Source organism: Schistocerca piceifrons, chromosome 6 (genome assembly GCF_021461385.2).
Source record: "Schistocerca piceifrons isolate TAMUIC-IGC-003096 chromosome 6, iqSchPice1.1, whole genome shotgun sequence".
Classification (NCBI taxonomy): Eukaryota; Metazoa; Arthropoda; class Insecta; order Orthoptera; family Acrididae; genus Schistocerca; species Schistocerca piceifrons.
Genome location: NC_060143.1, coordinates 460,599,100 through 460,671,188, shown reverse-complemented (window position 1 = coordinate 460,671,188; position 72,089 = coordinate 460,599,100).

Genomic DNA, 72,089 nt, shown 5'->3' with positions numbered 1-72,089 from the left:
CGCCGACCACTGGCGACAACATCGATGTACTGTGGAGACCTGACGCCCCACGTGCTGAGCAATTCGGCGGTACGTCCACCCGGCCTCCCGCATGCCCACTATACGCCCTCGCTCAAAGTCCGTCAACTGCACATACGGTTCACGTCCACGCTGTCGCGGCATGCTACCAGTGTTAAAGACTGCGATGGAGCTCCGTATGCCACGGCAAACTGGCTGACACTGACGACGGCGGTGCACAAATGCTGCGCAGCTAGCGCCATTCGACGGCCAACACCGCGGTTCCTGGTATGTCCGCTGTGCCGTGCGTGTGATCATTGCTTGTACAGCCCTCTCGCAGTGTCCGGAGCAAGTATGGTGGGTCTGACACACCGGTGTCAATGTGTTCTTTTTTCCATTTCCAGGAGTGTATATACATATTACATAAAAAGTATCCCTGACAACGATATTTTGTTTACATATTTGAATTTCCCACAGTAAAATGGTCTAGAAGCTCATACTTTAATATCAGAAATAGAACCCATGTCAAACAGTGTAATCCATGGAAGTTGTAAGTTAGCGGGAAAGTAACTGCGGTCATGTTTTCCTGTTTTCAATGTGGGTATACGTTGTAGAATACTGTAGTTATATTTAAGCGATATATTGTGTACAATATAAGCAGTCCCTGAGAAAAACTGCTTCATCAATTGTTTTCTTTTATTGTCATGGACCGAATGACAGGTATCTGTTTTTCTTGTGTTTCCATTTGTTCACTGCTAACTCCAGCACGTTGACGAGTCACCTTACCATGGATACCTGCACTGTAGGCTACCAAAGCAGAGTCGAAGTCAGTTTTATGATATGTCCTTAATACCGTCATAATGAACCAAATTTAATAACGGCAGTCATGCTAGTTAATGTCCTCTTTGTAGCTAAATGATTTTTGCTTAATACTTACTTTTATTTTGTTTCTGCACGATATGTTATTTAGGTGATCAAGATTAATGGAGCAGACTGTCTATATGCAACCTCATTTCAACCGTGATCTAGCCTGGCAGTTGCTGAAATTTACTTTTCTGGTGCAGTGTCGCTAAAGCAAACTACTGAGTTTCACGTAGCGTGAATTTCAGAACCGTGTACACAATACCGGAACCTCCATGCCATTAGTTAGTCCACTGAAACTGCGTGTGCCTGACGGAAGACCGGGTTATACAACAATGATTTTGCGCATTTAACTAATTGCGGTGAATAAAGTATATTGTTCTGCTTGACCTCTAATCGATGAGATCTAAACAAGAACAGAATAAAGAACTTCTGTAATGAAAGATAAGACCTTTCGTAATGGTTAGTATGCACTGAGTTAATGGAACTAGGTGCAGGGAATGCAGCTGATGGAACAGCGTAATGGAAAGTTTCTGTAATGTGCTGGCTTCATGCTACCTCTACCTGTTTACAATAATAAAATGGTTTATGCGGCATCAGTAGATGATTTTATTCGACGAATTTTGTTTATCATAAATGCGCTTCTTTGTTTCATTTATCATCTTTTACAAATTTAATAACTTTTTCTTGCTGCACTAGTAACATTTAGTGTCCACCTACATTTCACTTTGTGTATTTAAGACATAAATAGCTGATGTTTCTCATGTGATGTAGCATCTGCAAAGACTCCACCAGGTTAGCCGAGCGCTAATGCACTGCTTCCTGGACTCACGTAAGCGCGCTGGCCCCGGAACGAAGCTGCCTGGCGGATTAACGACGAGGGTTGGTGTGCTGGCCAGCCTGGATGTGGCTTTTAGGCGGTTTGCCACATCCCACTAGGTGAATACTGGGCTCGTCCCCACGTCCTGCCTCAGTTACACGTCTCGTAGACATATCAAAACGTTCACACTATTTCACAGCTTACACTAGACACAGCTAGGGTACACTGGTTCAGGAAGGGCATCTGGCCACCCTCTGACACTGCAACGCCAAATCCGTAGTATTTAGGCTGATCCAGCATTGAAGTGGGACAAAGGCCCAAAGAAAATGAATGATGTAGCATCTGCAAAAGTAACAAGTTCAGTGGAGAAAACCAGGAAGTTGTATTGTTTCATATTTACTTACCTCATCTCATATGTTGATGAGGTACTTGCTGGGAAATTTATTGGATGGCAAGTACCAATAGAAATGACACCCACGTCACCTTACTTTACACAAATGGATTTCTATCTACCAAAGGCAGCAAAAAATGTTACAGAACAGATACAGACTGTTATGGAAACCTTCAATACCCATAAGAAATGCGCCAAACGAATGCGATTATGAGATAGTCTGAAATCAGTAAGTAGTGAAAATACCACAGAGATGGCTAACGCGCTGGCCCCCTTCGCCATCCCTAATGTACATGGGAAATTCCACTGACAGTCAGCTAGTACAAGATCGTCAAAGAAACTGAAGCGCGAAAGCCTGAGGCGAATATTTTGTGCTGTCATCACAGAGCACCGTATGAGTTTTTGATTGAGTTTGGTCTGAGTAGCAATATTTTGGGGACTAGGATATAAAGGGAAAGGAAAGCGTTTCTGAAGAAGAGAAATTTGTCAACATCGAGTACAGATTGCAGTGCCATGAAGTCTTTTCTGAAAGTATTTGTATGAGGTGTAGCCATGTATGGAAGTGAAACATGGTCGATAAATAGTTTAGACGAGAAGAGAATAGAAGCTTTGGAAATGTGGTGCTACAGAAGAATGATGAAAATTAGATGAGTAGATCACGTAATAAATGTGGAGATTCTGAATAGAGTTGGGGAGAAGAGGAATTTTGGCACAACTTGACTAGAAGAAGGGATCGGTTGGGAGTAGCATGGAGAGTTGAATCAATCAGTCTCTGGACTGAAGACCACAACACACACATTTCGTCCTCAGTAGTGTATGCTTCTGAGGCATGTGTCTGCGTGCACAATCAAAACAATCAGAACTTCAACTAACCTGTTGTTTCCCCTCCAGTTTACAATCGGCTGTAACCACACAGCCCACAAACAATATACCTATAGGCACTCTATACCGCGTCGCAACGAAACTTCACCTAACTGCTCTTCACAGACAGTAAGAACCAGCCTGTCGGCTTAAGCCCTGCCTCGTTAATCTACCGTCCACCAGGGCTTCTCCCTACCATCTTGATATTTCCATATTGTTTATACCGAGCGAGGTGGCGCAGTGGTTAGCACATTGGACTCGTATTCGGGAGGACGATGGTTCAATGCCGCGTCCGGCCATCCTGATTTAGTTTTTCCGTGATTTCACTAAATCGATCCACGCAAATATCGGGATGGTTCCTTTGAAAGGACACGGCCGACTTCCTCCCCCATCCTTCCCTAATCCGATGAGCCCGATGACCTCGCTGTTTGGTCTCTTCACCAAAAAACCCCAACCACAATATTGTTTTGCTCAAGGTGTCACGGCCAAGCCCGCAGCCCAGTAATATACTCCGACTCATACCATCCAGACCCATACCATATCAGAGTCATTATGGCTATTATTTTCGCGGTCTTCCTGCAATGGCTATTTTTGAAATATAAAACGAGAAATGTATATCACCCTCCATTTTTTTACAAACCGTCTGAAAAGCTTTTCAGTTACTATTATATCAATATATGCGAATTGCCTTGCCGCAGTGGTAACACCGGTTCCCCTTCAGATCACCGAAGTTAAGCGTTGTCGGACTGGGTGACCATCCGGTCTGCGGGGTGCTGTTGGCAAGTGGGGATAACTCAGCCCTTATGAGGGAAACTGAGGAACAACTTGATTGAGAAATAACGGCTCCGATCTCTTAAACTGATATATGCCAGGGAGAGCATCCAATGACGCCCATGGGCTGAGGATGACACGGCGGTCGGTCGGTAAATTTTGGCCCTCCAAAACGTTTTCGGACTGAGTTTAGTTTAGTTTATATGAATCTATGTATTTTCAAAACACTAGGCTGAGAAATGAAAGCTAGTACTCTTGATATGCCATCCCCTGTCCATGTGGGAGACGAAGATGAAGCAGGAATAGAGAAAAACAAAACTCGCACTCAGCGACGAGAGATACGGGATCGCACACCGGGACCAGAGTACAGCATGGCCGTAATTTTGTCCGTGTGCTCCTAACAAACACAACTAAAATTAATCGGTCCATAATATCGCATCGATTCTGTAGTGGGTCCACACTCGTGGAGCTGTCTGCTTCAATGTTACCGTTCCTGGACTAATTGGCAAGTGTGTGCTTGAGCTGGTTTCCGTTATCCCTCAACAACGAACCTCTGCAACGACAATGGTCCCGTTGCCGAGCTGCTGATATTACTATCAAATATTAAGAGCTGTGGGACTCCCCGCTTTCATCATTCACTAGTTCAACATAAGACCTCTATCACTACTACATTTGTGGCTATAAGCAAACATTGGACCACCAGTGAAGAAATCGTCAATTTCAGTTTTGCAGCAACTAAAAAAAGAAGAACAAGAAAAAATGGAATGAAATTATTTGGATTTTTCGCGGATATCAGTGACACTGATATCAAAACAAACTAAACCATTCAAAATGCAGCATTTGACTACACTGTTTGGCATATCTGCTCATTAAAATGACATACCTGCGCTACAATTATTTTCCACTTTTACCATATTTCTGAATCGCTCTGGTGTATGATATGAATTATAAACTACATACTCAGTCACTAACATCAAGATTTTATTAAATTTACGGCGAGTTTTAGAAGCTTTGCTACATCATCAGGCGAACTTTCCGGCGTTTAGAAGCATTGCTCCTGAGAGGCGCAACTGTGTCGAAATCTCTGCAGCCCTCTGTATCTGTGTTGCTTAATACCGTCGACAGGTCGCTGTTTGGACTTTACACACTCACTGTTTACTCGTAAACAGCTTACGAGATGTTCTTTGTGAGTAAAGTTAATTTACGTCCGTAGGCACCCGAAGGGGGGGAATAGCTTCAATATTGAATTCTCTGTCTCTTCTCTCTCTCCCTCATTGTTGTTAATGATTGTCTCGAACATTACTACACTGAGGACTTAGAACTGCTGAGAGCAATGGGCAATGCGGTGGATTTAGGAAGGACTGAATTATTTGAATTTGTTTGGTTGTCACGTTGTTCGCTGGTGTATCAGCAATTCCTTGACTAAAAAAAAAAAGTCAGCTATATACTGCTCGAAGAGCTCACGAAGGCCGAATGGTACCAACCATCCGCTGTGTCCCCCTCAGCCCGCAGGCGTCACTGGATGCGGATGTGGAGCGGTATGTGGTCAGTACATCGCTCTTCCGGCCGTATGTGTTTAAGGAACCGGAGCCGCTACTTCTCATTCAAGTAGCTCCTCATTTGCCTCTAAAGCGCTGAGTCCACCTCGCTTGCCAACAGCGCTTAGCACACAGGTCGGTCACCCACGGATGTGCTAGCCTGTAATGTTATGTGTGCCTCACTGCTTTTTTTTCTTTAACTAATTTGTGCCTGATTTTATTCTGAGAAGCTCAGCAATGTAAATACCGTAAATGTAAATGTGATTCAAAAAAGTACTTGAAGTGGAGAGAAGCGCAGCTGGACAGCAAGACACTTTTTAGCACGCAATCCCCGCAACGATAGTATTAGAGAGTCTTTGGGTATCGACTGTAAAAAAAAAAAAGTTAATTGTTTTTATTTAAAAAAAAGGACTGTTAATCTGTATCTTGTGGAAAGAGGACGTGTTGCTAGTCCGTCGCTCAGAACGTATTGTTACATTTGATGAAAATTGATATTTTAGTGACAAAACCGAGTGAAGTATGCGTAAAGATTGCCAAACATTTATGCATACAAATTTTCTGGAAGTGAAGAATAGAAATATCTTGTTTTTGGAAAAGGAGGTGAACTTCATTGTCGTTGCCGTCTTTCAAAAATGGTTCATATAGCTCTGAGCACTATGGGACTCAACTTCTGAGGTCATCAGTCCCCTAGAACTTAGAACTACTTAAACCTAAGTAACCTAAGGACATCACACACATCCATGCCCGAGCCAGGATTCAAACCTGCGACCGTAGCGGTCGTGCGGTTTCAGACTGTAGCGCCTAGAACCGCTCGGCCACCCCGGCCGTCTGCCGTCTATCAATCGACAGAATTGTAAGTGTACAAAGTTCACTAAAATACAGGAAAAGAAATACATTCTCTATAGTTTTCATTCAACAAGCAACAACCTCTCATAATTTATTAATTACAGTAATTCGATTATGTTCTTGTACAATAGTATGGTGCTGAACTCCACTGACCAATTTTGATGTAGCAGGACGTGTAGGTTGTAATTGTTCAGTGCAGGACGTGTAGTTTTCTCACGAAAAGCAGATTGCTGTTTGATCTCACTTACAACAGTGGTCCCTTAGGTATGAAAAGCTACGAAAACTTGGGCTCAAAGGTATCCGCAATACGGCCAAGTAACTAACAGAGTCGTATTTTAAACCTTAAAGAACAATAACTTCCTCCAAATTGTAATACGTCACCAACTGGTGCAGAAGCTGATCATTCAAGGAGGCAGCAACCAAAATTCAGGAACCAGTTACGACTTAAAATAAAATTCTTTGTCAAAGTCAATCTCTCTCTCTCTCTCTCTCTCTCTCTCTCTCTCCAAACACATATATAAATATTGATACTATTAAAAAATAAAAGTCATTTTTATAAGTCCAGCTCGACAGCAATTACTTTCGGTGATCTGACGGGAGCCTGTATTACCACTGAGGCAAGGTCATTGGCGATTTCGGCTAATTTTTCTCTGACGCTGCTCTACAGAGAACTTACCAAGATGCAGAAAAAGACCGGTCCAGCACCCTAGCACCAAATGAACGTGGTAACACTGTACCTGCCTGGCAGCCATCAAAAACTCCCACAAAAGTCGCTCTCTCCTCCTCCTGTATAATGTAATCATAACAGTAGTGTCCATTTGTCTGTAGACAAAGAGAATTCCAGACACTTTACTGACTCTACATTCAGTTACACGTGGCAGAGCTATTGCAGCAGACACTGAAGACTACTGCCACGCTGCTGTACCTACGGATGCAAATTCATCGGTGGACGGAAGACAAAAAATATCGCCTACCCACCCACTGAGTACCGTATCGTCTGCACACTGACACTAGTACGTTTTTACGATACTCAAAGGGCGCATATGTGGTACAGCTAAGTTAGAATCATTGCGTGAAGGAGCCACATTATGTATGCAACAATGGATGTAAGTGCAGAGGCTTTGGATAGTCGTTTTCCTGTTTTCGGCGTGCGAAAGTCTTGTTACTTCGCTTTACGTGGGCGTATGTTAATGACAAATTTAAGTTTGTGCTGGTTTTATGGGTTGTTCGTTCATTATTAATTTATGTTTACACTTCATTTGTTGTGGTTCTTCTCTTATATATATGGGATTCTGTTGTGTTTAAAGCTGGTCCAGTTCCTTGTGAGATTTGCCAAGCAGCCATGGAATATACGAAATGAATGGTCTGCTCACGTGCCATGTACTATAATATTACTACACCCCCTTATGGTTGACTCGTGTAAATATTATGCACGTATTGTTCACTGAATCGTCAAAGAAGCTTGTATAGGGATGGGTATTCAAATACAGAGATATGTAAACAGGCAACGCCTATATAAGGCAAGAAGTGTCTGGTGCAGTTGTTAAATCGGCTACTGTAGTTGCAATGGCAGATTATCAAGATTTAAGTGAGCCTGAACGTGGTGCTATATTCGGTGCAGGAGCGATTGGACGCTGGATCTCATAGGAAGCGGATTTTCCCGTCCGACCATTTCACGAGTGTTCCGTTAATAAGGAGAGTGTTTTTTAAGTAACTACCGGTTTGAAATTAAAAAAAAAGACATGCTACGATATGTCAATAATTTTATTTTTACATGAAAGCCTGTACCTTAAACTACTTTTGACATAATTTCCGTCAATACTGAGGCACTTGACATAACGTTGTACCAGTTTTTGAATACCCTCCTCATAGAAGTCTGCCGCCTGACTTGTTAACCAGTGCATCAAGACTGTTTTGACTTCGTCATCGTCTTGATGACGCTGACCGCCCAGGTGTTTCTTCAAGTTTAGGAACAGATGGTAGTCACTGGGCGCAACATCGGGGCTGTACGGAGGTTGATCTAGAGTTTCCCATCGAAAAGATGTGATGAGATCTTTGATCTGATACGCCACATGCGGACGGGCATTGTCTTGCAGCGAAACGAAGCCCTTGCTCAACTTCCATGGGCTGTTGCTTTGATTCTGTTGTTACGTAGGCCACCCATGTTTCATCGTCCTTAACAGTTTGGTTTAAGAAACCATCACCGTCGTTGTGGTACCGCTCAAGGAAAGTCAGTGCACTGTTTAAATGTTTGGTTTCGTGCACATCCGTCAACATTTCCGGCACCCAACGTGCGCACAGTTTTCGGTAATTCAAGTGGTCGGTCACAATGCCATACAAAACACTACGAGAAACGTTAGGAAAGTCATCCCCCAAGGAGTAAATCGTAAAGCGTCTGTTTTCTCTCACCTTATTGTCCAGTTTCTGCACCAAACTTTCATTAACGATCGAAGGACGCCCACTACGTTCTTCATCATACACACTTGTGCCGCCATCTTTAAATGCTCTCACTCACTTTCTTACCACTCCGTCACTCATTATGGTTTCTCCGTAAACTGCACAGATCTCACGATGAATACCAATCGCTTTTAGGCCTTTAGCACTAAGAAATCTTATAACTGCCCGTACATCACAGTCGACGGGACTCACGATTATCGGAGGCAACTTAAACACTCAGTACACAACGTAAACAAGGAAGAATCAGATTGTAATGGCGTAGATTAAGGTACAGGCTTTCATGTAAGAATAAAATTATTGAGATGTCTTAGCACGTCTCGTATTAGGAATCCAGCAAAACATCAAACCTCCGATATCACCGCGGCCGGAAAAAGGTCCTGCAAGAACGGGACCAACGAATCGTTCAGCATGACCGAAGTGCAACCCTTCTGCAAATTACTGCAAATACCAATGCTGGGTCATCAACTAGTGTCGGCGTGCGAATCATTCAACGAAACGTCATCGATATGGGCCTTCGGAGCCAAAGGCCCACTCGTGCACCCTTGATGACTGCACGGCGCAAAGCTTTACGCCTCGCCTGGGCCCGTCAACGCCAACAATGGGCTGTTGATAACTGGAACCATGTTGTTTGGTCGGACGAGTCTCCTTCAAATTGTATCGAGAGGATGGGTGTATACGGGTATGGAGGCAACCTCATAACCCATGGATCCTGCATGTCAGCAGGGGACTGCTCAAACTGGTGGAGGCTCTGTAATGGCGTGGGGTGTATGCAAATTGAATGATATGGAACACCTAGTACGTCTAGATACGACTCTGACAGAACACTCTTCTGAGTTTAAACACTTACGTTGGCCACCAAACTCCCCAGGCATGAACATTATTGAAAGTATCTGGATGCGTTGCAACATGCTGTTCAGAAGAGATATTCACCCCCTCGTACTCTTACGGATTTATGGATAGACCCTGCAGTATTCATGGAGTCAATTTCCTCCAACACTACTTCCGCCATTAGTCGAGTCCATGCCACGTTCGTGTTCCGTGACTTCTACGTGCTCGCTGATGCCCTACACAATATTAAGCAGGTGTACCAATTTCTTTCGCTCTTGAGTGCAATAGCCTCTTTAGAATGTTACCACAGGTTTCGGAAGTTTCCTTAGAGTATGATGACATGTAATTTAGCTGTAATTTTTCAGATGCACCTGAATGTGGTGTGCTGGAAGTAGAAGGGAAGCATTTTACATGTGGGACTCATACGTCTGTTAAATATGCGATGGAGACAAGAGGGAATATCTAAGAATTAGCTAAAAGCAAATATCACCCCTACTTACAAGAAAGTCGCCGGAAGTGAATGTGAAAATTATAGAGGCAGCAGTTTGCTGAACAATGTCCACAAAACGTACTACAGAGTAATCAACAGTAGACTCAAATGCGTAGCAGATACTATGTCTGCGAAGAGCAGATGACGTTTAGATGAGACCTATCAACAGCAGACGCAATTTCCATAGTCGTAAAAAAAGATTGAGAAAAGAAAGGAATATAATCTGGAAACTCTCATAGCCTCCGTTGGCTAAAGGCATTTGACAAGCTGAGTAGACAGGTGTTATGGGAAATTTCGATCAGAAAAAAATCTGATAAAAGCGATGAGAAGTCTCTGTCAATAAATCAATAAACTACTGCATTTATCGGCACGTGGAAGAAACTAACGGCACCAGTAAAAGCAAATGAAAAACTTAGACAAGTTTGCTGCCTTTCCCCTACAGTTTTTAATATACGTGTGGACGAGGTCATAGTGAGATGGAAATCATGGATAGGAACGAATTTTCCAATGTGGTATTCTCGCCGCTGTACAGTTTAAGTAGGTTATTATGTGTAGACGATGTTGTTATTGTGCGATAGACGGAAGATAATTTTCAAAGGGTGCTATACATCTTAAGAAATATAGCAAAACTATATGGATTGATAATATCTCCACATAAATGAAATGTAATGATGTTTGTAACGGAAAACATGGTAAGGTCCAAAATTTGGATAAGTGAAAAAAAAAATTGGAGCAGGTATCCCTCTTCAAGTACGTTGGATTTGAAACATTTCCAGTAATACATAGCGACGTAGAAACAGAAACAGAAATTTAAAGATGCGAAGGGCAGTGAGTAAGAACCAACACAGTCTTTCTTTCTTTCTGAAAGCAGGTTGCTTTTATTCGGGAACCAACAACACTATATAATTCCCCACTCTTTTGGCTACAAAATACTATTTTTCAACATAAGGTTTTGTCAATCCGACGGTCTTAGGCCATCTTTCTGGGACGGCCTTTATGTCCACACGGTACCACTCTAATTTTCGACGTCGATGCCAAAGTCTTGCTACATCAATAACCTCCCCATAATCCGTGTACAGCTTCCCGTGGAGTGAACCCTTCATTGGGCCCAAATGATAGGTGACGGAAGGTGCGAGATCCGGTCTGGAGGATGGATGAGCAAGAACAGTCCAGAGAAGTTTCGTGAGTTCCTATCGGGTATGCAAACTTCTGTGAGGCTTTGCGATGTCATGGAAAAGAAGTTCGTTTGCGTTTTTGTGGGGACGCATACCTTGAAGTGGTTTCTTCAGTTTCCTGAGAGTGCGTGCGGCCGGCTGGAACGCGGGTGATCGGTCAGTTTTGCACGATATCGTTGCGAAGGCGAAAGACTGTCTCTCAACTTTGTTCACTGCGAGGTCTTCGTAAACGTTCTGCAAGGGCTTATGAATACCTGCGATGCTCTGGTTTTCCACCAAAAGAAACTCAATGACAGGTCTGTGCTCGGAACATACACCATGTGTCCAGATACTTTTGTTCACATACTGTACCTCCATTCCAGACGGCATTCTGAGTCTACGTGTAGCGCCACCAGCAGGAAACTATACGGGCTGAAGCAGCAATACTCCGCGATGTTCCACAACAAATTCCACAATTTTCAATCGAAATCGGCCGAGAAAAGAAGTGTGTTGCATTACTTATTTCATACACCTCGTATATATATAGGGAACATTTCGTAAAACTCTGATATGTAAGACCAGAACGGGAACTAAATTGAAACTTTATGAAACGGTTGCGCCTGCAGTAGTATTTTATGGAAATGAGAGGTGGGTACTCAAAGGAAAACGGAAAGAAAATTGCGTCAGCTTAGGTGAAACATCTCGGGGCAGGCAAATTCAGTGATGGGACAAATACGAAACATGGAATAATACAAGAACACAGATTTTTGGTTTAGAAAACAAAAATAAACACTATGAAATGTGGTGTAACCATTTAGAAAGAACGAGGCATTATCGTTTGCATAAGATCGTTATATACTACTAGACCACAGGATAAGGGGAGTCGGATGTCCATGGAAAAGATGATTTGCGGGGCAGGCTTTTCAGCCTATTTCATGAATTGAAGATGATGATGATGACAAATAGCTAATACTCAAAACACCAGGCCCAAAATTCTTCGAGCCAGTTTGACCTTTACCCGCTGATTTCGAAGATGTACTAAATTCCTTTTTATGGCACCCATTGCATTGCCATTTCACTCAATCATTTCCCATGCATTTATTTACGAGTGCATATAACAACAGGGGAAATTTTTATTAGTCTCAAAGCAATCTTTTTTTTCTGCATGCACCCATATTTGTTCCTTAGGTAAAGGCCTTGCCGCAGTGGATACATCGGTTCCCGTGAGATCACCGAGGTGAAGCGCTGTCGGACGTGGGCGGCACTTGGATGTGTGACCATCCAGCCGCTTTAGCATTTTTAAAATATTAAGGATAATAAGTTGTCGTCTCTTCATCTAAGAATAGATGATGCATGCAGCTAGCCGTTAACTTTGTGTAATGTCTTGTCTGTATAGACGTGTATCTGTTGCCTTTAAGATCCCTTCACCTTCACACATAAATCTATACTGTGAAGTAAGGGCCTCCAATTTCTTGGCTGATCCGTGATGAGACAGGCGAAAAGTTAGACTAATGGAGGATTATTAGTATTATCTCTATTTTCATTCGCTCTCTCTCTTTCTCTCCTTTATCTATGTACTGTTTTTAATATAATATTTCATTACGTGCAATCAGCCAAATAGAATCTTTGGTGGAGTCCTTCGTCTTGGTAATCAGCGGCTGGCTTGCTGTAAGAGATCTTTACATTTATTATTACTGTTAAACACTTCATTCAGTCGGGAGAATCAATCGTGTGGACAATTTGTTCCTTTTACGAAAGAATGCGAGTTCCAGATGTGTACGAAGCCTTTTTGGACGATTTAACACAGACTCAGTGATTGCAGGCTCTCTTCGACTCAGCTGAAACTTCGCCACTAATTACAGGGCCAACGTGATCATCAAATGATTCAGAAAAAACTCATTCGTTCATTCACTCCAGAACAAAAAAGTCACAAACCTTATTTATGAAGGAAATTGTGTATTATATCCATCTCCATTACATGTCCAGATCTCCGGTGATTCCACGTCTTAATATTTTCCGTTTACAGTCTCTTTCTCATCAAACAAACCGCTAGCGGCACAAATGTTAATTGGCTCGCTTTAGCGAGATGAAAAGCAGAATATGTATCTCTCAGAAACACGTCAATCCCTCAACAGATACTCCAGAAGCTGTCCTAGTTACCACTCTAACAACCATGGAGAATGCATATATGCATCTCTGTTATTTCAAAGAATAAACGCACTAGAAAATACACTCCTGGAAATTGAAATAAGAACACCGTGAATTCATTGTCCCAGGAAGGGGAAACTTTATTAACACATTCCTGGGGTCAGATACATCACATGATCACACTGACAGAACCACAGGCACATAGACACAGGCAACAGAGCATGCACAATGACGGCACTAGTACAGTGTATATCCACCTTTCGCAGCAATGCAGGCTGCTATTCTCCCATGGAGACGATCGTAGAGATGCTGGATGTAGTCCTGTGGAACGGCTTGCCATGCCATTTCCACCTGGCGCCTCAGCTGGACCAGCGTTCGTGCTGGACGTGCAGACCGCGTGAGACGACGCTTCATCCAGTCCCAAACATGCTCAATGGGGGACAGATCCGGAGATCTTGCTGGCCAGGGTAGTTGACTTACACCTTCTAGAGCACGTTGGGTGGCACGGGATACATGCGGACGTGCATTGTCCTGTTGGAACAGCAAGTTCCCTTGCCGGTCTAGGAATGGTAGAACGATGGGTTCGATGACGGTTTGGATGTACCGTGCACTATTCAGTGTCCCCTCGACGATCACCAGTGGTGTACGGCCAGTGTAGGAGATCGCTCCCCACATCATGATGCCGGGTGTTGGCCCTGTGTGCCTCGGTCGTATGCAGTCCTGATTGTGGCGCTCACCTCCACGGCGCCAAACACGCATACGACCATCACTGGCACCAAGGCAGAAGCGACTCTCATCGCTGAAGACGACACGTCTCCATTCGTCCCTCCATTCACGCCTGTCGCGACACCACTGGAGGTGGGCTGCACGATGTTGGGGCGTGAGCGGAAGACGGCCTAACGGTGTGCGGGACCGTAGCCCAGCTTCATGGAGACGGTTGCGAATGGTCCTCGCTGATACCCCAGGAGCAACCGTGTCCCTAATTTGCTGGGAAGTGGCGGTGCGGTCCCCTACGGCACTGCGTAGGATCCTATGGTCTTGGCGTGCATCCGTGCGTCGCTGCGGTCCGGTCCCAGGTCGACAGGCACGTGCACCTTCCGCCGACCACTGGCGACAACATCGATGTACTGTGGAGACCTCACGCCCCACGTGTTGAGCAATTCGGCGGTACGTCCACCCGGCCTCCCGCATGCCCACTATACGCCCTCGCTCAAAGTCCGTCAACTGCACATACGGTTCACGTCCACGCTGTCGCGGCATGCTACCAGTGTTAAAGACTGCGATGGAGCTCCGTATGCCACGGCAAACTGGCTGCCACTGACGGCGGCGGTGCACAAATGCTGCGCAGCTAGCGCCATTCGACGGCCAACACCGCGGTTCCTGGTGTGTCCGCTGTGCCGTGCGTGTGATCATTGCTTGTACAGCCCTCTCGCAGTGTCCGGAGCAAGTATGGTGGGTCTGACACACCGGTGTCAATGTGTTCTTTTTTCCATTTCCAGGAGTGTACTTTGGCGTCGACGAGCTGTCGCCGCATATGTTACGAGAAAATCAGATCAGATACTTTTCCAAAGTGAATGAATGTGGATGGTTTGATTGACAATGATTAATTGGTGCGTGGTAGAGGGTATTTTCTGTGGGGACATTACAATGCCCCTCGCAGCGAGCGAAGTTTGTGAGCCTAATTTTGATTTACCGAACACACTTCGCGAGCTACCTATTAGTGTGGGTATCCCGGAAGTGATGAGTGTCAGTCCTCCGACTGAAAAAAAAAATTATGTTTAAGACAGACGAAGAAAAGAAACATTGAAAACAGAAGAAATGAAGAGACAGGTACCGCGGCTGTATTGCTTTTACGTGCATCAAGGTGTTATGTCTGCTGTGCACAACCAAGGAAGATGATCTTTCATGAAACTGTTATCAGGGTTTACCCATTCGGGTACTTTCTTAAGCAGGGAAACCTCGGAAAACCTCTTAAGCCTGGACCTCCAGCCTACGGTACATAGAAGATAGGAAAGCCTACAGAAGAGAAAAAATAATTTTGAAATTGATCTCTAAAGGTAAGATATTGATCGATTTATATAACGATTTGGAGAACAGTGATTTATGCCTCTAGCTAAAAAATTTTACAATAAATAACTCGAGGGTTTTTTTTTATTTTTTTATTTTATTTTATTTTTTTTTTTACAATCTTGTTCCCAGGACAATATCTTGCGGTGCTGAAACTCCCCCGGATCTTGCATGTCCCCGACGTCCACATTTGTAATCGGTCTTCTACGCGGCCCACAATGGAAAGAGTAGAAGGGACAGGGATACCAGATTTCACATGCAACATTCATTCCAAAAGAATTAACAATGACCGAAAGGAAACTCTTCCTGTAAAAGAACTGGTTAGGTTGCACCGTCCAAGATTCTTCTTTTTGAAATCAAAACCCCTATGGCTTCATGCATCCTTTTTCTTACGATGTACTGCAAGAAATTTAGCCATTGACTTAAAGTTTCCATTTATTCATTGACTAATGCTGTTGCCGAAAACATCATAATATTTACTCTAGTTTGAATTTTCTTTTGGACTTCGCCTCACCACTTGTGCTTGTCAGTCCAAAAATTCTGACACATTTTCTGTCAATGATTTATTCTTCGTAATTTAAAGGATTCATGCAACTTGCAGTAGATTTTGGATTCAAATCATCGAATAATGGAAAGTGTGGTTCATTTTATACAAAGACATAATCCATCATTTCCTTGAAAAGTCATATCATTTATCTATACTCATAAAATTTTTATCCTAAATACGTATATTGCTCCGCTTGATTGCTATAATGTAAAAGTTATTAGTAGTAAGGAATGTGGATTCACTTCTTTTATTTATTCTCTGATTCATCCGGCATTCATACATGCACATATATGGGAATGGATTTTCAAACAAAATTCCAAAGTGAACAAGACCCATTAAATAACTGCTAATTCTATAAATCTTACTTTCTTTTGACATTCAACAATAAATCAAGAACTCTTAACGTCTAATCATGATACTTTTTTTTTTGTTGAAGTTCAACATCAGTCTCTTACAAAGCATATCTGTGTCGTCTATATCGATTCTAACTCTCGCGCCGACGTCGGTTGTTTTGCGCGGGAAATTATCTTTGCGGCTTTAACCGTCACTCATGATTCACTGCCTAAACGCATCACTTCACATGTTTACACATCTAAGAGTGCACTTGAAATTATATATGAACATTCACTGGGAACCTCTTTTGATTATGCAGCGTCATTTTCGGGAAACATTTCTTTCTTCTTGAAGGTCATTCAGATCCTTTATAAATCTTGATGACATTAGCAATGCTAAAGTTCTATGTTTACCCAAACACAGGTGAAGCCTATCTCCACTATCTTCTTTGCAGCACTCGATAGTAATAGTTAGTCACTATTGCTACAATCTGTGTCACTGATTAATTATTTCAGTTTAAAGTTTTCTAACACTAAACACACAGAGTTTATTGTTATGTTTTTACGAGCCTTCATCTCTGTCACTCGCAACACCATTCCTCCCTATCTTCTAATCTTCATTAAATTTTTTCAAGTCGTTATGGGAAAATAACCCTTTAATTTTGTTAGATCCCGGGTATGCTAACAGATAATCTCCAGGGTTCGGAATTTGTAGAATGATGAATGGGCCAGTATACAGGGTGTCCCAGCTATCTTGTCCACCCGAAATATCTCTGGAACAATAACAGCTATTGGAAAACGACTTTCACCGGTATCAATGTAGGGCTGGGGCCCATGAATGTACATATTTGGAAACATTCTAAAACGAAAGCATATGTGTTTTTTAACACAAACTTATGTTTTTTTAAATGGACCTCCTGTATTTTTTCTTCAGCAATCCATAGCATGACACAGCACATACACAATGGCGTTGATTGCATCGCAATATTCCCATTACATCCCGAGATATTGAGACGCGAAGTTGACGCTTGAAACACCCGACATGCGCTGCTAGCGCACGTCCTGAGGCTCAGGCGTGAACCCCATGCTGCCCGTAATCGCAGCAGGACGGCAGCAGACCGTATTATTCGTTTCGGACCTCTTGATAAGTATGGAAGTGTGATTACGCATGTCAATCAAATCGCGATTATGGGCAGCATGGGTTTCACGTCTGAGCCTCAGGACGTGCGCTAGCAGCGCATGTCGGGTGTTTCAAGCGTCAACTTCGCGTCTTAATATCTCGGGATGTAATGGGAATATTGCGATGCAATCAACGCCATTATGTATGTGCTTTGTCATGTTATGGATTGTTGAAGAAAAAATATAGGAGGTCCATTTAAAAAAACATAAGTTTGTGTTAAAAAACACATATGCTTTCGTTTTAGAATGTTTCCAAATATGTACATTCATGGGCCCCAGCCCTACATTGATACCGGTGAAAGTCGTTTTCCAATAGCTGTTATTGTTCCAGAGATATTTTGGGTGGACAAGATAGCTGGGACACCCTGTATAATAACTCCCATTTCTTTATACTCTTCTTTATTAAGGATGATTTGGTATGTCTTTTGACTATTACCTTCTCTCCGACGTGGTACGCCTGTACCCTCTTGATTAATTTGTCATATTGTTGTTTTCTCTGATCAGCCTTTTGCGTCATATTTCTGATGGCTTGTCTTATTTTTTCTTCCCAAGGCATCTCAGTTTCCTGAGTTTTGGGCATATGTTCAGTCCAGAAGTTTTCTTCTTTTGCCTCGAACATCAATTCATGAGGTGTATATCCAGTGGAGGAGTGGGGCATGTTGTTGTTTGTAAATCTGCTCAAATTCTTCCACATAATTTGCCCACGCAGTCTGCTTATTATGGCAATAGGTCCTCATAAATCGATTGAACTCTCTAAAAATGCTCTCAACCAAACTACCTTGTGGGTGGTAAAATGATGTTAGTATGTGTTTCACACCGACTTGAGACAAAGCCTGTTTCCATCGGAGTCCCGTGAATATCTTAGCATTGTCTGTTATGATCACCTTAGGTATACCCACATGTGGAAGATAATCCCTTGTCAATCTTAATACAATTACTTTGGCTGTAGCCGCCTTTATCGGGTATAGCTTTATGTATTTCGTACACACATCGAGAAATGCCAACACATATCTAACACCACCTCTTGAAGTAGGTAACGGTCCACACAGATCGCACGAAATTAATTCTTTTGGTTCTTGGACTAATATAGAGCATAATGGGTGCTTACTCCCTTTTGAATCCGGCTTTGTTTTTTGACAGATTATGCATTTCTTCAAGACCTCAGGCACTCTGCTCTTTATGTTGGGAAAATAACAGTACACACTTATCTTGTCTGCATATTTTGTCGCACCGAAATGTCCCCAGGTTAAATGGGTGAACCATACGAGTTTCTCTATTTGCGCCTCAAGTATACAAACACAGCAACGGACTTTGTTGGCCTTCCACAGCGGAAAAATAATACGCCATTTACCAGCTTGTAATAATTTGCTATCTGATCCGAAGGTTGCTGTTGTAACCTTTGAATGACACTTCCCCACTGAGCATCTCTTTACTGTAACTGTGCCATATGCGCACACAAATTGACGTAGTACATCTTATATGGATTTTCCTGCAGCAGCAATACCGGGAATTCTGAGTTATTATTTACTTCAATCTCTTTGGTCAAACCCTGTGGTGACCTTGATAGAGCGTCAGCAATAATGTTTTGCTGTCCTGAGACATGCACGATCTTAAATTGGTATTGTTGCAGAGCGAGAGTCCATCTAGCTAGTCTGGGGTGTAACAGTTTACACGTTTGTAAAAACGTTAATGATTGATGATCGCAATATGCGATAGTCTTTGACCCATATAGATAATAATGAAATTTTTTAAATCCCCAGATATTCGCAAGAGCCTCTAATTCTGTCGTCGTGTAAGTTCGTTCACAGTTGGACAAAACATGACTAGCAAACGCAATAGGACAGAAGGTGAGTTGTCCATTTATCTTGCGTACTTGGAAAAGGCACGCTCCAATACCCACATTCGAAGAATCTGTTGACAAGTAAAATTCTTCTTGCATGTCCGGATGGTACAAAAGCGGTGCATTTACTAATTGCTTCTTTATCTCTTCGAATGCTTCTTGACAGTCTAATGTCCAGAGCCAGGGCACATCCTTCTTCAACAGATTATTTAGAGCTGCTGCGTTCATCACCTGATTTGTTATGAATCTTCTAAAAAATGAGGCAAGGCCCATAAACCCTTTTAATTGCCTCCTATTCCTGGGTGTTGGAAACTTACTAATCGCAATTAGCTTCTCCTTGGTTGGTAAAATTCCCTCTGCGTCAATTATATGCCCCAGGAACTTGATTCTGTTTACTGCAAAATGGGATTTCTGTAGGTTAGCAGTTATTCCCATGGTTTTGAACACGTCCAACACTCGGTTCAGTAAGGTAATATGCTCCTCCCAAGTTTTCGATGCAATAAGCAAATCATCCTGCTTCTGAGTTCTGGGCCTAGTGCATAATCTAGAGCTGCTATAAAGATTCCAGCACTAATGTTGAGTCCGAAAGGAACTACAGTAAATTGGTAACTTCTTCCGGAATAAATGAAAGCCGTATACTTCCTTGATGACTCATCCAGCTTGACTTGCCAATAAGAGCTCCGCAAATCAATGCTCGTCAAATATTGGACATCCTGGAACCGTTGTATAAGTTCGTCTATGTTTTCCGGATGTGTTCTCACTGGAATTATGATTTTATTTATTTCTCTGGCGTCGAGTACCAGTCTAACAGTCCCATTTGCTTTTGGCACGACTAACAATGGGGAGCAGTAATGGCTTGTAGAGGGTTCGATCAAACCCCATTTCAACATGCGATCTATTTCCTTTTGAACTTGAGCCTTTAACTTCCAGGGAACAGGATAGAAAGTTCTACAATACGTTTCGTGCGGCTTAACGTAGAGATGGCATATGTATCCCTTAATACCTCCTGGCCTTTCATCAAAAACGTTTTCATCCGTTAATAATAATTCATTGAGCTGATTCTTCTGATCTTCGATAATGCAGTCGGATTCATTTAACTTTTCAAACACAAATTGACCGAAATCTTCTTTGACTTGGAACTCATTAATTACGTGCTCTTTCGAATTTTGGGCCGTCCTGATTACTTGAACACTGATCCCACAATTATATTTTCTCGTAAGGCTTTCTTTTTCTCAACTACTCCAACTCAATTTCTTGTTTCTTAACATTCATCCAAATTTTTCCTGTTTTAAAATCTATTCTGCATCCCTATTGACGTAGGCTGTCGACTCCGATAATGCAATCTACCACCAAATTTTTCACAACAAGGAATGTGCTTAATATTGCTACATTTCCGAATTCCACACCAAGTAGTGACTGCACCTTTACATTAGCCGATCGAGCCCCAACGGCGCCTATTATTCTGCAACTTTGAACTGGAAAAATTGGTACTCGTCTTATATTTCTGATCCTGTTGAATAGTGCCTCCGAAATAACATATGTGGTTGCAGCTGTGTCTAAAACCGCCACTATAGGTATGGTCTCCATAATGACTTGCACTTCGGCTACTGCCACCTGTTCCTTATCCTCATCTTGTAGTTCTAAGTCCTCGGTCAGTTCATCTGCCAGTAATCGTCCATCATTATACGTTAGCATGGGTACACATATCCTGTTGCCCCTCAACCAATTGTTGACCGCTCCTCCGGGGCACGAGTGGGTCCTTACAAGTTTGTTGGATTTTGATTTGTCTGCTGGTTGGCATCATCCGTCACTTCGGTAATTACCGGTTGATTCGTAGATGTCCGCCCCCACTGATATTGGCTATTTGAATTCATTCCTCCCGGTTGATTCCAATTTCTACTATTGTTATTATTCCCGGCTTGGGGTCTGAAATTCCTTTCGTTCCCCCACACGGGATTGTATCTTTTCCCGTTCCTGTTGTTCCTTGAATAGCCCCTCGCAAGACCATTGCCGGGATTACTATTGAGATTTTGAGGGGTTTCTCCATTATTTAACGATCTCTGTTCATTCCCTTTAAGTATAACACATACTTCCACCTTGCCTACCGTTTGGCGGAGGTTCTATCTCCCTATATTGGAATCTGTTATTACGGGCTTTCTGGTTGTTCTCTTCGATAATATCTATATGGTCTAACGTCGTGAGGAACGACTCCAAGTCTTTGTCGTTGCCGTAAATCAATTGATTCCGGATGCTAGTTGGTAGTCTTGCCTTAGGTATGTTTATTACGTCTGGCAAGGGCATAGGTCTGTCCCAGTATCTCGTTTTATTTATATATTTTTCGAAATACCTTCTAAGGCTTCCTTTCGAAAAGGAGAAAGGCTCTGGGTAGAGCACCTCCGGCCTTAGGCGTTCCTGTACCCCTTCTGACCAGAACTTTGCTAAAAACACCTTCTCAAAATCGTCATATGTCCGAGGCCCAGATCGCCCCCGAACCTTGTATATATCCTGTAACAAAACTGATCTTCTGCCATTCCGACCAATTTCTGGTTAGCACTCCTCTGAAACTTCGAATAAAAACAATTGGATGGACCCCCCTTTTGTCACGGTTAAAAATCTGGAATTGCCGATGCTTTATCATTTTTTCTTCGGCATGGCAAAGGCTTTCGTAATCTCCGTTAGGTAAGAATTCACGCGAACAACCAGCTTGTGGCAATTTAATGTTTGAATTACTTACGCAAGTCGGTATTGTGTGCGAATGGGCAGTAACTGGCTCTATAGTAGCTGCCAACTTCTGCTGCTGCCCTGTATTCATTTGTTCTGAGCTTTGTTGTGAAGCGCGCATCGACTCCTCTATCGTTTGTTTCCAATGCTCCAAATCAGCATCTAACTGCTGTCGCACCTCCTCAAGTCCTCTCGCAAACAAATTCTCTTCCTGTTTGCGAGATAAACTCTGGAATGCTGCCTTAACATTTCGCTCAACGTTTTCACACATTAGTCTTTTGTTTTCTAATGTGATTTCGGATAATTTACCCGTTAATACGTTAATTTGGTGGTCTATAACGTCTTGACGCTCTGTCAGATGTTCAACGCTTTCCTTTAGGTTAGCCTGTGTACGTGCCAATTCAGGAAGTTGCGCAATTGCACATAACATGGCGTCTTGCTTTTGTACTAGTTGCGGAACCATTTCCACTTGTTCCCGTACAGTATCTATCTTAATAGCCACATACTCCTTCATTTCGACACGTACGCGGTGAGTAGATTCCTCACATTGTGCTTTCACCATTTCTATTTGTGCAGTTAATTTTCGTTCCGTCTCTTCGGCCTGATCTTTGAGTTCCTTGGTCTTCGCCTCTATCCGCTGCTCTAATTCGAAAAAACTGTCTTGTAACTAATTACTATTAAAAACAGTCATGATCACGATGTAACTGCTGCTTAATCTCAGTCTGGACTAATTTCATTTCTTCTTGAGTTTGAGTGACTGTCACTAATTGTGCTGTAATATCGGTTTTCAGGTTTTGCTGCCCTTCAGTAACTGAGGCTAATTTCGCGTTAATGTCGGTTTTCAGATTTTCCTGCCCTTCAATAACTGAGGCTAATCTCGTATTCAAATCATTTTGCCCTTCAGTAACTGAGGCTAATTTCGTATTCAAATCATTTTGCCCTACAGTAACTGAGGCTAACTTCGCGTTAATGTCGGTTTTCAAAGTATTCATGCTCTCGGTTATCATCTGCATCTGTCTCATGATAATTACCAATGGATCTAATCCATGCTGCGTACTTGCTGTTACACTTCCAGCCGTGTCTACAGGGCGTTCTATTGCGCTATCTGTAGCCATCGGTCCTACAACACTTCTTACTGCATCATTATTATCAGTGCTAACAGCTGAAGGCTGTTGCGTGCTGCTTTGCTCTGCTTCACTCATCCTAAACATTGCCCTAGTTAAAACCATATAAATATTCTACTATCACTATATATAACTCCCTTCTACTATCACTATATGTAACTCCGTTCACACAAGAGTACTTCTGTGTCTATTCTCTTAATGTACATATAAAAATAAATGCAACTGGGACAGGTCAATCAAAACACATCTAACATGAACACAATTAATCAATGTTCCAATAGCAAATAACACTAAACAGTAGACTTGGCCACTGTTTCTATGTTTCGATACAGTGTATCGATACGTGGAACTGTTTCAGTGTTTCGGTACGGTTGTGGTTCACTGTTTCGGGCAGTGGTGTTTCATTCCGCCCCTGTCTCGGACCATATTCGATCTCGAGCCAGACACAGAAACTGTATCGTTGTTTCAAAATAAGGCTGTTTCAGTCCACCTGTGCCTGGAACGGACTAATTGTATCGAAACAGTGATGTTTCATTCCACTCTGTGTCGAATGAGATTCGGGCTCGGCACAGGTTCTGAAACACAACATACCACTTCATGAAACTCTTTCAAGAGTGTCGAAATCTTTTTGACAAGCAATAGCATGAAGCTTAAGATATCCGAAAATAAAGCTTCGTTTCTAGCTGACCGTCCTGTTTCGAAATGGCGTAACATCTGCTTTATAAACACTAACCAAACAATAAAACAACGCATACTATTCAAATTCAAAATAATAAATATGTGAAAATCATTCAGTTAAATTACACTTTTTTTATAACATACGCTTCTCTGTTCATGTACAGTAATCATACTAAGAAACGCAAGTAAGCCTACAGCATTTTGAATAAAAAAAGGCTTAGAGTGACAGTTATTAGACATATACATAAATTTGATGTGGGTATAATTGCAAGCAATCTGTTTGACAAATCACTGGTAGTGTAATGGTGCATGGGAAGGGCTGGGAAGCATGGTGAATTTATAGTAACGGTTCGAAACACCTTGAAAGACAAAAAAATTTTCTGTTATATTTTGTTATTTGTTCGAATTATTTGGCGTTATTTGTGAGTCTATAGTCACTGTGCCTATTATCCACAATGATTCCCTTTGTGTAGATGGAAATTAGCAGGATGGGTATATTACTCATACTAACGGAATGTGTGTTTCTGCAGTTTGCTCCCACCTCCAGTTCCGTTCGTGGTGGTTCTTCTGTCTTCAGCTATGGCTGTCCTCAGCCATTTGAAAAGTATGAAAGTCACGCGGCACGAAAGCAGCGCATTTGCTGCAGGAAATACGAAACTGCCAAGACGCCTAAGTGATAGTTTCATACTTTCTGCAACATGATTAGCGCTCTCGCACCTCATTTGTGTTTATATGGACATACTTACACAGTAGACATTCAAAATGATAAAATGTGTAGGTTTATTAGAAAACAAAACACAAACTGTTTCACTGTTTCGAAACAACATATCGAATCATTACGATGTACTGTTTCATTTGTTTCGAAACAGTTACGTGTTTCAGTTTGCTCATCCCTACTAAATAGAACTGCATACACTTCAACTATCCTAACAAACTTTAATCATAAAAATACAAATCTGACCTTGTCTCTGCGCCCACGGTGCTGTCTTTCGGCTTTATTTGTAGAGCCACTTATATCACCTGCGAGTCTTTCCTCTCTTTTCCAAGCCTCGGTTAGGTTAGCTCGTCGAAGTTGACATGAAACAGAGAACAAAATTATTTTAGCAACGTCCAAAAACGTGTCCTGTCACGGATTGGCCATTTAAACATTTTTTTTAAAATGTTAAGGATAATAAGTTGTCGTCTCTTCATCTAAGAAAAGATGATGAATGCAGCTAGCTGCTAACTTTGTGTAATGTCTTGTCTGTATAGACGTGTATCTGTTGCCTTTAAGATCCCTTCACCTTCACACATAAATCTATACTGTAAAGTAAGGGCCTCCCATTTTTGGCTGATCCGTGATGAGACAGGCGAAAAGTTAGACTAATGGAGGATTAGTAGTATTATCTCTATTTTCATTCGCTCTCTCTCTTTCTCTCCTTTATCTATGTACTGTTTTTAATATAATATTTCATTACGTGCAATCAGCCAAATAGAATCTTTGGTGGAGTCCTTCGTCTTGGTAACCAGCGGCTGGCTTGCTGTAAGAGATCTTTACATATATTATTACTGTTAAACACTGCATTCCGTCGGGAGAATCAATCGTGTGGACAATTTGTTCCTTTTACGAAGGATTGCGAATTCCAGATGTGTACGAAGCCTTTTTGGACCATTTAACACAGACTCAGAGATTGCAGGCTCTCTTCGACACAGCTGAAACTTCGCCACTAATTACAGGGCCAACGTGATCATCAAATGATTCAGAAAAAACTCATTCGTTCATTCACTCCAGAACAAAAAAGTCATAAACCTTATTTATGAAGGAAATTGTATATTATATCCATCTCCATTACATGTCCAGATCTCCGGTGATTCCACGTCTTAATTATATTTCGTTTACAGTCTCTTTCACTTCAAACAAACCGCTAGCGGCACGAATGTTAATTGGCTCGCTTTAGCGAGAAGAAAAGCAGAATATGTATCTCTCAGAAACACGTCAATCCCTCAACAGATACTCCAGAAGCTGTCCTAGTTACCACTCTAACAACCATGGAGAATGCATATATGCATCTCTGTTATTTCAAAGAATAAACGCACTAGAAAATACTTTGGCGTCGTCGAGCTGTCGCCGCATATGTTACGAGAAAATCAGATCAGATACTTTTCCAAAGTGAATGAATGTGGATGGTTTGATTGACAATGATTAATTGGTGCGTGGTAGAGGGTATTTTCTGTGGGGACATTACACCGCCATGCGCTGTTGCCAGTTTTCGGGGTGCACTCAGCCTCTTGATGCCAATTGAGGAGCTACTCGACCGAATAGTAGCGGCTCCGGTCAAAGAAAACCATCATAACGACCGGGAGAGCGGTGTGTTGACCACACGCCCCTCCTATCCGCATCCTCAATGAGGATGACACGGCTGCCGGATGGTCCAGATGGGCCACTTGTGGCCTGCAGACGGAGTGCGTATTTCTTTCTTGCCCTGGTGGTAGATACAAACTGGAAAACCGTCGTCCACTCTGCGAATATCTCTTATTTAACCCATCAGCATTTTCCTACAAAAATAAAGGCAAACATCAAGATTTCTTGCGACAAAGCCTCAGACAGTATATTCAACAACGATACACGCAAGCAGTGGATTGCTTTTCTAATTTCATTAGTTAATTGGTATTGTCTCCCTCACTGCCATTAGGATAGTAGACGGATCAATACAAATATTTAACGACATCTCCAATGGAGTTAACCCTCGCGTTACCACGAGAGAGGGTGTATTTTATGTCCATCTTTTTTATTATACTGAAGTCCAGTCAACTACTTTACATTTTAAAAATTATGTAAAAATGTTTTTTTGTTTTTAATGATTCCAGTAAAGTCAAATATGTTTCAGGCAAACTGCTCGCAAAATTTAAGTCTTAATAGTAGATGTAACTTTTCACAGTGAATGTCATATCCCGTAATTTCAGGTTCTGCGCTCTACTTACGCGTTAGAATCTCTTTACAGTGTATGTTGTGAGCAAAAGTCAACAACTATTCAAGAAAATTTCGTTTTAATTTTTTTATGGTGGCCGTAAAGTATCCCACCCTTCGGAGTACACGTTATTGAAAGCGCGTTGGTATTGCGAAGAGTGTGCTAAAAGATACTTTCTAGTTTTAGACCCTACTTACACATCACCACCTTTTTAAAAAATATATTGTTAATATAAGTCAACAACAAATAATGAATTATGTATTTTTTTAATTTTTTTTAGGGTGGACGTAAAATACGCCACCTCCCATTTGGCTATAAATGATTATGAAAATGCATTGGTATTGCTATGGTTAAGTTATCGGTGAATAATAATAATATTTTCCAAAACAATTTAAAACTGTTTTTCTCGACATCGGGTTTAACTCTATACAGGAATTATTAAACAGGTAATAAGATTCGTGATTGTTGATAGTGACATATGTTTGCTTGCTTGTGTGTGTATGTGTGTGTGTGTGTGTGTGTGTGTGTGTGTGTGTGTGTGTGTGTGTGTGCGTGTGCGTGTGTGCGTGTGTGCGTGTGCGCGTGCGTGTGTGTGTATGTGAATGAAAGTGAAGGGGTAGAGGGAATTGTGGCAGAGGGGTGGATGGGGGGGGGGGTGCAATGTGTTAGTTTATGAATTTAATCCTTCGATTACATCTAATGTGGTATACATATAGTCAGTGATGTAAATGATCATAGCACAGCTTTAGCTTAAATATGAAGCCAATTTACGTAATGCACTTCAGTGTACGATGTAAAGAACGTTACCACTGGGACATGCAGACTGCTACCTACCGAACTATAAAAACCTGCATGCACTATGCGGTATACTCATCAATTTTCAATGAGCTTTCGGTAATTAACGGTTTGATTTATTTTATGAGAGAATGTCGGAACTCTAAGTGGAACAATTAGGTCGTCGATCTATCCCTTCGGGAATGAATGTAAAGTTCAAAAGCCACAAACTTTCCAGGAATATAAAGCGATTGAATTATAATTGAAAAATGCGAATTTCAGCTGCACTGGTCTCATTACTCAAATAATTGCTCCTCTTCGCCTACGTAAATCTGCCCACTCACTGTAGAATGTTCTTCCCGTATCGAAGCTTATCCATGTCCGTTGAAAGTAGGTTGCTAGAGAGGTACAAGTAATATAATAAGCGTAATAATACTACCACTTTTACAATGCGGGAAAGGATTTTGCATTTCAGTTTTTAATGACATTTATTTAAAAAATTTTAGAATCGTTTCTCGCTAAACCGTGTCGTATTATAACATTCTAATTGTTCGGTTATAGCTGAAATCCGTTCGCTAATATTAAATAGAATTAAATAGAAGTCTGTAAGATCTGTGATACTCATGATTCAACGGTCTGTTTGCGGCTAACAGTAAGCACCATTCTTGAAAATAAATGCACTCGGCAACAAACCTTTTAAAATACGTATCAGTGATGCGGAAAAGCACAAGTGCAAAGGTACGTGGTTAAATATGCACATAATTTTGCTGGCTTGCTTGACTAAAAAGATTACGGGTGAGATTTACGTTTCATGAAAAGTTTGTTTTGAATAACAGAGGAATAGATGACAAATGGAAGCACAGAGGACTACGTGAGTCGAAAGTAGTTTTTTTTTTCTTTTTTATACTGGTAATTGTGTGGAAATTGCAGATGGAGGCACCGCATGGTTAAATAAATTTACTAGCTTGATTTTATTATTTGATATGGAACTAATCTACATTAGTAACAGTCTGTGCTTCGAAATGAAAACCTGCGACTGCTACCCACTCCTCATCACAACAAACAGCTTTGCATGTTAGGCAATATTCCATTAATAATTTTACCGCTGTGCAGAACATCCCCCTGAAACACTAACTTAGTGTGTCATATTTGTTAAATAAGCATAACCAATGAACTTCGCACCCACAATGTACAAAGAATCAGTTAAACTACTGGCTGCTCAGAATGCAGACTCTGAAATATGGAACTATCACCTAATGCAGCAGCGAAATTCGACCTTTACATCTTCAAACTGCACCATCAGCGCGGGAGGAAGTCCCGGAAGTGAATCATCTGAATGCCAGGAAGTAAATGATAGTCGCCACGGAAAGACTCCCAGGAAAAGGATCACAAGACGTCGAAGTACTCCGTTCCCAGCCCAAACGCTGTTGGAGGGCAAAAGCTATGCCCGTGGCTAACGTGACGCACATAAACATGGAAACAGCGGGGAATGCTTAAAGGGTGCCCTGATATGGCTTGCAGATATGCATACACAATTTCTTAGGTCGATATCGAGTCTGAACTATCTTTAATTATGGTCTGAACAAATATTCACAGTGCCTGGCAGGGGAGGCAGTACACAGGATTGGCTGAACAGAAAATACTGCTGATAGAGTGTGAATTTTTTCACGTTTCGTAGGAACGGAAAGTCAGGATTTCTATTGACCTCCATGCTGACTCCATACCTGCTACATCTCAAGTGAGCAGTTGGGGATTAAGGAACCGTTGCTCCACTGCGTCAGGGATTGGCTTGCTGAAACCGCAACTTCAGATTACGCCAACAGCCCTGGCAACCTTTCCAGGATGCCAAGGTAAAACTTCTCTATCGCACACGACAGTGACCACGGAATATTCCGGAATCCGCAACTTCGAGTGAGAAACTTTCAGCCGCCACCCAAGCCTTAGTACTGCCGGCTTCATATGCGACAGAACGTAACAGAACTGATACAGGATCGAGAATCGATATGTACCAGTCATGCTACAAAGGGTTTGAGCTGATTAACAATTTAGGCCTTTAGTAAATTTAGTAAACACCAACTCTGGCGTTTACGGATACTGTTATTCTAAATAACTTTTCGAAAAGCTAATTATGCGAATGCAACAAATAGGTCAAAATAAAACTTTCGTGATTTAGTGTTTTTTGTTAACATCTAGAAAAGTCTCGAGTAATGGTTGCTGCTGATAAAGAGTAGCAAGACGAGCTCCTTAACAGTATTAACGCCCATAATCAGGTCATTTGGCGACGAGATTAGCACATTAGATGCAAACTGTCAGCATATCGTTTCACGTGGCGGCGTCTACGACAGTGGTGTGCGACGAGACCTAAGCACCAGGAGCCATCCACCTTTCTACATAAATATCATGGTCCCTGATTACCGTTAAGGTTGGGAGGTGACAACGAGAACAAACATTTATATTGCCTACATCTACATCTATATGCATACTCCGCAAATCAGTGCCTATCAAAGGGTTTATCGAACCACCTTCACAGCAGTTCTCCATTATTCCACTCTCGAACAGGGAGCGGAAAAAAATGAACAACTATCTTTTCGTGGGAACATCATTTCTCCCTATGTCAGCGCCAACAAAATGTTTTCGCATTCGCATTCGGAAGGTGAGAGGAGAGAGGGTGACTGAAATTTCGTGAGAAGATTCCGCCGCAACGGAAAACGCCTTTGTTTTAGCTGCCGAGAATTCTTCCGCGTTGTATGGCCGAGGTCTATGGAACTCTTCTATCCCTGACGTTTCGTCCAAAGCTACGTTGAACATCTTCGGAGGTGCTCCTGGTTGTGATGAGTCTTGCCGACTGACGAGTCGGACGTCGAAGAACGGCCTCAATACCGTGGAAAGTGGGTGTGGTCATTATTTCACGTGATAGCAGACATAAACCTTGTCAAGAATAAAACATAACTATCAATCATTGTACGTCAAAGATAAAAACTTCTCATCGATTCTGTAGCGCGACAGTCCATATATCACTGAGTTTCATAGCTTCTTTTCTGTTAGAGTTATCAACAGGTTTTATATTTCTTTGGCTTCTCCACATAGCTGTGGATAATAGTTCGTCATAGTTTATAAAACTTCAGTTTCCGAAAATTTCACTACGTGATCACCCGACTGAAGAGCATGTTCCGCCACGGCTGACTTGTCTGTTTTCCCTAGTCGGCAAAGACTTTTATGTTCCTTCAACCGTGTATTCGCCTTTGTTTTAATTACGCACACCTCAAACCCCGTATCATGTCAGTGACACTCTCTCCCCCTCTTATCGCGATAATAGAAAACATGCTGCCGTACTTTAAACTTTCTCATTGTACTCCGTTAATACTATACGGTAAGGATCACATTCCGAGCAGCAGTACTCCAAAGAAGACGGACAAGCGTAGTGTAGACAGTCTCTTTAGTAGATGTGTTATATTTTCTAAGTGTTCTGTCAATAAAACGCAGTCTTTGGTATGCCTTTGTAATGGGACACACTCTTCTAGCACTGCCCTTTTTTTTATAGAAATAACCGATACCCTGTATACTATCGATTCTTGTACAAGCGAATATTCTCGGCTGTTTCACTGAAAGAATTCCATTTGATTTTGTATACGATAGAATATATTTCAGACTAAAATATTTTAAATTACGAAATTTCTGGTACACTTAAAATTCATATTATAAATTACACAATCTAATACTGATTATTAAATTTATTTCTGGATTAATTTACAAAATTACGTTATATCTTGGCGATGATCCTTCTTTTGTCAAGAAAGTCTGTAAACTCTTTTGCTTTGAAGCACTGTGGAATATTGTGACTGACGGAGACAGACTTATTTATATGATCGATGTTAAAAATGTAATTTGGAATATTAAGTGAAAATTGTAAAAGCGACGAAGAATAAAAATCAAGAAATATACAGGCAAATATTCATTAGTTATTTAGCCATCAGGAACCCACAATGTTAAATCAGAATTTCAGCCGCAAGAAAGTACCCCTAGACGAAAGACTTGGAGCCAACAACAAGAGAAAATGAAGATAAGTAAAGACTTTTTCTTTTGTATGTCTTACGCCTCTCGAAACTTTTGAAAATAGTGAAGAGACTAAGAAAAATTTAATAGTGATGTGTGGGAGAGTAAGATTACACCTTCGCCAACCATCTTCTACGTGTTCTATCCAAATGAAGTTGCTCATAACTGTAATTCCTAGGTATTTAGTTGAATTTACGGTCTTTAGATCTGACGGATTTATCGTGTGACCGATTTTTAACGCATCGTCAATTGTCAATTTTCGCACCACACAGATACCTTTTCTAAATCGTTTTACCATTTGTTTTGATGTACTGACGTGTGTAGTAAAGGATAAACGACAGCGTCATCTGCAAACAGCCTAAGACGGCTGCTCAGATTGTCTCCTAAATGGTTAAATGTAATCGTCGTGTGACTAGGGCCTCGCGTCGGGTAGACCGTTCGCCGGCTGCAAGTCTTCGATTTGACGCCACTTCGGCGACTTGCACGTAGATGGGAATGAAATGATGATGATTAGGACAACACAAATCTCCAACCAATCCGGGATACGAACCCGGGCCATTAGGATGCATATTTTGTCGCACTGCCAACTCAGCTACCGGGGGAGGAATCCTAAATCGTTTAACATAGGTAAACACTAACTTGGGATCGCCAGAAATCACTTCTTTCTTTTTTTTTTTTTTTTTTTTTTGGACAACTTTCTGTTAATTTCTACGACCTGTGACCTCTATGACAGGAAATCAGGGATACGATCAAATAACTGAGATGATATTCCATAAGCAAGCAATTTCAGCACAAGCCGCTTTTGTGGTACAGTATCTAAAGCCTTCTGGAAATCTAGAAATACGACACGTTGTCTGTGTGTTACTAGACCGTTCTCTTAGAGATAATTCATAATGTTCGAACACAATACACACACATCAAAAAAAGTTTTGCATCATCCCAGTTCCAAGAACTGCTGAACATAGACGTTGACTGTCGATATTGTATCACAGACACAGTCCCTTTGACTGTTCAGAGATGTCACTAAACCCACCCGAAGACGTAAACAACCATGCATGAACAGCGCCTATCAGAAGGAGGGGGTCCGACAGCCGATCAAAAAAATGTGTGTGAAATCTTATGGGACTGAACTGCTAAGGTCATGAGTCCCTAAATTTACACACTAATTAACCTAAATTATCATAAAGACAAACACACACACCCCTGCCCGAGGGAGGACTCGAACCTCCGCCGGTATCAGCCGCCACAGCCGATCAGTTCCCGTCATTCCACCAGGAAGGAGACACACAGCTCGTGTTGCCTGTAGCTCAACGACGCCTAGACGATCAGTACCGCGGTTCGATCGCGTCCGCATTGTTACTTTGTGCCAGGAAGGGCCCCCAACAACGGAAGTGTCCAGGCGTCTCGGAGTGAACCAAAGAGATGTTTTTCGGGCATGGAGGAGATACAGAGAGACAGGAACTGTCGACGACATACCTCGCTCAGGCGCACAAGGTCTACTACTGCAGTGGATGGCCGCTACCCACGGATTATGCCTCGGAGGAACCCATACAGCAACGCCACCATGTTGAATAATGCTTTTCGTGCAGCCACAGGAAGTCGTGTTACGTCTCAAACTGGGCGCTATAGGCTGCATGTTGCGCAACTTCACTCCCGACGTCCATGGCGAGGTCCATCTTTGCAACCACGACACCATGCAGCGCGGTACAGATGCGCCCAACAACATGCCGAATGGACCGCTCAGGATTGCCATCAACTTCTCTTCATCGATGGGTGTCGGAGGCAACCCGGTCAGGCTGAACGACTTACACACACTGTCCAGCGAGTGCACCAAGGTTGAGGTTCCCTGCTGTTTTGGGGTGGCGTTATGTGGGGCCAACGTACGCCGCTGGTGGCCATGGAAGGCGCCGCAACGGCTGTACGATACGTGAATGCCATCCTCCGAGTGATAGTGCAACCATATCAGCAGCGTTTTGGTGAGGCACTCGTTTTCATGGACGACAGTTCGCGACCCCACCTTGTACGTTTGTGAATGACTTCCTTCGGGATAACGACATTGCTCGACTTAGTGGCCAGAATGTTCTCCAGACATGAACCCTATCGGACATGCCTGGGATAGACTGAAAAAGGCTGTTTATGGATGACGTGACCAACCAACCACTCTGAGGGATCTACGCCGAATCGCCGTTGAGAAATGGGACAATCTGGCCCAATAGTCCCTTGATCAATGCCACTATGAATACAGGTAAGCATCAATGCAAGAGGATGTGTTACTGGGTATTGGAGGTACCGGGGTGTACAGCAGTCTGGACCAATACCTCTCTGAAAGTCTCACTGTATAGTGGTACATGTAATGTGTGGTTTTCATGGGCAATAAAAAGAGCAGAAGTGATGTTTATGTTGATCTCTATTCCAATTTTCTGTGCACGTTCCGGAACCCTTGGAACGGAGGTGATGCAAAACTTTTTTTGATGTGTGTTTGTTACAAAATCCTGCTGCATATCGACGTTAATGATATGGGCCTGTACTATAGAGGATTAGTGCTACTACTTTTCTTCAAATGGTTCGAATGGCTCTGAGCACTAGGAGATCATCAGTCCCCTACAACTTAAAATTACTTAAACCTAACTAACCCAAGGACATCAGACACATCCACGCCCGAGGCAAGATTTGAACCTGCGACCGTAGCGGTTCCAGTCTGAAGCGCCTAGAACCGCTCGACCATATCGGTTGGCTATTTTTCTTGAATATTCGTGTGGCCCTTGCAACTTATCAGTCTTTGGGTACAGAGATTTCGTTCATCGAAAGGTTTTATGTGATTGTTAACTATGGAGCTACTGCATCAGCATACTCAGAAAGAAACGAAACTGGTGTACAGTCTGGAACAGAAGACTTGCTTTTATTAAGCGATTTAAGTTGCTTCACTACACCGAGGACTTCTATTTATAAGTTACTCATTTTGGCATCTGTTCTTGATTCGAATTGTGGAGTATTTACTCCTTCTTCTTTGGTGTCATTCGCATGCAGCTGCGTAATCTGTCTTGTAATCTTGCTAAAAGTTCAGATTTGAAAATTTCAGTGAGGTACTGAGTCGTAGCATTCCACTACTGATTTTGCCGATACGCCAGTTTTATTTCGTTATCACGATCGGTTTCCATTTTATCTTTAAATAATATCTTTCAAATCATCTGTTGAGGGGGAAAAGAAAAATACCCTGAATCACCAGCCACATGATGACCGTTTCATTTTTTATTTTGTCTGATTTTTAACTTAGTCTTCTAGAAAACCTCTAACAGAACTAATATATAGAAGAATAACTCCGCTATGCCGGTCCCAAGCCCAGGGCTTCATCGTGCAAGTGAAGAGGAAGAGGGAGGGTGAGGAGTACCAACCTCTTAAAAGACCAGGGCTCACATGCACGGTTGTTAGGACCATGTGAGGGCTCCATGCTAGGGTTACAGTGAAGACTTCAACAGTAGTAGAAGCGGAAAAAAATAGACAGTGGAACTGCGGAACTAGCAGAAGAAGCAACACAAGGAAAAAATTCACAATGCGTCTGACTTGCAACAAACGGCAAAATGATCAGTGCTTGTTCATCAGAGGTGCGACTAAAAACAGGGCTGACAACCATGAGTAGCATCTTAAGGGGACTTGTTCCCCTTACTCAAAAATCAATGAAGAATGGAAATACACTTTGTAAGAGATTGTACCCGAGGGAGCACCCAATATCCCATTTCCAAGGACATGAAAAGTTGGCATTCAGACTCTGGGGTTCTAAGACACCTGAAAAACGAAAAAACAGCGCTACGAAAATCTTACCTCAATCTGTAACAGGTATCAGTGTAAACAAAAACATATTAAACTCAATAATAGAATTTAAACCATTTGATGAAAGGCTTTCCGCACTAACATTTAAAACGCAAACAAAGTTCGTACTTGGAGAATTTACTGCAAAACCTGTGAACAACGTGAGCAAGACCATAGCAGGAAAATTCCCTGCATATAAAGGAAAAGATGTAAACGGAGAAAGACTCTTAAGCCTATCCAGGCAGCAGAACATAGTGCTAAAATCTACAGTCTTCAAAACACTTCGTAGAAAACAAACTACATGGGTATCAACAAATCCGATTTGCGGTGGAAAACAACTCAATGACGTTGCTATCAGTAGACACTCTCCAATGGAGTTACTCAATGTAAAAGTTGCCAAGAGCATCGGTTTAGATTCTAGCCGCTAGCTATCTGTCTTTAAATTCAACGTTACCCGAATAAAAGAACCCATACTAACCCAGAAAGTTTGACACACAGAAGTTGTCTACAGAAAATTATTACAAAATGCAGTTTGAAGAAAGACAATTTAAATGGTCGGAACAACTTCAAAAGTACAATATTGAGACTGCAGAAGAAACTATCCTCTTAAAAAGAAAGGCACACATGATTGCTTGAACGATGATTGTGATGAGCTAATCATAAAGAGATAACGAGCTTGGAATACCTGGAACGCAATAAACATGAATTAAAAGATCTCAAAAAGATCATGATACAATACATGAAAGATCAACTAAGATCAGCTGAATCACATTTTAAGCAGAACAACACAATGAACCTCTATAAGGCATTCAAAATGTAAAGAAGTACACACGGCCAATTTCACCGTTTATAGATGCAAAACTCAAAACACTGCATGTAATAACTGTAGAATATTTGCAGACTACTTTAAAGAAATACACAACTGCGATCCACCTAAAGAATAATGTCATCTTGATAATGTAATCCAAATACAGCCAGACTCAAAGCTACCAACAATAAAGGAAGTCAGACAAATCATTAAAGAACCTAAAAATGAATTATCAGGAGAACATAGTAGAGTTGTTGGATTGTGAAAACACTCTAGTGACAACATCAGTCTATGTCTAAAGGAATTCGTCAAGAAGAAATTTTGACAACAAACAGTTTACTATCGGACGTCGGCATTACTACATCCACTACATAAAAGAGGAAAGAGATTGATCGTAACAATTATAGGGGGATCTCCTTCATACCAGTGACAATCTCCTTTACACCAGTGACATACAAGACAGCTGAAAGAGCAACTAGGAGAGTATAATACAGGATTTAAGAAGGGAAGGTCTTCTGCAGAGAAAATAGTAAATCTAAAGGACGTAAGAGAAAAGAGTAAAATCAGAAACTTTCAGTACTTGATAAACTCTGTAGATATTAAAATGGAGTATGACTCACTCGATAGTAATATACTAATCATTATTTCAAAGGGATTATGACTCGACAATAAAACAACAGAAATAATTAAAGGTACTTTATCAAACACAACACTGAAAGTAAAATTTATGGGAAAATTGTCAAAATATTCTCTTATAAATTAAGGAGTAAGACAGGGAGATAGTCTACGACCCCTACTTTTTAACTACACATTAGGGAAAGTAGCGAGAGAATGGAGAAGTTCTATCGATACTTAGGGCGTTCAGCTAGGAACAAAATCAGAAACGATCAACATAGATTTTCAAACTGTTCTAGATGATTTAGTATTAGTTACAGACTCATGGGATAGTGTCAAAGAACAAATCACAGAACTACAGAAACTGGCAGAGTAAATATATCATTTGAAAGCAACATGTTTCATGAAATATATAAATGATTCCCCTCCAATTCTTAATATTCACTACACCACAATCTCTAAAACAAACTGTTTTAAATACGTAGAGGAATGGATAACAAGTAACACAAAAGAAAAGATAGAAAATAGAGTACATTAAAAGGAAAGGGCATTCAAAATGACAAAAAGCATATATAACAAAAACACTTTTTCCCGGAACACAAAACTAAGGCACTATCGAACAATTGTAAGGCCTGAAATACTGTATGCAGCAGCAACACTTAAACTAACAAGATTTGGGGAACTTGAAAAACTGAAAAGTTGTGTTCTGGGGTAACCACAAACGCCGGAACGAAAATGCAAAACGGAAGACCAGAGAAGGCCGTGAAGAATCGGCGGCCAATGGTGCGCGGAATCGGGCAGCGCCCCGCCAAGTGCGCCCCCCTCCAACAGCTGCATATAAACGCAGCTCCTGCCAGCCTCGGCGGGCACAAGATCAGCCTGAGTCTGCCACGTGATTAGTACTATGCTGTCAGTGTCAAGTGTTTCATGGGACTCTCTGTATGCCAAGAACTGTACTGTCTTCACGTTGCCTATCGCTAGCGACATTTACTGTAAAGAAAGTTAAGTATTGCTAGTTTGTTTTCTGGAAATAAAACTACTAATGTTATTTGTTTGAAATTGTTGTACAGCATTCCGAGAACGCTGCATCCCGGTAGGCACCCTATTAGCGATGAGTAGGCAAGACCCCACTAGTTGAAAGAAGAATTCTAAGGAAATACTGGAACCTACAAATAACAGTAGTCATGAATAAAAATTAAGATCAAATAGAGAACTCTGTTTGAAAACGGGAAAACTAACTGACGTAATCGGGAAAAGAAGTCTACAATTTTATGGCTACATGTACGGAATGGATAATAACTGACTATCCAAGCATATCTTCAGCTTACTGAACAGCTGCTAATCCAAACCACGTCGAAATTGACGAAGATATGAAAAACGTAGTAATTAAATTGAGTGTAATAGATAACAGAATGTTTTTAAAGAGGCAACACAAAAATCATAATACCAGGAGAGGAAAAGGTCTGAAAAAGCAAGAAAGTGGACCCATGAAGAAAAGGAACGACACTCTCGAAGGGTGAAGGAAGTATGGGAGCAACGGAAATTAAACAAAAGAAGCAAAAGCGAAGTTGATGTATCATACGCTGCAGAAATGTTATTCGAATAAATGAATAAATAAATAAATACAGAAGACTGGAAAAGAAGATTGATAATTCGTCATATTATCAGCTTGGCATTTTTAAAAGTGGAGCCACTAGAGAGGCTGTTCTGATATAGGGATTGTTGATGGAATCAAGTCGGGAAAAATCAAGAAACATTCATGCGATTTCTCGACCCGGAAACAGCGTCCGACAATGGAAAACTGTGCACGATGTTCCAAACTCAGAAAAACTTGTTTCAGCGGAATAGGAAGACGCGCAATGCAATACACATTGTATATATAAGAAATAATAATGAACAGTAAGGCTGGAAGACGAAGAACAAGTGCTCGAATTTCAAAGGGTGCCAGACAGGGCTGCAATCTTTCTCCCATATTGTTTAATCTCTACATAGAAGAAACAATGACAAAAAAAAGAGAATTTCAGTAGCGTGAATTAAGTTCAGTGCGAAACGGTATCAGTAATGTGATTCGCTGATGGCATTGCTATTTCAGTGAAAGTAAGGAATGATTATATGACATACTGAACCGAATGAACATTCTACTAACTATAGTATGGGGATTGAAAGTAGACATAAGGAAGACGGAAGTAACAGGGAGGAACGGAAATTAGATTAGTGTGAAACTTATCACCAATATTGGGGCCAACGGATCAATAAAAGTGAAATAATTCTGCTACCTCTGAGGCAAAATAACACATCACAGAAGAAGTAAAGACCTAAAAAATAGACTAGCAAAGGCGAAGAGGGCATTCTTAGCGTAACGAAGTCTAGTCGCATTCATCATCGCCCTTAATGTGAGTAATAAGTTTCAGAGAAGTTACGTTAGAAGCATAGTGCATTACGGTGCTGCGTCGTAGACTAAGAGAAAATCGTAAAAGAAGGGAACTGAAGCGACTGAGAAGCAGTGTTACAAAATGATGTTTAATATTTGTGGACTGATAACATAAGAAATGGAGCAACTATCCACCGTATCGGAGAAGATTGGAACACGAGGAAATCACTGACAAGAAGAAGGAACAGAATGAGAGGACATGTATTATGCAACAGGAAATAGCTTCCATGGTAATAGAGGGAGGTGTAGAGTGTAGAATCTGTAGGGGAAGGCAGAGACTGGGATACGCCAAACCAATAGCAAAAGGCTAGGGGAGAAAATGCTACCCTGAGATGAAGAGGGTGGCACAAGAGGGCAATTCGTGGCTGGTTGCATCAAATTAGTCTTAAAACTAATGACTCAAAGAAAAAATATAATGTCACCCGTTTAAAAAGAAATAAAGATATTAACAACAGGGAACTAAATTGGGAAATCAAACTAACCTCTATCGACAACTATACAGTCATACAGCTACCTGTGTAATGGCCGTAATGTAGATCTGGTGTCTGGATGACGTTCACAGCGTTGCGCTTTTCCCTCAGTCGTGAAGGGTAAACTGTGAAGTGTGCATACTCTTCAGCTTCTAAAAATATTGTGGATGATAATTTCAAACACAGATCGTGCACGCATTATCACTGTCCAAGCAAGGAGGGCTCTCAGCAAGGTAAGTAGTTCATTGAATATCCGTTCAGCGACATCATTCAAACATTAAACCGCTGGACTCTAAATTTGAAGAAAATTATGGCTCACAACTACCCTGAGAGAACGCAACAGAACTGCGCACTAGCTTCCGAAGGTGGCTGGGAAGGCGTTGTGTCGAGCGAGACACTGTACAACAGTTTGTACATGATCAACACATAAGGTAGGTGCCCATTATTAAAGACAGAATATGACTCCCTCTTCTGCTCCCTCTCTGCCCCCTCCCAACAAAGCAGTGATGGCTGAAGGAAGTCTGAATAAGAGCGCCTGCGATGGAATCTGAATCAGTGGCGCTGGGTTATCTTGACCTACGCATGAAGGATTTGTGTGATGCCTGATGATCGTCCTAGAAGAGGGTGTATGCAGGCAGACATCAACGTAAATTTAAGCATGCAATGCTGCGCATTAAGCAGGCAGATAGGTATCATGCATCTCGCATCACCACCAAAGGTTTGAGTTGTGGAATATAGAGTATAATGGTCGATCAATCGTTGATATTCCCATATTCGCATTATGTCACTCCAATATACGACGCTTGTTAGCACTTGATGTAGAGAATTGGGTTGGCGCCATTAAACTGTATTGTAGTAGTTGCTACTGCTGCTGGCTGGTTCACTGCTGTATCTTCATGTTAATTTGGCTCTATATGTATTCGTCTAGGGGTAAAAAGATGATGTCTCGTGTTGTTGATGTGCTTGTTGATAAATAATGAACGACAGCACAAGTGAACTTCAACTATTTATTGGCATGGTAGCCATCTTAACTCCGCTGACCACCCAAAGACGTTGTCACAGTACAGAGTAACATTTCTTTTACAACATCTTTGCATTGTTTTTCCACATAAGACAATGACATACCCACTTCACAAAAGTTCTACCGAGACTGAGCTGACGTGGCTTCTTGCTGCTTGTATTTATAACCTCGTCAAAGAACTACTAAGACGAGATGTGGTTTATAAGTCAGCCCTCCATCTGTTATCGTAATTTGTGCAAAAATCGAGTGACACAATTTAACACGTCATTAAGATGACAGACAGATTTGTCAACTTGTCAGAACAATTCTTTGTTGCAAAAAGGACGTTTTTCAAAGGTACATCTATTGACTTCTCTCATTTGCATACATAACTAAATAACGTGAATTATTAAAAATTACAGTGGTTCTCGTTTAAAATAGATGTGTTTACGTGAATAGTGAGTGAAAACAGTCCTATTGAATAAATAGGTTTCACTGGGTAATTTTTATTTAAGGAGATCCAAAATACGTAAGTTGACCAATATTATTCGTATTTCATATTAATTATTTCAGTTGAATATAGTGTTTTTACATAATGACATCTACTGTATCAGTGTTCAAGTGATGTTAACTTTTGTTTGGGTCAGTTATTAATTATATTTTAATGGACTGACTGTTTATGTAGACATGTTATGCATTCATTGCTTACATACACAATTACTTTTCTATTATCATAATTGCTAGTTAAACTGGTTCAATTAGGAGGGTATCGCATACTTCTTCTTAATGAAGCCTTTAATAGGTTTCGTAACAAGAGGCAGCATTCAGAACATGTTTACAGCCCCAAAGCCAAAATTTTTCGGGCCCTTTCGCGTTGCAAGGCATATTGTGAACCTCATCCTCCAGGATACAACAATAAAACACATGGAAGGAATTGGGTATTTTCTCACACTGACTTGGATCAGTAGACTCTGTGTCAATGGAAACTTGCAATCTGTGATCGCAGGAATGCACCTCACACATGTTATGACCTCAAGAGCACCACTCTCAAACGGTAGGACAGGACTGAAGAGGAACACCTCCAACACCCTATGGTATGCGAAGTACACCAATGACGATCCACGCATATTACATTACACCAGATAGGAACAGGTGCAGCTGCATCAGTATACTATTTAATGCTATCCAGCAGCAGATTTTAATTTCATAGATGTAAAAAGGTGCGAACTTTCGAAAAGACTGGTTTTCTTCAGACTATCATTTGTTTCGAGCAGTAAGGTAGTGTTACTGAAGTATGATGTCCTACGGAATCAGCGGAAGTTCATGAGTGTCACATCTACAAAATACTTTTCAGTTGGATCTGGGGCTCGAATTGATGAATGAATTAAGACTTTATCACAATGAATGAATGCAGTGCACGGGATTCTCTTTGCAAAGCGTTGAACATTAATATCGATATTAAGTTACTGGTATTTAGACTGTGCCAAACGACACAATCTACTTATAACAACGCCAGGAAGTAGAAGAACGCACGAAGTAGGGTGCATCATATTAACGAATATCAACGTTTATTGTTAACACATACGCAAACAGATCATTTACTTTGGGCACTTATTTTTAAAAAATGCCAATGCTGACCACAACGAATTTTGAAATGATATTACCAGGAAATAATTATCGTAAATATGAGCTCTTGCGCAGCTTCCGATTTGACCACTATATAACTCTTCTCATTAGTGTTATAATTAGTCAGTTATAGGAATACACTGAAATTAAATGAACGAAGTATTATACTCAATAAATGATGATTACACACTCTTCTATAGGTTTATCCTGGAAAATCATGGTAATGTAGTAGCTTTGCTTCTACTCTCTAGGAAGCTATGCTATCGTCGTTACAGATCATAAGGAATTTTAATTCTTGCCTAACTGTACATTACAGCCAATACGCTGTCCTTGTCTGCATTAGCTTTTTAGCAATATGATTTTGAAATTCATTGTGTACCAGGATGGCAAAACGTTGTACAGGAGGCTCTTTCAAGACAATCAAAGAAAAATTAATATATTAATGTTGCTCACCCCAGGAAGGCAGACATGAAAATTCATTTTTTGAGAGGTGGAGAAGGCGAACGTTTTATGCGAGACTTTCTACATGTTGTTAAATGGGAGCAGGAGGTAGATGAAAAATCTTAAAATGGTCAGAGGAAAACATGAAGACCACGACGAAGGCAAGCTACAGCAGCATTATTTGAAACGTGACGACTTGCTAGACAGAAGGATTAACGCAAATTCAGTTAACTGCAGTGCAATGACAACCACTCTAGACGGTGTACACTGGTGGATATGCAGCATAAGTCGACAGAAGTGCATACAGTGGTTGTCTTGTTTGATAAGTTCCATACCGACAGTCAGGAGTGCAAAATCATGCGGACACAGCACGATTGGTGGGGTTATTATTGCAGCACTACTGTAACATTTTTGTGCTTGCATCTTGGCAATTCATCTAGCTGATTGTGGAAGTTCATCGCATGGAGGTACAGCTTCAGTCCCTAGCGGCCTCCATAGCGATGCCCATTGATACTAGAAATGTTGTAACTGTATATGGAAAATGTTCAGATCTGTGGGAATTCCTAAGGGACCAAACTGCTGAGTTTATCGGTCCCTAGACTTAGAACTACTATACTAACTTGTGCAAAGAACAACACACACACCCCTGCCCGAGGGAGGACTCGAACATCCGGCGGAAGGGGTTGAGCAATCTGTGACATAGGGCCCCAGGCCTGCGCGGCCACTCAGCGTGGCTGCATATGGATTACAACTCAACATACAGAAAGTGTATTAAAAGCAGAGCAACAAGTGATATATGTATGGCTCTTTTATGTGTTCATGGGACCGAGAAGCATCGATGCATAGCCCAGTGCTTCAAGAAATCGTGTAACTACATATGGCGTACAATGTAAGGTATAAGTATGGTACTAAAGGGAAAATGACGAGAGATGTATTTACCATTATTCAGTGTAATGCAGCGATCACTGTTGTTTTGTAATATATTATATATTAGTCACATCTATGGAAATTGACCAATGTAAGGCAAGCAATGAAATGTAAATGTTATCGTATAAGTAGAACGCAAACTGTTTGCCAACTCAGTTAAAATCTTTTTCAGAGGGTAATCTGTAAGTAGTGAAACGTCCCCTAAGAAAAATTTATACAAGACTGTGCTTAACCTGACACACAATATTTTTAGCGCAACGCAATCTGACTTTCAAAAATCCCTACAAAAGAATCGCCCTGACTAACGTTAACCTATACCTTTCACAAATCACTTACCTCACCAAAAATCATCGTTACTCGAACTACTGCAAAACAGCGAGCGCCACTACTGCCAGCTAAATAAAAGATTCAAACTACGGAAGGCACTAACTACTGATAGGCATAGTTAGCAAATGAAAGATATTAATAGAGAACAAACAATGTATTTACCTTAATATCATCATATATATATATATATACATATATATATATATATATATATATATATAGCAGTTCATGACAAATTTCAAAACTCCGCCATCTCTTTCCCCACATCCACCACTGCTGGCGGCTCACCTCCAACTGCGCAACGCTATGCGCTGTTAACATCCAGCTGCCGCTGCCCAACACTACAATGGCAGACAACAATGCAAACTAGCCACAGACTGCACACAGCACAGCCAGAGCGCTACGTAATGTTGCCAATAAGAAAACATAAACAGCCTACTTACATAGCCCCCATGCTCCCCACAAAAAAATTTTACAAATTGTTTTGGGCAGTGGCCAATAATGATTTGATAAAATTTTTCATAATTACAATTACAAAGATATCCAATGCACACACTTATTAATACAATGTTGGTCAAAAGCTAAAATTTTGTCACAGTCCATAAAGACAGTCCTGATCATTCATCACAGTGAACTTACAGTGTTTTTTTTCTCAAAGTCTGAGTAGTAAAAAAGAATGCACACGGAAATAGATTTCCATGCAGTCTTGAAGAAGTAGTGTTGTCCTTCCAACGGAAAGACAGTGCTGACTCTTGACATGCTGACAGGTAATGGGCCACAACAGAGCAAACCCACAGCAGAGTCATCCGACGTTTTGAAGAATATTGGTAAGTAGGACATCGCAGAGCAGACCCACTATAGTCTTGGTAGAGAGTATGGTATAGGTGGGCCACCAGAGGTGCAGACCCACTGCAGTTCTTGTAGAAATAATGGTATTGGTGAATCAGCAAGGGTGTAGACCCACTGTAGTCCTTGTAGAAATAATGGTATTGGTGGGTCATCAAAGATGGAGACCCACTGTAGTCCTTGTAGAGATGGCCAGCAGCCATCTGTTGTGACTGTGCTGGTGCACAATCACCATTGAAGAGTCTTGCGGATAATATAGCAAGTCCATAACCACCACTTGTGCACTCACAAAGTTTTTGGAATTGCCCTTAGAACCAGCAATGCTGTTATCCAGTCCCTTGCTGAATTATTAACACACTTGCAAACACTAACAGTCCCTACTTCTCACATATTGTCCATATACTATGACCAACAGACACGTGTGCAGTGAAATGTACGTTACAAGTTAATAATATGATGAACTGGTGTCAATTACAATTTTATAACATAAGAGTACAATAACAAAGATACAGAAAACATAATAATACAGATAACATTTGTAGTACAGGCTTTACAAAAGAATCGAAATAATATATACCTCAGTGTTACAGGAATTATGACATGAGTACATACATAAAAGATCAGAATAATTTTTGAAACATCAACTTCACACATGAACATTAAAACAAAATGGAATAAATAATGTCTAAACATCTTTACGAAGAAAATAACATAATATTTGAAAAATTCTACAACATAAATCTTATTAGCTAAACACATAAAGACAGGAAAAACACAAATACACAAGGGAACACAAACACATAGTGGGATAACACAAGGAAAGGACAGGGTTTCTTTTACTGCAGTATTTTGCAAACAAAACTTTCTTTACTTCTCGGAGATCTCCCTTCATTCGTCATTATCCCAAAAAGTCCTATCTATACCTACTTTCTGTATTCTATTCATATTTCTTACAAAATAATTATTTCTCAGTGTACAATACTCATTTTGGCCCAAATCTTTTTCATATAACTTCTCAATGCATTTTTTCCCTATTGTCCATAGTCAGTTTCTTATATAGTCTACCCCCTCTTAAGCTAACTTAAATCTACTGAGCTCAGATATATATACTAAGGTATGAGGCAATGCAGCAGCACATAACAAATTAACACAAACAGCAATGATAAAAAATACAAAAGGCAAAGCAAGCAGCATAAATTACAACTAATATAAGGCAATGAGCAGCAAACAAGAAAAATAAATCAGTAGTAAACTGGCTTAGCAGATTAACACAAATTAAAATTCAGTAGCACTATGCCTGGCAAACAGCTGCAGTAAATGCTATAACGTATACCTAAGCATGACATAGCTCAAGCAGAAAACATAGTACACTAAAGACAACAATGCAGATAAAGGTAGTGTATAATCGCATCTTAATGTCTATGTAATTAAAGTGGTGCACCACAAGAAGTTATTCTACCAAAAAAGTTACCAAGTACTTGAAAAGAAAATTATGAATGCAGTTCCTGTGAAGGTAAATGTCTTTTTGTGCTCCCTCATTTATTTGAAAAAAATATTATTTACTCGATCTGTAGACAGAAAATATTTATATTAGTACATCTATAAAATTTTATGTTAACCAATGCTGCAGTGCCACTAGAAACTAGATATTAAACAAAATGAGCAATCTCTCAACTAGAAAGACAATGGATGTAAAATGTTTCTCATCATTTCATTAGGCATTTTAGTAAATATCATAAATTAAGAGCTCCACAGTGTAATCATATGTTTTCAAGTTCGAGCATGTCGTTTTTGCGATGCTTTCTACAAAGGAACGTCAATAGCGAGGATAATGGCCTCCCTTGTTTTTTCTCCACCTGTGCCTCTGAAAGGGGCACACGCTAATGGCTTTTTTTCCAGGCGACTGTCGCCCAGCTGGGTGTACACGACGCATTACGTGCAGGTGGTCACTTAACTTTATTACCGAAATATTTACGACACCAGTTTCCGCTACAGTGACAGTCTCATATGAAAATTTCACAGGTCGAAAATTTACGTTACAAATGTGTATAAACAAAATCCTGTAAATATAACAGTGTCCAAAAAAATTTTGTCGGCATTGTGGTACATTCACGCATTTACAACATTTCATAACTCTTAAAGTACGATTCTTGGTTTCCAACATCCTTTTCCACAAATCAGAGTCCCTAACCACTACTCATTATTCCTTACCTCATTATACATATACGTATTCATCGACAATTCTTCAATATTTCATCATGAGAAATACGTAGCATAATAAACATTCCTCAACAACATAATACACATCGTCATCGTAATAATATCATAACACCTCATTTCTTCTGTTTTGTTTTAATGCTCATATGTGAAGTTGATGTTTCAAAAGTTATTCTGATCTCTTATGTATTTACTTATGTCATAATTCCTGTAACACTGATGTATATGTTAGTTCGATTCTTTTGTAAAGCCTGATACCACAAATCTTATCTGTATTGTTATATTCTTTAATGATGTATTTTGTACCTTTGTTATTGTATTCTCATGTTATAAAATTGTAATTGACTCCAGTTCACCAAATTAAGCAACTTGTAAGTTACATTTCACTGAACACGTTTCTGTTGGTCGTAGTATATGGACAATATGTGAGAAGTAGGGACTGATAGTGTTTGCACATGTGTCAATGATTCAGCAAGGGACTGGCTAACAGCATTGCTGGTTCTAAGAACAGTTCCAAAAATTTTGTGAGTGCACAAGTGGTGGTTTATGGACTTGCTATATTGTCCACAAGACTCTTCGATTGTGATTGTGCACCTGCACAGTCGCAACAGATGGTTGCTGGCCATCTCTACAAGGACTACAGTGGGTCTGCATCTTTGATGACCCACCAATACCATTATTTCTACAAGGACTGCAGTGGGTCTGCACTTCTGGTGGCCCACCAATACCACAATCTCTACCAGGACTACAGTGGGTCTGCACCTCTGGTGGCCCACCAATACCATTATTTCTACAAGGACTGCAGTGGGTCTACTCTGTGATGACCTACCAATATTCTTCAAAACTTCGAATGACTCTGCTGTGTGTTTGCTCTGTTGTGACCCATTACTTGTCTGCATGTCGAGAGTCAGCACTGTCTTTCCGTTGGAAGGACAACACTACTTATTCAAGACTGCATGGAAATCCACTATTTCTGTGTGCAATTTCTTTTACTAATGAGACTTTGTGAAAAAAACTGTAATTACTATTATGATGAATGATGAGAACTGTCTTTATGGACTGTGAGAAAGTTCAGCTTTTGACCAACATTGTATCAATAAGTGTGTGCATTTGATATCTTTGTTATTGTAATTATGAAAAATTTTATCAAATCATTATTGGCCAGTGCCCAAAACAATTTGTAAAATTTTTGTGGGGAGCATGGGGGCTATGTAAGTAGGCTGTTTATGTTTTCTTATTGGCAATGTTACGTAGCGCCTTGTATAAAAAATCACTGGCTGTGCTGTGTGCAGTCTGTGGCTAGTTTGCATTGTTGTCTGCCATTGTAGTGTTGGGCAGCGGTAGCTGGATGTCAACAGCGCGCAGCGTTGCGCAGTTGGAGGTGAGCCGCCAGCAATGGTGGATCTGGAGAGAGAAATGGCGGAGTTTTGATACTAGTAAGAATGGATGTTATCAACTCCTATATATATTATGACTTTTGATGACTATTAAGGTAAATACATTGTTTGTTCTCTATCAAAATCTTTCATTTGCTAACTATGCCTATCAGTAGTTAGTCCCTTCCGTAGTTTGAATCTTTTATTTAGCTGGCAGTAGTGGCGCTCGCTGTTTTGCAGTAGTTCGAGTAATCAAGATTTTTGTGAGGTAAGTGATTTGTGAAACGTATAGGTTAATGTTAGTCTGGGCCATTCTTTTGTAGGGATTTTTGAAAGTCAGATTGCGTTGCGCTAAAAATATTGTGTCAGTTTAAGCACAGTCATTTGTAATTTTTCTAAGGGGACGTTTCATGGAATGTTAAATCTTTTCTCAAGGTTAGCATCTGTGCTATTTTTCTCTGAGCCAGCCGGCGCAGGTGGCTGCCTGCGGTGCGAGTCATTGTCTGTTCCTTAGTTGGCGCGCATCGTTATTGGGATCAGGAGACCTAGCTTCTACAAATTCACATTGTCGAAAGTGCCCTGCTCTGTTTGAATCCCGCCAGTTCTGATGAAATTCAGGTCTGTCGTTATGATTATCTCGTCTGTCGTCATGTCGGTAGATTTCATAATTTCTTTCTTGTCGGTCATGTGGTGGGGAATTTCTTCCTGAATCGTAACTGCGCGCTGAACTGTTGCGTCTGAAAGTATTCTGTCTCCCTTGATAAAAATTGTTCTGGTTAACATATTGTCTGTTTCTATGATTGTCTCTGTCATATTCATTACTGCGGAAAGCGATCTTTCTCTGTAACCATTATTACTCTGCCAGTGGTTGTCATATGGGTGGTGTCTGTCTGGGTCACGATTTGTGTTGTAAGAATAGCCTTGTCGTGTCCAGTTATTGTTTCTGTCGTCACGGAATTGTGACGTATGTGACCTGTAGTGATTATTTTCCTGTTTTCGCATCCGGCGACTGTCTGTGTCAATTTCTAATTCTTGTAAGAGTCCTTGAAACGCTTCAGTGTCGTCCTTGCAACGTCCTGCCAAAATAATATGTCGTAAATGTTCAGGCAATTTGATTAAGCAAATGCGGATGAGTTCTGAGGGGCTGTATGGGTTTGAAAGATATTGATTCTTATGCAAAATGTCTTCAAAATATTTGATAAGACTGGAAAATTCAGATTGTTCGAAACGTTTCATCATTATGATGCTATGTTTTACTCGGTCTTGTGTAGCTTGAGACCAATATGCTGAGAGGAACGCACGATAAAATTCTCCTTCACTGTGGCTATCGTGAATGACCGATCGCATTCGCACAGCTGGTTCATTCTCTAAGTAGCCACACATAAATTCTAACCTGTGCTCCAATGACCAGTTGGGAGGAAAACAATGAGAGAATTGATGGAGCCACGCTTGTGGATGAATGTCGTTGGCAGAATTCTTAAATGTTTTGAATTTACGTGTAGTAATGAACAGCTTATAGTCAAAATCATCATGTCGGCGAGTCGCATGTCGGTCGTTGTTACGTCGTGCCGGCGGTTCCATCTCAAAATTCGGTGCATCTTGCCAATTTCTTTCATAATTTCCGAAGTGTCCTGTGTTATTATTTTGTGGTTGTTCCGTATTTCTAAGTCCCTCTTCCCGTGTTGGAGCACGAGTGTCCTCTGAAATATGAAATTTTTGTATTACTTGTGCCAACTGATCTTGTACTTCCCGGATTTCTCTTTTGTATTGCGTATTAATTTGATTCTGATTTTGTTTGAATTTCTTAATTTGTTCATACTCTTCTGTGTCAGTGATGGCTACAGGTCTTGTGTCATTCAGATCGTCATCTACCTTTGCAGATAAGTTAGTGAACTGATCCGAAAGTTCGGCTACTTTCTCCGATAGTGTACTTATTTCCTCAGTGCGTTTTTCTGAACCATGATTCAGAGTGTCCATTTGTGTTGAAATCGTATCTACTGTGTCCTTTAAGTTTTCTTGAGTTTTTGCAAGTTGCGTAACCGAATCGGTAGATGCAACTGAGTCAATTTTAGCTTGCAAGGTGTCGTGATTTTCATGAACAATAGTTTGCAGTTCTTTTATGGCTGCTTCGTGATTCTGTAAAGCATTTTCATGACGCGAAAAAATAGGTTGGAAATGTTCACAAATTTGTGTTTTTGCGTCATTACAGACTTTCTGACATTTCGATTCGATCTTATGTAACTGAACAGTTAAATATTCACGTGTTTGTTCAAGCGTCGTGTCTAACATTTGAAGATTTTGTTCCATTGTGTCTAACTTTTTAAGATTTTGTTCCACTGTGTCTAACTTTTGCAGCTTTTGCTGTGTTTGTATCTGATTTTGTTCCATTGTGTCTAACTTTTGAAGATTTTGTTCCATTGAGTCAAACTTTTGAAGATTTTTTCCCATTTGTTTCTGATTTTGTTCAAGTGTTGTGTCTAACTTTTGTAGCCTTTGTCCCATTTGTTGCACTAAATGTAATAACAATGCACTGGTGTCTGAAACATGTTTCTCAGTGCTTTTCGGCAGTGAAGTTGCACCGGCAACATTTACATTTTGACAAGCAGGAAATGTGACTTATTTGCGAAAACGGTGAGGACCCAAAACCTGAATCTACAGTATTTGCAATATTGTGTTCTGTCATTCCTAATTCCTGAGGCGAGCTGTTGCCGAGCGATCGATCGATAATGCTTCCCTGTTCACTAATTGTTTCACTGCCTACGCCATTGTTTGCCGCCCGCTCCATTTCCCTATGCACAATTACCAAATCACTACTTTGAACATTAGTTAATTCATTACACGGTGGCGCTAACACACTGCTTTCGTCTTCGCTGTCATTTCTCAGTTTACTTTGGAGCCTAGTGTTACGTTTTTCACACGCCATTATTGTCACAATATTTCACACGATAACACAGAAAAGCACAATTTGAAAAGCAAAATAAAATAACATAGCAATGGATATAATGTCTACTTAATTGCAAGCACAGCTGCGAAATACTTGGTGCAAATCTACATGCATGCCACACCTGTTTTACTGTACAACAATGAAAGACTGTAACTACAAAGGAGATTCTCTCTACAATTACGTGCCAGCAATAAAGAAAATCTACACTAATTACACAAACTACAAGAAAAAATCAGAAGATTCCAGTGAGGTATCCTCGGCTAAGGGTCGACATATGAAACGTCCCCTTATAGAAATTTATACAAGACTGTGCTTAACCTGACACACAATATTTTTAGCGCAACGCAATCTGACTTTCAAAAATCCCTACAAAAGAATGGCCCTGACTAACATTAACCTATACCTTTCAAAAATCACTTACATCACCAAAAATCTTCGTCACTCGAACTACTGCAAAACAGCGAGCGCCACTACTGCCAGCTAAATAAAAGATTCAAACTACGGAAGGCACTAACTACTGATAGGGCTAGTTAGCAAATGAAAGATATTAATAGAGAACAAACAATGTATTTACCTTAATATCATATATATATATATATATAGCAGTTCATGACAAATTTCAAAACTTCGCCATCTCTCTCCCCACATCCACCACTGCTGGCAGCTCACCTCCAACTGCGCAACGCTACGTGCTGTTAACATCCAGCTGCCACTGCCCAACACTACAATGGCAGACAACAATGCAAACTAGCCACAGACTGCACACAGCACAGCCAGAGCGCTACGTAACGTTGCCAATAAGAAAACATAAACAGCCTACTTACAGTAGTGTTGCTATATTTCTTCGGTATAGTGACACAAATATAGACATAACTGTGATTACGAGTGAAATTTTTTTTTGTAGTCACAAAAGAAAGTTAAACTAAATGATTCGAGTATAAGGTCTATTTAACATAGCTGTAAATGTCACTATTGCAATCTGTCCCTTAGTTTTATTGATATATTTATAACAAAATTATCTGTCTACTTACTTTGTAATCAGAGGTTTTCGTTATTTTATGATGACTGAAATTGATCAGTATACACCCATCAGTTTTACTACGTTTAAACCTTAAACTGCCTTCAGTAGTATGGTTAAACGCAGGCATCAGTATAGCTGAGCTGGTTTACATAGTTCCTATTGTCATTTGCGCAAATATTTGCATTTCTTACATAAAGATCATTTCCATGACTAAATGTTTTGTCAGCTTTTCACTTTTAACGCACAAGATCATCATTGAGGCAGCAGTTCACTTTTTACGTAATAGCAACACACTACAGGAGGCTGCCAATATACAATTTAGTCGATCTCTTCTGGTAAATTTGTTTAAAATAGTGCTTCACTTGTAATACATAGGGTTCATGTACATCTTTATAATTTTTTATTAATACTACCTCATTTTAACTCTCAAAGAGCCATAACTGTGTATAAAATCGCCAGTGACAAATGAGACTCTCTTGTACCATTTCATTGTTGTTTTACAATTGCAAGCAGGTACTTTTTCCATCATTAATGTTTCAGATATCACAGTGATAAATTGCAATGTCATTTGTCTAAGTGAGCAGCAGTAATATCAAATAAACAGCGAGATAGGTGAGAAAATAGTTTACGATTTGTACAATAAAATGATCTAAATTCCGAGATAGCATCACAATATCAGAAAATGGAAGTTATCGATGACATAATTAGCAGTCAAATATGCCATTGGCACTGATCTTATGCAACTACATGGTTTAATGCTTTAAGTGGTTCATTGCTCTGTGATAATAGCTGTACCCAGCAACAGAGTGACGTAATGAAAGAATGATTTGTTATTGTTTAGTTAAACATTGATTTACTTGATATAATGAGAGTATATTTTATTATTGTTAACTTAAACTAAAATTAAACTGTGGTTTTCCTCATACAAATTTACCTCAGTAATATAAAAGCAGCAAAAGTACGCCATGTGCCCACTTGTGTCAAAAAAAACGGCGCACTCGCTCGAATGTTAAAGATTGACTTGTAAACATTCTTGCACTCTGGGTTAAGCTAAGAGAGAACGTGTATGATAATTCTGTGTTTCGTATTCACTTTTTTTTAGGTAAAGTTGATGCCTGTGCTAATGCAACTGACGCAGCAATTAACTTCATCTTTTATAGATGACGTAGTATCCAGCTTCAGAAAGGCAGTGGGCCTAAATTATAGGTGTTTTAGTGGTATCTAAATCAATAGACAATGCTTGTAAAATGCAGTTAGTGTGCAAGCTCTACAACTATACAGAGACAAATTGTTGTATGTTACTAACAAATATTTCGAAAATTTCTCGACCAATTTACTCTGAACTTTTACATGATATTTTCCCAGCATTCACATGGACATGGACTACACATTTTTAATATATATGCAATATAGAAAGTGGAAACATTGTTCACACAAATTTCGAAAATTTCTTGACCAATGTACTTCAAACTTTGCATGATACTCTGATGAACTTTAAAATAGGAGAAGGTACATAATTTAAATGTTTGACTTCTGACTATATGTGTAATATGTACTTGAGAGAATTTATTATCAAAATTCATAAAAACTTATTGAAGAAATTGCTTTGAATTGTTAATGATATTCTAAAAAACATTCAGAAAGACATGTGCTATATATTTTCAAAATATGTATTAAATATGTCTTACAGGAGTTAAATGTTGTTACCAAAAATCTGGGCAACTTCTTCACTGATTTACTTCTAATTTTTACATATTATTCTAAGAAAGGGTTTGGAAGACATGGGCTTCATACATTTTAAATATTTCTATATACAATACTGAAATATTATTATTGAGCAATTTGCTTAAAATTCATACATGATATTGTAACAAATGTTCAGGCAGACAATGTACAAGTTTTCTGTTAAACCTACTGTGACAAAGAAAATGCTGTGCTGTGAAAATTTGTGGTTTTGTTCTCTTTCTCACAGTCACTTTAACTTTGATAGCACATCATTTCAAGCATCAAATAAACTCTTTATCCCATACATATTTTCTCTCATTATACATATTTTTAATAAAAAATTGTATGTGCAACAATGTGCTGTTTTATTTCTTCCACACATTCAGTTTTCACAGAAATGGCGAAAATTTTGTTTATAACTTATTGGCATGTGATTAAAATACTACTGTGCAATTTCAATTTGCAATAAAATAAATGAGACTCAAGATCAAAGAGACGGGGGGGGGGGGGGGTGGGGAGAAGGAGATGGAGAGCAAGGGGTCGGGAGAGAGGGGAGGGATGAGGGGATGGACAAAGCAAGGGGAAGGAGGAGATGGACAGAGAGAGATGTAGAAGGAGATTACAATGTATACCCTACTACCATAGATACATAGCAGTTGTGAAATATTGCCTGGTTTACTAGTTACTGTATGACGTACAAAATTAAAATATATGATGTATATATAAATACCAATATATCACTCAGACACAGTAATTACTTGTTGAGTTCTGGAATAATTATTAGTCAATGATTAATTAACTTAATTGCTACACTTCAAGTCTTGAACTTAAATATTTATTTTCAATCCATATCTCATTTCTGAACAAATTTTCTATGAAAAGTTTTAATGTCGGTGAGGATATGCAAGTGTACAGTACTCTTGCATGTTCGGATGTAATATAGTCACTGATGCCAACAATGCATGGTAAGCAACATTGGCAAACAAACTGCGATACTATGTCTGAAGTGGTAATGAGTGAAAGACTGATCCACATTTGATTTATTGGCTCACAATGTTAGCAATGACTGTATATTTTATGGTAGTAGTATGTGGCGGAGTGAAAATACAGCTTTATTTTCGCCCACATTGCATGTCTAATTCCTCAGCAGAAATCCTTTCATTGTAATTGTAGCTTTTCTACTCCTCAAAATTCATCAAATAAGAAAATGGATAAAAATCACTATGGTCAATGAAGGTAAAATTGTTACATACTGTTGTTAGTTATGTAGTATGTTTTTATGGCTGATTCTTATTTTAGGCTCAATTGTGATTTGTCAATGACTTAAAAAGCTCTGTGTGTAGCTGCACAACACCAATGGATACATACACATACATTTTTGTTCATGCACTTTACCAGACACTGCACTGTGCATAATTGTCATTTCTAAAATACTATAAAGATGTCCTTTTCTGTTCCATTCATGCACAGTCATTGAGGAGAATGATGGTACAGAGAGATATGTATGAAAGGCTAAATCTTCGTCTGTATATACATACTTTCCTTCATACATGTTATATAATTAGTGTTTAACAGCTTTATTTCAAGCAAGGACACAGGTAACTAATATTTTCGATGGGATAGTACATATATACAGACTATTAGAGGTAAAAGGCACCAAAAGGTACAGCTTGATCAAATTAGATATGTGACACCAAAAAAGGTGCAAACCATTTGTACTAGAATTTTGTACATTTCAAAGTATCGTTCACGAGACCATTTGTCATTACAATGATAGCACAGAACATGTAATCAGTCCAAGATAACACTAGAGTTTATGTGTAACTCACATAAGTGACAGTTGCTAATGATTAAGCATATTCAAATCATTATTTGAATGTAATGGCTGTGTTGACTGGAAAAAAAGCAAGGAATGTGCTTTATATTGGCCCTTATTTACTAAATCATTATTAGGAACTAACAGTTTCAAGTAAACGAAATTCTTTGTTTCTTTGATATCTGATTTACTTTGAGAAATAGCATAATCAAACCTTTGCTTCATAAAAGTTTCCAACACCATTGAAAATTGGTAAAAATGGTACAAGTAATGATCGAGATGACTAAAGTTACAGTATAGATCTTAAGTGTGAATTGCAGAGTAGTCACTCAGTTTCAAGTTTGTGTGTTTGGATGACGATATTCAACAGCAGCTGTTACTATTTATTTCTTTTTCTGTCATTTGTGTACAGCAATTTAAGAAAAATTGGAGTAAATGCTTAACTCTAAGACAGAAAAATCTAATAATAAGCATATTTATAATGTTATTATTCTTGAAGAATCAAGTCTGCCAAAATCACTAGCAATTTGTGTTATTGCTATGACCAGTTTCGGCAGATCTGCGTTGTCATCATCGGATCTTGTCACATGATTGGATGTACATGTTAATAATGTTACAAGATCCGATTATGACAGCGTAGCTCTCACGAAACTGGTCATAGCAATAAAACGAATTGCTAGCGATCTTAGTAAAGTTGATTCTTGAACAGTAACTTGACTTCCACATAACCTCCAACCAATGGTGTAATGTCAAACATATATAAAATTCATAATTTTCTGTACTCTTCATGGTGGCTGCACTTACGAAAATATGTGGTCAAATCCTGTTGCCTTCCAGAATACAGGTTCATTGTAATTCGTGTCCTCCTGGCAATGTCAGTAAATATTTGTTCACCATCCAGAGGTACACCATACGTGTACTGAACTGTGCTGATACCGATGGCGTTGCTTCCATAACCAACAAGAAAAAATTTTCCGTCTCATCTGTGTTGAGATTGTCATCATACCTCTTTGAAGTTGGTCTTATGCATTCCTCAGGACGCGGTCATCTGAAGAGAGATGAACCTGGCTTATAGAAAAGCTCGAGATCAGCTATGGCAATAGCATTAAGAAAGATAAACATAAATCTACAATTATGAAATGAGGCAGACTATATTCCTCGTTATCACCATATTCATGTAACTATTTCGTCGAGAAAGCTCTGATGATATTATAAGAAAGGGAACATCTGGGGTTAGAGTGAACGGAGTTCCGATTGCGTGGATAAAAGTACACATTTGTAACGTTCTGACAACTGTTACTCAAAATCATATAAAGAATTTCATTTCTAAATTAGCAAAAATACTGTACAATTCGTACTAAAAGTCAGTAGTAAGGAAAGGAACCTGTGATAATGAAAACCTCAAAAATTACACGGAAACCTGGTATCACGGCTGGAAGAATGAAATTGAAGAACTGAAAAATTTTGTTGACTCCCTCATTACAGAATACAACGAATGCAGATAAAAAAGAGAAAAACAGTTGGAAAACCAAAATATCTCTCCATGACGGAAGACAACTAATGGTAAATAAGTCGCATACTACTGGAAGCCCAAAAGCAGCAGTCAAGATGTTCAACAGGACGGTTCTCTTGTATGGTTGTTGAAAACATGAAATATCTATACGTGATAGAAATATAGGTCTGAGGAGGTAAACTACAATGTGATGCACAGAAAGAGAATCCATTTAGGATCTTATGAATAAAATCGAAGAAGCGAAAAAACATCGTAGCTGCTATTCAAAATAAGGAAAATAAATATTTTGGATAACTCACTAATCATCAATCTTAAAAATATATATCAGAACGAGAAGTTCTAGGGAAGAAATTAATCAGAAGGCCTTGGGATAAAATAGGAGAAAATTTCTTGGCGGGAAAAAATGGAAAAACATTTGCAAGGAATGAGATGTACAGCACAGTTAGAGAATGGTAGCTGCACCAAATCGGAATAAGTTGATTGAATGATTGTTCGTTTGTTTTATGTGAATGATGATAGTTACTTATCTAACTAAAGTGCTACACAACTTTAGTGAGGTGGCCATGAAAAGAAGAGGTAGTCTGACAACAAAAAGAAAAGACATAACATGTGCGATGTTCGTAATAAGACCATGAGGAGTGAGTCAGACACTGGACACCGGAAGAAGTGGGAATAATACCTATTTCCAGTTACATAAATCTCTTGGAAAATGACCCGACCAGCTTCCTTCTACATCTCTAATGATTAGTACGACGACAGGCCTTCTGTCTTTTCTTGCTCCATTTGATCTGTCTTCAATAGTCAATTTGGTTTGTAGGCCTGCAAGTCGTATATACACAATATGCTGTTTGCAGTACTGAGTGCAATTAAATAGAAAAAAACCTTCAAGGATTTTCTTTTCTATTCAGTTCCCACTAGCTGCACAGAGAGCATAGGTGAACAACAACCTAAAGAAAAAAATCTTTTTGTGTTAACAGACGTGTAAAGCGTGATCTTGAAGGAGCGTCTGGCACGCTACCACCTTGTGATCTTCAGTGATGTGGTCTCCACCTGAAGATGACACATGCTACATAGCTATTGAAACACTGCCACACTCTGGAGAGCAACAGTTCAGATCCCCGTCCGGCCATACATGGTTGGGTTTTTCGTGATTTCCTACAATGATACAGGCAAATGCCGGGCTGGTTCCTTTGAAAATATTCGGCCGATTTCCTTTCCCGTTCTTTCGTAATTTGAGTCTGTGCTCAGCCTCTAATGACCGCACTGCCAACGGGGCGTTAAAATCTAATCTTCCTTCTTCCGAAATACTTGTTTATGATGACACCGTTAATGTGCTGATAAAGGCAGAATATATGTGCACTGAAGTGCTACATACTCATTGAACGAAACTATATATAAGAAATTTATTCGTAATGTGGGAGAATTTCGTCGCGCTAGAGCTGCCCGAGAAAATTTCTTCCTGTATACAAGGTGTAAGTTCCAGTATTAAAGACCTGGACGCCATAATGTATAACCTCACACAGCAATTACTTTAACTTTCTGTGTCTTCCGTCGATACAGTTTGGGTAGTGTTCTAAGAATTAGTCGGGCGATAACTTTTTCAAATGACCTTTTTCTTTGATGAATTACACTTCTGAAGCCGTTTTTAATGCGTCTCATTTCACACACTCTCGGTATTTTCGGCTGGGTGTTCTGTAGAAGCCTAACTGCTCTAAATGAATCCAGTAATTTTCACCGAATACTTATCGAAAAATATTGTTTATCTTTTGTCTACTTACATCCGGTACTTCGCAGTCTAATGGGAAATAGTTATTTACACTACTGGCCCTTAAATTTGCTACACGGAGAAGAAATGCAGATGATGAATGGGTATTCATTGGAAGAATATAGTATACTATAACTGACATGTGATTACGTTTTCACGCAATTTGGGTGCATAGCTCCTGAGAAATCAGTACCCAGAACAACCACCTCTGGCGGTAATAAAGGCCTTGATACGCCTGGGCATTGAGTCAAACAGAGCTTGGATGGCGTGTACAGGTACAGCTGTCCATGCAGCTTCAACACGATACCACAGTTCATCAAGAGTAGTGACTGGTGTATTGTGACGAGGCAGTTGCTCGGCCAAAATTGACCAGACGTTTTCAGTTGGTGAGAGATCTGGAGAATGTGCTGTCCAGGGCAGCAGTCGAACATTTTATGTATCCAGAAAGGCCCGTACAGGACTTGCAACATGCGGTCGTGCATTATCCTGCTTAAATGTAGGGCTTCGCAGGGATCGAATGAAGGGTAGAGCCACGGGTCGTAACACATCTGAAATGCAACGTCCACTGTTCAAAGTGCCGTCAGTGCGAACAAGAGGTGACCGAGACGTGTACCCTATGACACCCCATACCATCACTCCGGGTGATACGCCAGTATGGCGATAACGAATACACGCTTCCAATGTGCGTTCATCGCGGTGTCGCCAGACACGGATGCGACCATCATGATGCTGTAAACAAAACCTGGATTCATCCGAAAAAATGACGCTTTGCCATTCGTGCAACCAGCTTTGTCGTTGAGTACACCATCGCAGGCGCTCCTATCTGTGATGCACCGTCAGGGGTAACCGCAGCCATGGTCTCCGAGCTGATAGTCCATGCTGCTGCTAACGTCGTCGAACTGTTCGTGCAGATGGTTGTTGTCTTGCAATCGTCCCCATCTTTTGACTCTGGGATCGAGACGTGGCTGCACGATCCGTTACAGCCATGCGGGTAAGATGCCTGTCATCTCGACTGCTAGTGATACGAGGCCGTTGTGATCCAACACGGCGTTCCGTATTACCCTCCTGAACACAGCGATTCCATATTCTGCTAACAGTCATTGGCTCTCGACCAACGCGAGCAGCAATGTTGCGATACGATAAACCACAATTGCGATAGGCTACAATCCGACCTTTATCAAAGTCGGAAACGTGATGGTACGCATTTCTCCTCCTTACACGAGGCATCACATCAACGTTTCACCAGGCAACGCGTGTCAACTGCTGTTTGTGCATGAGAAATCGGTTGGAAACTTTCCCCATGTCAGCACGTTGTAGGTGTCGCCACCGGCGCCAGCCTTGTCTGAATGCTCTGAAAAGCTAATCATTTGCATGTCACTGCATCTTCTTCGTGTCGGTTAAATTTCGCGTTTGTAGCAGGTCTTCTTCGTGGTGTAGCAGTTTTAATGGCCAGTAGTGTAGCTGATGCGTAAGATCGTACGGTTATTCCGTAACCTTAATAAACAGAAGAGATACACATAACAGAGACTGTAGTCGTCAGTAATATATTCTCCGTCACAGTTTACAATAATCTACTAACGTTGGGGTAACTTTTGTAACTTTTCGATTACGAACTGTATAAATCACTTGGTTCTGACACGAAGAACTAGGTTAGGATATTCGGCGTGCATTTTCACTCAGAAAGGGAATTCCTTGAAGGCCATTCGATAGAGAGCAGAGATGGTGAAAATATCAGGGCGCAAGATCAGTAGAATAAAGTGGGTGCGGAATGACTTCGTAACACAAACTCCAGTATAGCGTTTTTGTGAGTTAGCAGAACGCGGGCGTTACTCTAGAGCAGCATCACTACACACACTCTTTCTGGTCGTTGTTCTTGAATTGTGTCTACAAAACGACTCAATTGTTAAGAATGAATGCCAGTAGTGATGGTTGCACCTCTGGGAAGCAATTCATAGTACACTACACCATCGCTGCTCCAAATGCATCACATTATCGTCTGTAGATGCTCGCTGGTTCTGTACTGGAAGTTTCTGCTTTGTTTGAGTTCAGTCGTTGTATTCTTTTCCTTTTGTTAGCATAAATACACTACTTCTGGTCGCCAGTAATGATACACGGTAAGAATAGTAGGTGTTGTGCACGAGCCAACAGATGACGAGCAAACAGCGATGCACGTACAACGATATGCTGATTTATATGATTTTGGCTTGAATGAAGTGGTGCCCACACACCAGAATTTTGAATCTTTCTCACTGAATGCATATGTCGCACAATGGTAGAATGATCACAAGTTCTCGAGTGTACTGACGTGGAGCATTGTGGATCTACATCATACCCCGAATGTCTTCCTGAACGTAAAGAGTTACTGGTGTCAAAGATATCATCCTCGAAACGAGATAACCTTATTTGTCTTACTCTATCTAGTGGCATTATCCCCATACACAGCTCAAATGTTTCCGTCTGTCTTCGCCGCTGTCATCCCTCTGTTGAACTCAAACAGAAAAACATGTAGGAAATATAGCGATTTCTCCACTTGACACTCCATCTTCTATCGTCCACAGCTACACTCACTATCTCAAAACGACAAAATGGCAATACGTGAATTGAAATAGCAACAGTGAACCACAAATAAAAGATGGCAATTGATAAATAAAGCCATAGCAATCGGAATATCAACAAGCAAAACAAAAACGTTACCAACTGATGCGTCAACCTTTTACATGACGTACAGCTTTAAATTTCTAAGAGCTTAAGCTTGAGAATAGGTCATGAAACGAATTAAATTCCTCTACCTGCCTCTAGTATAATTTTCGGTCGTTGAAACTGGTACAGATAAGACTACCGTCCATTCGCTCAACTCGTGTGTCACTCTGAATGGAACAGCAGGGAAGTTAAATGAACCTCGTACTGTGAACGAACTGGACGGCAGTTTGACATAGAAATACTACGGCTGCTGCCTTGTGCGAGAGATATTAACTTGCTCCCCATGGCTGAGGGCCAAGTGGCTACCTCATAAGCCATACATCATGTTGACATGTGCTGGGCACAACACACATGGTATATGAGGCAACAACACGCAATCTAGGGAAAGCAAAAATAACAGGAAAGACGTTTTGTGAGTTGATAAATTGAAGTACAACATAAGGCATTTACAAAATTACCTGCAACGGGTGTCCTGCTCAATATATTGGACAAACTGCCCACATAAGGCATTTACAAAATTACCTGCAACGGGTGTCCTGCGCAATATATTGGACAAACTGCCCTCAAGAAAGGCATGAAGGCATTCCGATATGACAGAAAATCTGCAGTAGCCACACACACCAGAGATACAGGTAACAGCTGTGAGAACATAACTCATGGCCTCAAGATAATTCTCATTTTCAATACAGGCTTCAGAATGGATCCTTGCGAAGAACCTGGGATTTGCGTCCTTATAAAGGAATCAGCCCAAGATTTAGTGAGTGACCATTCTCAAAGCAAATCAAGCAGTTTGTTTAAAATTATATGCACACTCTTTGACAAATTTTGAGATTATCATGCAGGAAATAACTCTAGAATGTGTACATCTATAAGAGTTTAACTACCTTGTCTCACGCATCTTACATACTACGAATTCACAGTTATAAACTTTATACTGTAGACAACATTTCTAGAGCCTTATTTGTGTGGCTGCAAACAGCTTCACAGTTAACTCAAGTGTATTTTTTTCAATGTGCTACTCGGAGAAATTAAACAGCGGAACTGTGCGACAATCGGAAGTACTTTAATCAATCTCTACTTTCTTATACTCTACAAAAAAAAAAAAAAAAAAAAAAAAACGAGAGACGTACACACATGCTTTAATCAGTCTTCTGTTTGCTATAAACCTGTTGCGTCAAATCTCTGGCTCTCTTTAACTCTTTAGCGAATGAATGTGGCTTTTATGTCACATAAACGTGATATTTTATTGACTTACGTACAATGAAAAGTATATGGGGCGTACGTACGATTCTTCTTGCCTTGTGAGGACCGTTTATATTGTCGCAGAAACCGTGGTGTAGTGGTTATGATATTAGACTGTTGCATGGAGGGTTGTGAGTTCAAAACTCATTTGAACTGTAAAATTTCATTGTCCACATTCGGTTCGAGTACATTCTAAAAGTATCCACAGATGTTAATAATCAATGTACTGGAATATTCTGTAACTGTATATATGCCGTACGTGTCCTCGTCGGAGGCCGGCCTCTGTGGCCGAGCGGTTCTAGGCGCTTCATTCCGGAACCCCGCGACTGCTACGGCCGCAGGCTCTAATCCTGCCTCGGGCATGGATGTGTGTGATGTCCTTAGGTTCGTTAGATTTAAGTAGTTCTAAGTTCGAGGGGACTGATGACCTCAGATGTTAAGTCCCATAGTGCTCAGAGCCATTTGAATTTTGTTCCGGCCGGAGGCAGTTCGCTGCGCGCTCTTGTATGTGCAAGTGCTGAATAAACTTTCGTTAAGTGAAGTTAGTGTTCGTCATTCATGTAATCGCACCTTCTTCTACGTGACACTATCATTAAACCATTTGCCATGTCATTTCTATAAGTTCCGTGGCTAATTGATGTAACTATTGGCAGTTCAAGTCACAGCACCTAACAATCTGTTGCAAGAAATCGCCAATGCTCACCACGAAGAACATCCACGGATTAGTGACTTCTTCCTGATGATTATGGTTAAGAAACATGTAGTGACAGAAATAAAATTTCATGACTAACGCAAAAGTATTAGTATACCATGTGTAGTTTATACAGTGTTTCCAAAGGTATATGACAAAACGTGGTGGTTGGCAGGTCGTAGAGGGGTACAATATGAGCGTATTGTGATAATAAACGAATCTTCAAAAAAGCTACGTTGGCTTCGTTTGCTTCATTGCACGTAGGCTATGTGGGACACACATGCAAGACTACAAGTAAAGGAGACAATCTACATTACTGTTAGTAAACACACGTTTAACTCATTTACGGAGGGTGTACAGTACGACAGTCTTCATGTTACATACTTTTGGGTATCATCTAATGATGTCTTTCCGAAACCTCGGAAAGATTCCTGCAGTATCGCGGATGACTTTAGTAACCGCATGTTTTCGTGTCCCAAGGACTTGTGGTGATTCCACGGGTATCCCATACACCACAAATTTCATGTAGCCCTAACCCCCCACCTCCCCTCCCCACAAAGATCAAAACCCTGTGGTGTCAGGTTCGATGTGTGAGGGCTCCAAGGGTTCAACAAGACATTATTAGGCAATAGACAAAATATACCGAAGTTAATGCGTCTCAAATTTTCATATCTCCTTTTCTTTAAGCTAATTAAACTGATGTTTACTGACATATACGTACATTGTCTTCTTTACTCCTTGCCTAGCTTGTGTGGTCCAAACTGCATACGTCCTCCTCCACGTTTCAGAGGCGTTAGCACGCAAACCAAGAATTTTCGAAAATAAGTTTATCGGCAAAATATGCTCACGTGATACCCATCTTCCAACCACCACGACTTGTGACATACCTTTTGACACACATGATATAGACGATCACGAATCAGGGACTTGTCTGATTAAGGGCGTCCACTACCAAGTGAAATACAAATATAATCTCAGGAATCTATGGTCCCGTTGCAGTGAAAGCTTAAGACAAGTGTTGCACTGTGTATGAACACCGTATTTGAAGGTTACTTTCTTTATCGCCGAACTTAAAGAACTGACACTAAGTGTATTAACGCAGTATTCTTCCAGGATATCAGGATGCTTTTTGGGATTGTTGTGGCTCCATGGTACGTCTCGGATTCCGGAGCACATGATAATTTGTAACTCTAAGCAAGGCTGTCTTACAAGTACGCGTGTTAGTCTTTACGGATGTCATGGTGGGTGTAGTCAACGTTTAACACAGTTTTATGTACTCTAAATTAATTCGCTGCCTGCAAATTCCCTGACATCAACTGCATAAGATTTATATATACTACCTAACGATCGCAACCGAAAATTGGCGCCAGACCGGGACTCGAACCCGCTTATTCCACGAGGTCGCTTTAAACACTTTGGCTATCCGTGTACATGACTTCCACAGCGCACTGTCTATTTCCTTATACCTTAGTCCACTATACTCATCGCCTAATGCTTGCAAACTTTATTTGGATTCCCGAAACAAGGAGAATGAGACAACGAGGACTCGTGACTAGAGTCGTTATTGTCCAGTGCCCTCCCAGGGTTGTAATAAGTACATCCGTGTCTAAAAGAGTAGAGCCTGTTAACGATTTACAGCTGTATGAATTTTTTTTATTAATTCGTAGTCTGCGATTCCACTGATAACAGTGACATATGAAAATTTGTGCCGGATCGGATCTCGAACGTTATAGCGACAGCTCGCAATAAGAGGGAAATCAGTGCAGATTTCAATATGATGTTGTTACAGTGTAGACCTATACAAAATACAGTTGATGTCAAGGAAACTACAGTCGGCGAATTAATTTTGAAATAATTAAGTACAGCTGTGGATAGTAAACAATCTCTGTTCTTTGAGACAAGCATGTAAATACAGTTTTCTTATTTGGGGACAAAAAAAACAGGTTCAAATGGCGGTGAGCACTATGGGACTTAACATCCCCTAAAACTTAGAACTACTTAAACCTAACTAACCTAAGGACGTCACACACATCCATGCCCAAAGCAGGATTCGAACCTGCGGCCGTAGCAGTCGCGCCGTTCCCGACTGAGCGCCTAGAACCGCTCGGCCACCGCGGCCGGCTTATTTGGTTACAGCACTATATCTGCCAAAAATAATTTTTCATCACCACCACCATCATCATCATCATCATAACCATCACCATCACCACCATCATCACCGATGACATATCCATCGGTTCTTTAAATGGGGAAAACTGTAGCACCTAATTCTGACCAATGAACTGAAAGGACACAGCCCATCTGAACGGAAAGTGGACGGAATGCATTCGTTGCTGAATATTCATTACACGGACTTTGTTCTTGTTTGGGGTGCAAGACTAGTTAATTTAAATGGCTATAAATTAACTGCGAGGATATTAGCTAGGAGACGGCTTGGAACATGCAGTGGAGGAAGCCTCCTATTAACAGAACATTTAGTACCCGTAGCAACAGCAAACAACAGCAGTCGCAAACTTTCCTGTATTAAGAAGATGTCACGTTTGAACAGATGCTACACTATACTGAATTGTGAAGCAGTTGCGAAAAATTAATTTTCATATACATATGATTGCTGTACTATATGATAGTTTCCTGTGCTATTATAACTAAGAAAGGTATTTCAATAAAAATAAGTATTTAATAAGGTATCACTTTTTTAATAGGACTACAAGATATAAAATAATCTCTCGGGGCCCCATACAGATTCTAAAATCCTACACATATTTCTCAGAAGATGTGGTTGTGAATTTTTAAGAGGTATGGAAATACTTAAAACAGAGTTCATGCGATTGATAATAGGTGACAGGTGAACTATTTTTGCATTAGTTATATATGGCTTGTGCCCCACGTTTGTCGTTTTAAATCTTACAAAAATTTCCATTTCTACTGAAAATTTTACAGTCATAAATTTTCAGATCTATGTCAATGGGTTTGGGAATCTCTATGGGGATACGAGCAGTTATTTTATACTTTTCAGTCCGTTTCGAAAACGTGGTACATTAAAAATTTATTTTTGTTTAAATAATTATTTTGCTTTACGTCCGACGACATGAAAAGCATTTGTATCCTACGCTCACGATCTTGAACGAAGTTGCTGTTGTGCCACGGTGCACATTATTTCAAAACGCTTTTCGTATACTAAACCATGTCAAACTGACCATCCGAATTTGTTGTCAGATTTTTTCAAAGTACCAACTCCGCATCAGACAAAGAGGATATAACGAAAATGCCTTAATTAATTACAATTTCTTTAAATGGGGTAAAAATGTTATCTTTGTAACCTACAATGACTCTTTCCCTGTTCGATATTGAAGCTAGGTTATACTAACAGTGGAAGAGCAAGCCACTAACTGTTTAAAGGAGTTACACGTAGGGCCGGCCGCGGTGGTCTAGCGGTTCTAGGCGCTCAGGCCGGAACCGCGCGACTGCTACGGTCGCAGGTTCGAATCCTGCCTCGGGCATGGATGTTTGTGATGTCCTTAGGTTAGTTAGGTTTAACTAGTTCTAAGTTATAGGGGACTAATGACCTCAGCAGTTGAGTCCCATAGTGCTCAGAGCCATGTACCACATTTTTAAGAACTGTTAGACAAATTCTCCTAGCTCCAAACAGGTTGCTAACCCTCTGTACATAGCACAGAAAATTTAGGAGCGTAAATTTTTAACAGCTATGAAATGACTTGTAAAACTTTAAACGAAGACCGTGCGGCCAATGCAACTATGTAGCTGACGCACGATTAATTCACCTCACTACTATTATCTTTCTTCATAAATCTCACAAATGTTTTTAAGGCTATTAAAAATCAATGATATCAAATTTTTAGAGTTCAGGAACCTGTGGAGGCCTAGGAGAATGGCATAACTCTGGGCTCGTTCCAAGTTTAGATTAGCTGATGTGCTTTTCGCTTGTTCGCCACAAGACTCGAAACTACTTAAGAATTATTGCATTTATTTAAAACCCTTCTTCTCAAGTACTAAAATCGGATATTTGTTTTACAATACGACTGATCAAATAATACGGTGAATGAATTTTTGTAGCAGCAGCTGTTGACGCTACAACCATTTGAAGTAATCTGTCCGATACCCTGATACGTTGTGAGGTCCAACGTCAAATTGGAGCACGTTCTGACTTGTCGCACAGCGTCCAAAGACGCTAAAGTGACGTATTTAAGTGTCTGTCACGAATCATCGATTTCGAACATCGCATGAACCTTAAGTTGTGTTTCTAGTTTCAAGAAAAGAGCTAAAGAAACTTATGAAAAGCGGAAATTGGTGTATGACAGTAATGCTGTAACTCTGAAGACTTTTTGCAAGTGGTATGAAAGATTTAAAAACCGACAGAAGTCAAGCAAAGTTCGGGACATCAGTTAACCGCAAAAACAGAAGCAAGCGTGCAAAAAGTGGCAAAAACTCTTCCTTCAAACAGACGAATAACTATACTGTCCGAGACCTTACCGAAGAACTTAGCACCTCGTACGGGTCTGTGGAATTTGAAGAAAAGGAAGTTGCCATCTGTTCCTGTTTCCATAGTAAACATGATCTTGGATGTATTTCAGATGTTATAAGAAATCCTGTAGTTTTCCAGGTCTAGGTGGCACGATGACAAAAGTGTCGTCAAAATACCAGAATAAATGCACAAGTTTTAGTTCAGCAGTTTCCAGAAATCTGCCTTTTCAGTTCTCCAAGAACAGAATTGCTGCAACTTGTCATAACACTTGATTTGCAGATTTCCTCTACGCTCTCTACCGACACATGGATAGGCAGACAGAGTCAGCTGACCCCAGCCGGATTGGACATGCAAGAAATCAACTGAGCGGGTAATCGCCAAATTATCTCAATTACTAATTAAGCAGTTTCAAGAAAATTCTGTGAATAGACCCGACAGGGTAGCTGAGAGCGCTAACACCTTGCTTCCTGGACTCCGGTAGGCGCACTGACCCCGGATCGATTCCCCCCATCGGATTAACGACGAGGGCCAGTATGCCAGCCCTGATGTGGTTTTTAGGCAGTTGTCCACATCCCGCTATGTCAATACTGGGCTGGTCCCCACGTTACGCCTCAGTTACACGACTCACAGATATTTGAAAACGTTCGCACTCTTTCATGACTTACAGTAGGTGTAGATGGCTGGGGTACACTACTTCTCTTCCAGGGGTTTAGGGTGGCGGCAGAAAGGGTGTCCGGCCACCCTCTGCAACTAACACTGCCAAATCCGTAATAACACAGCCGACCCCGCGATGGACACAAGGCCCAAGAAACAAAGAAAAAAGAAAATGCTGTGAATAGACGCATTGTGACCAGTCTTACAGGAAAACCACTTAACGATGCAATGATGGCTGTTCTGGAGAAAGGGATGAACTATTCGTCAAGACTCAAATCTCTTCCAACTGCCGAGACTGTGAGTGCTGTGGAGCGTGTTATCTGAGAAGTACCAAGCGAAACAACAGACGAGAGTCGTTGGAAAGATTGCATCCTTACCAACTCAGCTCCACCAAGAAGCAACTTCGTACGGTCAGAGAAGGAATTGTGACTCCAGCCGATGAGAGTAGTGCCATGGTGCTCCCCCAACACAAGGTCTACGAGCAGAAAATGTAGAACTTCTCGATGCACCATACCGCAAAATAGCAGCAGATCCAAGCAAGAAAGTGCAGCAAAGCACGTCCACGCTGTTAAAGAATGGAGGCACTCACCGACGACGTCGCCACATCAATTCACCCAATTCACCAGTGCATTGTTGCACAACTCACATTATATGGCCAGCAAAACACCCGTATGCGACCAACAGTGAATAACACTGGGGACCAGCATATCCGATGGCGAAGCGTCTGACTTATCTATTTGTCCACCACGCCGGAAAGTGTACATACCACATACGAAACAGGTAATCTCATTTGTTGCCTGAAAGAGCGAAGAGCCAGGCGTCCGACATTATAACCAGCTTTGATCACGTGCCGCTTTTCACTCCGTCCCCTTTGGAAGTCTCCATAGAACTAATCAGCGACAATTTCAATCCTGAGCTGACACTGATTTTTAGACATATTCTGTCATAGACTTAATTTGTTTTCAATGTCAATACGATGGGTGGAATGATGGCAGCCACGGGCAGCATTCTGCCGCCAGTTTTAGCGAATCTGTTCACCGAGTACTTTGACGACAGAGCATTGGAAACTGCTGAAATGACACCTGTTTGTCTCTTTCAGTATGTGGTCGGCACTTCTGTCATTTGGCAACATGAACTGTAAAACCCACAGAAGCTCTTGGGACATCTGAATTACATCCAAAAATATCCAGTTTGCCGTGGAAAAAGACAGCGGACGTCCGTTTTTCGACGTGCTAGTTCAGCGTAGGCCAGTTTTCTCGCCTGCCCACCGCGCGTATTGTAACGGTGTTAGGAGTGGTGCCACTGGGATCGAGAAGTGTGCGTAACAGATTCCTCTTAATTTAACATATCTTACTTAAAATTAACTTCAAGACAAGGAGGAGCGACTTCCAGATTAGACTTGTACTTCATTAAGAAGTAACGAAGCAACATTAAAACGGTATAAAAGAAGTCCCTTAAAAGTTGAACAGCCATGAGACAGGCACATAAAGAACTTTCTAATAATAAACAATATAACTTTATACCAATAAATCTTATTAATAGATAAGTAACCTTTAACCAAGACTGAACTGAAGAATATTAGGTGAACTCAGACGAACATAAAAATGAACTCGGGGAACAATGTGCCGTAACAAGATATGATATTATAAAACTGCAAGATATGCTTTGAAAAACAAATAAAGCTTTCCATAAAGTAAGCACTAACAACGGAAACTTTCCATAGCATCCTCCGCCCCCCCCCCCCTTCGCCCCACGGATTTAGTAATAAGATGACCCGGAGTACAGCCCATCAAAAAGCGAACATAGATCAAGCATGAAAACCGGTAGAAGGTGTACTGAACTGTGAAAAAGTGGCAAAATATAAACGGTGGATGGTCGTAGCTAAAGAAGTGCAACATCGAGATATGTACAATAGCGGCTTCGTGGTTGGAATGCAAAGCGGGAAATTCATGATGGAACATCCCTCGCCCCCCTTTTCTTTTTCTGCCAAAGATATGAATCGTTCGTTCGGTCCTGGACGTGCCGGTTCTCCTTTTCCTAGTCTTGGCAGTTATTATACTACACATTGGGCGAAGAATACGAGTAAATGTGATGAATAGTGAGAGAGGCGAGATGTCGGATGGCCTGTCACAGAAATGAAAACGACAAATAAACAGGAAAGAACTATGTTGCAACAGAGAAATTCAAGAAATTCAAGCGGACGCAAGAGTCATAAAGTGAGGTACTTGTGTATAACAAATGGGAGATACGTACGTCTGGAGATCCCTTCCAAACACATCGCTGTTGCCAACGGACGTTACACAACGACACAGACACAGATCTGAATACAGCGAACAGACGCGTCAATCACTGGACGGAAAGTTCATAATTTTGTGAGGAAAAAAGAGGCATCAGGAACGTTCGAACGCGGATCTCCCCCACCATGCATTCAAAGAGATCTCTCGCCTTGCATTCAAAGACGGCAACCATATAACCACGACGCCATTCTTCTTGTGGTTATCTTGATGTTGCACGTCTTTAGCTACGACCGTTCACTGTGTCTATTTTGCTTCATTTTTCCACATTTCACTACACTTTCTTTCCGTTTTCACGCTTTATCTGTGTTCAATTTTTGACGGCTCTGTACTGGAACATCTTACCAGTACATATGAGGGAAGTGCGATTGAGTTTCACTTGTTAATATCGTCCGCCGACGCCGGCCTCACCAGTTGGATTACAAAGTGCACTTAGCGATAAATTGCAAAACATGGGCAGTAATACATTCATCATGATGCCCGCATGTGAAAATGTTACAGCGACACTGCTTCCAAGCTATGCAAGCTCTCTAGACACGGTTTGGTAGCTTCTCAATAACAAGTGCCCTGTGCACTTCATACGCGGCCCCACTTGCCATCGGAATCCAACACTTGGCCAGGTGTGGCAGCACTGTCATCCTTGTTCGAGGGATCTGGCGAAGATGGTCGATCCATAGCACGAATTCTTCTGCCGCTGGGATTGCAATGCTGCTCGTACAGACCCCGAAGCGGCCTCCCAGCACTTGCGGCCGCCTTGCACGTTAGTCTAGCGACATGCGCGTGTCGCGTTGGACCCATTTCGCGGGAATTAAAATACACGTCACATTCACCGTAATCCAATGAATACACATTTATATCTCCATGCCACCAGCTGTCTCCGTTTCGCGCAGAAAGACAGCGTGCTCAACATCTACATATATACTCC